This window comes from Dasypus novemcinctus, chromosome 3 (assembly GCF_030445035.2).
Source record: "Dasypus novemcinctus isolate mDasNov1 chromosome 3, mDasNov1.1.hap2, whole genome shotgun sequence".
Lineage (NCBI taxonomy): Eukaryota > Metazoa > Chordata > Mammalia > Cingulata > Dasypodidae > Dasypus > Dasypus novemcinctus.
This window is the reverse complement of record NC_080675.1, coordinates 88,900,243-88,972,331: the sequence shown is the minus strand read 5'-3', so window position 1 is coordinate 88,972,331 and position 72,089 is coordinate 88,900,243. Positions and strand designations below refer to the sequence as shown.

General features: G+C 34.7%; 1 pseudogene; it reads left to right on the top strand.

Annotated features, from left to right (window-relative positions):
* Positions 1–35,136: 35,136 nt before the first annotated feature.
* LOC101429766 (small ribosomal subunit protein eS25 pseudogene) lies at positions 35,137–35,538 on the top strand (annotated as a pseudogene).
* Positions 35,539–72,089: the final 36,551 nt, after the last annotated feature.

Here is a 72,089-nt window from a genome sequence, read left to right as displayed (position 1 = left end):
GATTCTAGCAATGGAGGAAATTATATCATTGATTTGGAGACAGTGGCCACTGGAGGTGCTGAAGTCAGGGAGAGGGACAAAGAGGTATAATACCAAGGGCAATTTCAGGACTTGGAATTGTCCTGAGTGACATTGCAATGGCAGATATGGGTCACTATATATATGGCCATAACCTACAGAATCGAGTGGGAGAGAGTATAAACTACAATGTAAACTATAATCCATGATTGGTGGCAATTTTCCAAAATGTGTTCATCAGTTGCAAAGAAAGAACCACAGTAATGAAGGAAGTTGTTGATGTGGGGAAGGATGGGAGGTGTAGGGGTGGGGCATATGGGAATCCCTTATATTTTTTTATGTAGCATTTTATGTAATCTAAGTATCTTTTAAAAATATTTAAAAGTATATTAAATGGATTAGAGTGGACTCACTGATATTCTACTATAAAAATATTGTGCCTAGTAATAGAAGAAATTGTAGCATTGAGGTGGAGAAAGTGGCCACAGTAGTTGCTGAGGGCAGGGAGAGGGAAGAAGAGATGAGATGTGGGGGCATTTTTGGGACTTTGAGTTGTCCTAAATGATATTGCAGGGTCAGATGCTGGACTTTATATATCCTGCCATAACCCACCGAATGTACTGGGGGAGAGTGTGAACTACAGGGTAAACTATTATCCATGTGGTGCAGCAGTGCTCCAGAATATGTTCACTGAGTGCTATGAGTGTGCCACAATGATAGGGGAGGTTGTTGGTGTGGGAGGAGTGGGGTGGGAAGGTGGAGGGTATACGGGAACCTCCTATGTTTTTTAATGTAACATCTTTTGAAATGTATATATCTTCAAAAAAATACAATTTACAAAAATGATGGGGGTGGGGAGGGGAGTGGGTTATATGGGAACCTCTTATGTTTTTTAATGTAATGTTCTTTGTGATCTATTAACTTTAATATAAAAAATGTTAAAAAATATATTTTAAAAAACTTAGATAACTGCTTATGGCCTATGGAAAACAGTCAAAATTTCCTTAAATGGCACTCATAGGCTGCTGTAACTGATCTCAGTTTGCTTAGTCAGCCCTTCTTCTACTGCATTCTTCCATTAAGCTTATCTTTATTTTCCCTTTCCCTCCCCTTCACCCACCCTGCTGTTGTTGCTGTCTGTGTCCATTCCCTGTGTGATTTTCTGTATCTATTTCTCTTTTTGTCTTCTCATCTCATCTTTCTCTTCTAGGATTCACCGGGATTCAATCTTGGGAACATCTGATATGGAGAGAGGTTCCCTGTCAATTGTACCACCTCTGTTCCTGGTCCGTGCTGTGCTACATCTTGACTCTCCCCTTTGCCTCTCTTGTTGCATCATCATCTTACTGCATGACTCATTTGTGCGGGCACTGGCTCACTGCATGGGCATTTGGCTTGATATGTGGGCACACAGCTAGCCACATGGGCGCTGGCTTACCACACAGGCACTTAGCTAACCATGTGGGCCCTCGGCTCACTGTATGGGCACTTGGCTCACCATGTGGGCACTTGACTTACAGTGCGGGCACCCATGTGGGCACTCGGCTCACTGCAGGGGCACACAGCTCACATGGGAGCACTCAGCTTGCCACATGGGCACTGCTCGCCACACAGGCATGCTTTCTCTTCTTCTTTTTCACCAGGAGGCCCCAGGGATCAAACCCAGGTTCTCCCATATGGTAGACGGAGGCCTTATCTCTTGAGCCACATAAGCTTACCTTTTAAGCATTTTCTCAAAGCTTATTAATCCTCAAAAGTTTAATCTAACTTATCCTACTTTGCATTGTCCCTTTCTAGTTTGCACACACCTCGAAACAAAAACATTTTATTCTTAATCATAGCTTTTACTTCATCACCCACCTCATACAGAAATATCTAGAATGTTACTATAAAGTTATGAGAGTTCATAGACCCATGAAAATAATTTTGGTGCTTTAATGTCCCATTCTTCCTGCAGGACTTTTATATAGATCAAACTATAGTCTGGCATAAATGGCAAAATTAGCCTTAAAATAAGGCTATGCTAATTAATCTCCTTTTCAAGAGCCTGTCCATGTTGCCTGATATTCACACATAAACTGGCCTTCACCGCTCAGGACACCTCACCTAAGTCCTTCACCAGGGCCATTTCTTTCAGAACATAGAGCTTGCAGCTGATAATTCTTGACAAGCTTAACTACTGAACCAATAAAATTTAGTTGGTAGTTGCTACTGCGGCTTGTTTTCTGCTTGTGAGTGGTTCTCTGTTAGTAAGATTAGGGTGTTTGGAAAGGCAAGTATGGAAGGATCGAAAAGAATATTTACCAAATGTCAGAAGAGGTTTTGCGAATATAAAGCCAAAAATGAATAAAACCCAAATTTGTATGTAAATCCAATAGAACTATTGATAATTAAAACTCAGGTTTCACCTTAAAGCAGGAGTTCTTAACCTTTTTGTTCTAGGGACCCCTTTGCAGTCAGGTGAAAACCATGGAACCCTTACTAAGTCCACACTATACTGTGCATTATTTAAGAAATAAATAATACCTGTACCAACATGTCCCCACAAGAACGTTTTATAAATTTCAATTCAAGCTCATAGACCCCTTGATAAGAATCCCTGCTTTAAAGTCTGTTTATCCAAAAAGTCTTTGAAACTTTTAACTAAAAAATATTAAAAATAGAAAATTTTAAAATTGTAGATGAGGAAAAAAACCAAAACCACATACCTGTTATTTCACCATTCAGAAATTAACACTCTCTATATACTTGCACTTATGCATAGGTACATCTTATTTTTTTTAAACAAAAATGGAATCTCACTGTAAATCTGTTTTTTTAAGCTAACAATATATTTTGAGCCTCTTCCAGCACTGTTCAATGCAATATTAATTTTAATCATTGCATATTATCTAATTGCAGTGTCTTATTCTAGTTTAACAGGTCATAAATGTTCAGTATCTAAAATTTCCTCCACATAATTTGCCTTGTAAAATTTTTGATCAAGAATTTCATAGGATGTATCTGGGAGGAAAGATGCAGTAGGGAGAGGGAGAGGATTTGAGACGTCGTGCTAAATTCTGTGTCTTTCCAGGGCATATTTCTAGCTCCAATATCCTTGACTTACAACCATACCAGAAAAGAAGATAATTTGATGACTCAAAGCCCAGTTCCAGACATCAGAAATGAAATCTCAATCTGCACCAGTTAAATGTTAAATAACTGTATTTCATTATTAATGCCAATGATATTTTATTCATTACATATACCAAAAAGATCAGAGTTCATTCATTTGTTCATTCATCAACCACAACTATGACAGCCTTATTATGTCCCTAGGATAAGAGGAAAAGAGAAAATGAATATCATTATTTTTAGTGTGCGAAGTAGGAAATGGATGCAATTTGGGTGATCAAGTGACTTCAGTGGAAGAAACTCACATTGTTTCTCTTTTAGTGCACAACTGATCAGGGTTGCTTTTGTTCTGCCTTTGTCTTTTCTGATCAGGCTGCTCTACAACCTATGTACCAAAATGCCATGTGTATCCTGCCTCTGCACATTTGCTCTAGCTGTTCTTCCTATGCAGAAAGAGAAACTACATGCTTGCAAAAAAGATTCAACTACATGTTAAACTTTTTCTTGTTGCCTTACTGATGGTTGCCCAAACTGCATTCCAAAGTTTGATGTTTACAAATAACAGGTATTTTGGTGGGGGAGGAAAGGAGCAAACTCTTTCAGGGCTAAACTAATCTAACAACCCTTGGAAAACTTATTTTCAATCATGATAGGTTTCACAATAGTAAGATTTAAGTACACTACTGTGAGGATAACATGGGGCTCCTCAAGCTGGATCTGGCCCCTGATTTACACACTCTTGGTGCCATCTACTACTCAGTTGCAATATTATACCATTATAATTTAAACAAATATTTGTTTAATGCTTGGCTCCCTCATGGACTGTAAATTTCTTGAAGGCAGGGTCTATGCTAATCTTATTCACTTGTCTATTACAGAGTGAAACAGTTTAAGTCACAAAATAGGAACTACAAAATATAGGTTGAATGAATAAATAGCTGAACTGATCTTCAAAAGGAGGAGAGAGTATGTAGTATTTCTCAGATATATTTGACCAAGGAACCTTCTTTTGTGGAATATCTATTAATGTTTCATCCTATTGGTTTTCTACTTGCATCTCTTGCATGCATTTCATATGTACAAAGTCCAAAATTAATGTGATCATTTTGTGTGCAAGATCCAGTTCCTTTTTTGTTTCTTATGTCAGGAATGGCGCCATTGCTGTCCTGGTTGTCTAAATCAAAACGTGGGATGCTCAACTTCTTTCTTTCTCTTCCACCTTCTATTAGACTACAAATCGTTTCACTTCTACTTCTCTTTATTTGCTTGTCTTCAACTCTGTTTTCATGACCCTAGTCCATGCCAAGAATATCCATCTCTCATAATAGTCTTCTAACTGGTTTTCCTTGCTGCACCCACAATCACTTCTCACATCATAACAATGAGAGTCATATACATATTTAATTTTGCCTTAAAAATTCTTATTTAAAGTGTTCCAATAACTTATTTTTAATTCTTATAAATCTCTGCTTACTTCTTGATTTTAACATTCCATGCCCTGAGTCCCTCTACCCTCTATTCCTGTTGAATGTTTTTGGCTCCTCAAAGACAGCATGTTCTTTTCAGCTTCTGAATCCAGAGCCATCATGCCTGGCCTCGCAAGCTGTGCACTGCTCTGTTCCAAGGATGTGATGTGGCGAAGCTCCCTAAAACTCCCTATATAACTTGCCTTTCTGATTACTCTTTGTTTTTTAAATTCTGGAACCTCTTCTGGTCTTTCTCTTTGTTTCATATTCTTTTTGATTCTGATTCGACATCCTGTCTTCTGGGGCACTTCTCATGACCATGACATGATCGGTGAGCACCGCTGCTTTAGTTCTACTTATGTTTCTCACACTTTTCTACTGAATTAGCTTGTTCTCTAACCAGACTGAAAGGACTGAGGGAGCAAAGCCTCTTCTATCCCTTTTACAGTTGGATATTTAACATTTGACCAATACCGGGCAGGGTGTGCACCCTCCTCAGGGCCTTTGTCTCTTCGCTCCCCCAGACTGTAGTCCACTTTCCCAGATTTCCATGTGTCCTTCTCCCTCAACTCCTTCATCCCTGGCCATCTTGTTGAACCCCTCCCTTGTGTCGGTCTCTTTGACTTTCTTGCTTTATTTTGTCTCCTTAGCAGTCATCACTTTTAACAAGCCAAATATTATTACTATATATTATATTTATTATCAGTATCTTTCCATTAGAATATAAGCTTCACAAAAGCAGGGGAATTTTGCTATTTGCTATTGCATACTTAAGGTATATAAAAGTGCCTGTCTATGTGGGTGATTAATAATATTTGTTCAATTAATGAGTGAGTTTTAATTTCTATGTGCTTTTTGTCTTCTCAGTTAAACTCTAAATTTCCTTAAGGATGGCAAAATATATATGTCTTTCTATATTTGTATCCTAAGCTTCAATTAGATAGTTTAACTGGTATAATTACTCTTCCCTAGATACATTTGTAATTTTTACCTTGTATCATAAGACAGCACTTTAGAGCTAAAGTGGCTAAATCTAGTCTAATTCACTTGTTTGTTTTAAAACAGATATCCTTTTTCCTTTTCCAATTTAAATTTCTCCCCTCCCCATAACCATTTCTGCTATGACAGTGGAGTACTGTCTTTTCCCATCCTGTTTTTACTCTTTTTGGAGCTCTCACCAGTCTATCAGAGTTCTACTAATTAATACATGGTTCCCAAGCAGCAGCCAGTACTCCAAATATTTTCTCATCAATGAAAAATTCAGGGGTATTTTAATTTGCTTTCCATGCACTGCCCTTATGAAAGTGCAATACAAATTTGCACTATATTTTTTGAGTCATATTAAGTCTTGTTAATAGAAATACCTAAACTAATCATCTGTTCTGTGCCAGGAATTGTGTTAGGAGCTTTGAATTTGTAAACAAGATAGAATCCCATTCTTAAAAGGACACTGGACATTTCTTCCCTCTTCACAATCTTTGCCATCCTGTATTTGCAAACTCTATTTGTTATCTTCTTGAATTTTTTCTTGCTCAAGTTGATCCATTGTTTCAACTCTGAATAATGAAAAATATTGATTTTTCAATCATGAGTCTGTCATCCAGTATTTAACTCTTTTCCAAATTGATACACATCTTGTCTATGTCTACATTCATTTTTTTAACTCAAAGTAATGAATAGGGTTCACAACAAGTTCTAAAATGAGCCATACAGTCAGCATGTTTGGAGAATAATTGTTCAACTGAGCATAAATCCACATAATTCACAAACATTTTCCCCATATCTCCCATGTCCAAGAAGACATCAGCAGAATACTGCATTAAATGCTTCATTGGAATGCAGATGCACTGTGTCTATATAATTTAATTAATTTGGTGTAATTTATTCATAGTGTACTTACAAGTAGCTTTTGGTGACTGCCACTTCCTTTTCTAGGTGCTCATGAGCCATTTGTCTTATATGTCTTGGAATCTGGCTGAGGATTGATGAAATTATCCATAATGTATAATTTTTACATGTATATTTAAAATTTTTACCTAGAAATCAGAAAATTATTAGCCTATATATAATTTTCTAGCACTGTTCTCAGTCACCACAATTGTCCAGATATTGCTTTCATTAATGCTAATTACCTGGGGGATATCTTATGAAACCCAAGGGTGGCAAAATAATATGAACCATGTATTAGTTCACTTAAGGAATATTCATCAAGTTCTCTCCATTTGTTTTCTCTGATTTCCTCTGCACATCACCTTTCTCCTTACCTTTTGTTGCAGAGATTTATTTTTCATATTTCACATAGTAAATTATGGCTGCCATCAATAACTCTCAAATTTATCTCCTCCCCATTTCAGAAATTCATGAAATCTAGGCTGAAATTTCTTATTCCACATTGCATGTAAACAGAGGTTTTTTTTCCTTCACTTGGTTAAGATTTACATTCTTACGTCAATCAACTGTTGCTGGGAGGCAGCGTAAAGTTGTAAGAATATGACTACACTGAAATCATATGAATGGTAGGAAGTAGGGTGGAGAAATGTTTTGCAAAATAGAGAAGGTATGCAGATAATCCAGTAGACAACCATAATGCATGGTACCTCATTCAGATATGCAAGGATGAGCAATAAAGAGTAAGCTGTAGATATCAGTCCTGGAACTGGAAAGTGGACTGAGGCTATTCAGTGTCATTTTGGGACCATCTGGTCTCTTATTTATGCTTCACTCTACAAGTATGCCTCATAAACTTGCTGTTCTCAGAATACTGGCAATCTCAGGCTACTCATGGCCATTGCTCCTCCATAATAGCAGTATGCAAATGGATTGAATTTGCCATAATGCTGACCTGGCTTGACATGTAATGACTCCAGTTTTACTGCTTACCTTCATCTGACAACTTTTTTCTAAATTTCTTAGTTCAGATTCTTCAGATAGAGAATCTGCTTAAATACTAGGTGCCAATGTAAGATGCTCACTGTTGAGAAGGGGAAAAAGGCAGGGTAAGTATATTGATTGATCTTTTTGCTTATATAGGCTTTATTTATTCATGAACACTTAAATTTATCTCTAATTATATTTATAGTTACCTAGTTATTTTTATTTGTATAAATAAAAGTTTATCTTTATTAGTGTAGTAGAAATAGATTCATAGAGAATGTGGGAAATTACGCTTATTTATCAGCTTGTAGCACCGGAATTAACCATTTCTCTCCTTTTTTTAATGCTTTATATATGACTGACATCTTCTTACTATCTTTAGTTATCTTAATAATTCTGTACTTGACTTTATATTTTTAGACTCTAATCATTTTCAGTCTTAGTTTTCTCATCAGTATAATGGATATAAAAACACCTTTTCTGACATTATCTGTGTGAACAACCTATCTTGTTTCTTCATAAAAGGTGTTCAAAATATAGATTCCTTTCCCTTTCTAACTATTACAGTGTATGCAGCTATGTTACTTTCTTTTACATACTTTTCCTTTTTTTTTTCCCTACCTTGTTGAGGCCATTTACAATTTCTTATCAAAATTTGTTTTTCAAGGCCCCTGTTGCTTTTAAAAGATTAAAGTCGTGGAATCACTCAAATCTGCTCTCTAAAAATTGAAATCTGCTTTTCTAAAGTCCAAAGTACCTGTCAGACTGTGCTGAGTATTTCCTTTCTTGGCTATTTCCAGCACTAAGATGACAAGTTGACTTTCTCCCAAGGTTCTTGTCACTTGAATTTCATGAACAACTTCTTTCTTTTTGGTCAAAGTTAAGGCCAGAGAAACAGTCTCCCTCATTGCCTCATCAGCTAGCTGAGAGATGAAATTTTCAGTAAAATGAGATGTCTAGCAGTTGTCTGGTTCATTGACATCTCAGCTATCCTATCTCCAGTTCATTCCCACATCAGAATCATTTATGCTGCTTACTCCTTTCATCTTCAGCTTTGTTCAGGGCTCTGTTTCTTAGACTGGGGTCAGAGGAAGTAATTTTATGGTCTATGAATACTCTACAGGAAGTTAAAATTTTGTGTTTTTTATTTTAATGATGATCAAAAGGTTAATATAATCGCATTCTGGATTATGATTTCAGTTTCTGTATTTGCATATATATTTATGATTTTATAGATGTCAATGATCACTTACAATGATACTGTTTAATATTATTGCTCTGATAAACAAGTAGTGCTGCTATTAGGATGGTATGTTTTGAAGTCCAAATGGCAATAATAATCTCAAGGATATTCTTACTGAGTTATTTTACCTGTTATAAACACATAATTTCCTTTTGGCAAAATAAACTTACAATAAAAGTATTTTTCATGGAATAAAACTTTAGTTTTTTAATTTATTCAGTAGATTAAAACATTGATTTGACCTCATGAAAAAGACAGTGCCATGCCAGTTCAATTGTCACTGGCTAATGAGAAAAGGCAGAGTTGAAGTCAGCATATAAATAATGCATACTCATCAAATGAAGTCTAAGCTGTTCTGTGAGAATGAAGGTGTCACAGAGTTTGAAGAGAAAAAGTGGAGGAAGAATTAAATTGTTATATAATGCACATAAAAGAACCTAAAACATAATAATACATTTCATATCTACCATGATATGATTCAGGAAAACAAATTATTACTCATATTAAATAATGTTGATTTTTCTTGGCTTTGTTTGAATTTAGAATTTAGATTAAGAATTTTAACTTATAATTGTACGAGAATTTGGTTAGGTGTTGAATATTCAATGATGAATATAAGGAATTCTTGTTTCTGTCAAAGATTAATTGCCAAAGTGAAAGTATCATTCAAGCCTTGTGCTGCTACCATGTCCTTTTTGCCTCACAACATTGTGCTGTTTCTTGGTTTGACAGGTGAACAAAGATAACATCTTTCCATTCCCCTTCCACCACTTATAAAATTTCTCTGTATGGGTAGGTAGTCTAAAGTCAAACTTCATAGTTACTAGTAAAAGGGTTAAATTGGAAACATATTGACCTCTAAGTATAGATTTATTTAAGAGAAAGTGTTAAGACATCCCTGTTATCTTTGTGGTGTCTCTGAATGTGTGTGAGTGAATGGGGAGAAGAAGGTAAAGTCAAGACAGAAAAAAGAAAGATGTCTCAGGAGCACAAAGAATCAGAGAAGAAACAAGACAAAGATAGCTAAAAGGATGATGAAAAGGAGAAAAAGAGAGAAGTAGAAAATGCAGAGAGAGAATGCAAAATGAATATAAAATTAAAATCAGTATTGCAACCTAAAATATTCTAAAAATACATTCATTTTCTAATATTTAATGTACTTCCATTCCTTTAGATTTTTCATAATTACTGTAATTTATTTAAGAATGAGAAATATTTAGATTATGAGGTCCATTGTATTTTAGATTGGTTTTAGTGATGAATTAATATATAAGCATTGAGATTATTGTTTAATTTCTCCATCCTCGACAAAATTATAGTTTGAAATAAAGATGGTATCAAACAGTTCAGTAAAAATAAAGACTAAATTGTATACTATGAAATGGTATGTTACACAAAAGAATTATATATAATCATATATTTGTGAAATGAATTTTAGTGTTATAGTTCATCCTATCTGAAAATAATATAAACATTATGGTTGTTGTATATTTCAGTTTATGATTTTAGAACTTTCTTGTCCAATTTTAAACCAATTGAGATATTTTCCTTTACTGTAAATATGTATATTGAATATTCCCAATTTGAATGAGAAGATGATGAAAACTCCTATAAGGTTTAAGAAATTTGTTGAAAATTCACAATCCTTGCATAAAGAATACTTTATGAAAATTGTACTGACTTCCAGTTTCTCTTGTCAATAAATATGCATGAATATGCATGGACCTCCCTACTTCCTGAGACACAACAATATTGAAATTAGGCCAATTAATATCCCTACAATGGCCTCTAAGTATTCAAGTGAAAGAAAGTGTTACATATCTCTCACTTTAAATCAAAAGCTAGAAATGAGTAAGCTTAGTGAGGAAGGCATATCAAAAGCCAAGTTAGGCTGAAATAGCCAAATAGCCAAGTTGTGACTACAAAGAAAAAATTCTTAAAGGAAATTAAGTGTTGACACTAGTGAACACATAAATGTAAATAAAGTGAAACAGCCTTATTGATGGTATGGAAAAAGTTTTAGTGGTCTGAATAGAAGATCAAACCAGCCACAACATTACCTTAAGCCAAAGCCTAATCCAGGGCAAGTCCTAACTCTCTTCAATTCTGTGAAGACTGAGTGAGGTGAGCAAAATGCAGAAGAACTGTTTGAAGCTAGCAGAGGTTGGTTCGTGAGGTTAAAGGAAAGAAGCCATCTCCATAACATCAAAGTGCAAAGGTGAAACAGCAAGGGCTGATGTAGAAGTTGCAGCAAGTTATCCAGGAGATTTAGCTAAGAAAAATGATGAAAGTGGCTAAGTAGATGAAACAGCCTTCTATTGGAAGAAGTTTCCACCTAGGAATTATATAGCTAGAGAGAAGTCATGGCTGGTTTCAAAGTTTCAAAGGATAGGCTGCCTCTCTTGTTAGGGTCTAATGCAGCTGGAGACTTTAAGTTGAAGTCACTGCCCATTTACCATTCAGAAAATCCTGGGGCCCTTAAGAATTATGCTAAATCTACTCTGCCTGTTCTCTACAAATGGAACAACAAAGACTGGATGCCAATACATCTGTTTAAAACATGGTTTACTAAGTATTTTAAACCCACGTTACAACCTACTAATCAGAAAAAAAAACACTCCTTTCAAAATATTATTGCTCATTGACAATACACCTGGTCACCCAGGAGCTTGTATGGCGATGTAAACATGATTAAAATTGTTTTCATACCTGCTAACACAACATCCAAACTACAGCCCATGGATCAAGAGTAATTTCAATTTTCAAGTCTATATTATTTAAGAAATACATTTCCTAAGGGTATAGCTATCCTAGATCATACTTATTCTCATGGATCTGGGCAAAGCCAATTAAGAACATTTGTGATTCATGAAGGAGGTCAAAATATCAACATTAACAGGAATTCGGAAGAAGTTGATTCCAACCTTTATGGATGACTTTGAGGGGTTTAAAACTACAGTGGAGGAAGCATCTGAAGATATGGTAGAAATAACAAGAGAATGAGAATTAGAATTGGGACCTAAAGATGTAAATGAATGGCTGCAATCTCATGGGAAAACATCTGCAGGTTTGGAGCTGCTTCTTGTGGATGAGCAAAGACAGTGCTTTTTTGAAATGAAATCTACTTCTGGTGAAGATACTGTGAACATTGTTGAAATAACAAAATAAGATTTAGAATATTACGCAAACTTAGTTGATAAAGCAGTGGCAAAGTTTAGCATTGACTCCAATTTTGAAAGAAGTTGTACTGTGGGTAAAATACTATCACACAGCATCACATGCTACAGAGAATTCTTTTGTGATGGAAGAGTCAACTGATGCAGCAAACTGAATTGTGTTATTTTCAGAAATTGCCTCAGTCACCCCAACTTTCAGTAACCACCACCCTGATCAATCAGCAGCCATTAACATTGAAGCAAGACCCTCCACGAGTAAAAAGATTATGACTCGCTGAAGGTATGGAAGATGGTTAGCGTTTCTTAGCAATACAGTATAATTTTTCTTTAGGCATAATGCTTTTGCACACTTACTAGACTACCATATAGTGTAATAATAAATTTTACATACACTGGGAAACCAAAAAATTTGTGTGACTCGCTTTATTGCAATAGTAGCTTTATTGTGGTGGTCTGGAACTAAAGCTACAATATCTCTGAGGTATGCCTTTATCTTAGATGGTGTTAGAGGGCTGATGTAGTCCAACTGCCCATGAGCAGTTTGGTATGGCCCCTCTAGGAATAGCCCTAATGCCCTTTTTGGCTTTGGTTTATAGTTCACATCTTGTATTGGTAAATAGCTGATAGGGTCTCTTTTAATGAGATAGGTGCTCCATGTTGCTTGCCCCACAAATCCATGGTGTTGGAGTTCCTATATATAGTTTGGTGGTGGATCCATTCAACAGCAGAAGCACCATGGGAAATTCAGTTATTTCATGGATATCATCAAGGGTAACTTCATTGTCCTCATCCTCTGGGTAGGACTCATTGTCTGCCTTCTCCCAGGAAGATCTTCAGCCTTATCAGGTGAGAAAAGCAACTTGGCTCGGTGCAGCCTTTATCAACTAGGTCATTCCAATGATGTTCACTGTGATAACAGGCCTTTGCCATGCACATCAGTATACGTTACATAGTTTGTGCCTTTCTATGCTGCCAAATGTTTCTAAAGTTTCCTTCCCAATGTGGGGAACCTTTGATTCTCCAATTGAATTGAATTCTGTCCATGAAAGTGGCCAGACCGCCAAGCCATTGGCCAAGACTATGAGACAGTACACAGGTACACTGGAGGTGCTTGGGCCTGAGTGTTCCAGGACTAAAAAGACTGTTTGCAGTTCCATCCAATGGTCACTTTTTCCAGTGTCTCATCTACCTGAGGCAAGGGAAACAGCAGCTGCTGCCCAGTGAATGTGGAATGGCTTCAGCTTCACTAACCCATCAGTGAACCAGTTTTGAGCCTCTGGTGGTACATCCTTGAGTAAGGGTCCCCAAAATGCTAATGCAGGGAGGGAAGGGCCCTCATCTGATGTTGCAACAGGATCATTGTTGAAGAGGCCTCCATCATCTGCTCATTGTCATTCCCTGGGGGCCCACATGAGTGAAATCCTGAATATACCATATTCATGATGATAATCTGTTGTTGGACGCTGCCTGGGACATTGGACATGATGGGGATTTCTGCATAGAGGACATGAGAGATCTCCAGAATCCTTTCTGTTTCTACTAAGGCCCAATAGCACACCAAAATTTCCCTTTTGAAAGGGGAATGGTGCTGGGCTGCATCTGGGAACTTCTTGGCCTGAAATCCCAGGGATCTGCAAATTTCTGTTGTTCCATTCTTTTGCCAGACGTCCCAGTCGGCTTAGGTCCAGGTGGTAGAAAATTGTACCTCAATCTGTGATTCAGGCTCCAAAGGTCGTAGAGGCAGAGTGACTGCAACAGTTACTTCAACCTTATGCAAGTTCTGCTCCTCCTTTTTTCCCCCATGGAAATTACCTGCTTTCCATGTCACCTGATATAGGGGTGCCATGGGGGATATCAAGATGAGGTATATGCTGGCAGAACATGTAAGTAGCCCAATCAACTTCTAAGCCTCTTTTATGGATATAGGTTTCTTTAGGAAATGTTCAGGTATCTGGCACTTGGCTCCAGCCCATATACTGCCTAAAAAAGATGACCTGCTGGGATGAGTCTTGTATCTTGCCAGGATTTATGGCCCAGTTGGACTGTTGAAGCCTATTTAGCAATGTGTGCTTTTCCTGAGCAGTTTGCTCCTTGTTCTGTCCTACTAATGTGGTATCAATATAATGGAACACTTGGAGTCTTTGGGCAGGAATAGCTTACTCAAATCCTGCCTAACCATTCATGGCAGATAGTGGGAGAGTTATTTTGTTTTTGTTTTTAACAAATCAATTTTATTGCTATGTATTAATAAAGCATATATCCATCCAAAGTGTAAAATCAATGGTATTTGGTATAATCACATATTTGAGCATTCATCACTTCAATCATCCTTAGAGCACTTCCGTTATTCCAATAATAATAATAAACAACTAACAAACCAGACTAACATCTTTCAATCTCTCTATGCTTCCCCTGCCATACATAACTGCTATTCTTTTTCCTTCTCTTCAGTATACTCGTATTTATGTTTTGTTAAAACAGTCTTATACATGCAATGTCACCCAAAAGCATGTTTTACATAAAGTTTTACAGTCCCATGTTACAGTTTTTAGTGTTTCTTCTAGTAATATACATGATCTTAGATTTTCCCTTTCAACCACTGTCATACCCATATAATAGCTCTACTAGTTACAAACCATGATGTGCTTTCACCATTTATATTCATTTCCAAAGATTTACAACCTTTTTGCCAAGTCTGCACAGATTAACAGTGGGGAAATTTTAACACCCCTGCAGCAGTACAGGGAATGTATATTTTAGGCCTTGCTACATGAAAGTGAGGTGGTCCTGGTCCTCTTCCAGAGTAGTACGGAGAAAAAGGCATTCACTAGGTCAATGACTGCATATCAAATACTGTTGGATGCTATAATGGCTGTTGTGAGAGTCACAATGTCTGGGACCACAGGCATCAAAGGGAGCACTTCTGCATTCAAGCTCCACTCACCTCTTTCACTGGTTATACTGGGCTATTATAGGCAGAGATAATAGAATGGAGGACACCTGCGTATCTTTATGAGAGCAGTTTTGTCCTTCTCCCCACTAAGGAGGTAGTATTGCTGCTATTGGACAATGCAGTGAGGAGATGGGAACACTGGGGGTGTGCAGTCAGTCACTCACTCAACTGTGATAGTTAGAATTCACTGGGATAGGGAAGTATGTCCTCACAATCATCACTGGCATATGCAGCAGTAGCGGACGTTAAGCCTATAATGAATTCCCTAGAAGGAAACACTACCACGGGGGCATCTAAGGGGTCAAAGAGGCCAACCCACAGGGTAGCAGTAACCTTCCATCGCTCTACCAGTGTGGAATGCCCCAAACTCCCATTGTTATTCTTCATCCCCTCCCTTCTGCATTTCCCAGAAAGTTAGTGCCTGTATCTAAAAGCACCATAAATGTACCGCCAAATTGTCACACATTGGGTTGTATGGCTTTTGGTCCCAAGAATGTGGTCAGGGCCCTTGGTCCCACCCTTAGGCCATTTTTAATTTGGTCAAGTTTGAGTACAGAGGTCCTTCCCAGGGACCAGGCTCCAAAGTCAGGGTAGAAAGGAGAGGTGGGAGATCTTCAGGATCCTCCTCCTCTTCTATTGCCTATATCTGGGGATTGTGTAGAGGGGATTGGGAATGGGAGATGCTCCTGTTGAGCCCATGACCATCTTCCTAATTGGTACTTTTCCCAAAGTTCTCCAATGAAGATCCTGTCTATGGTGTCCTTTGGGACCCTTGTTTTGGGAGATACAAAAACAGTAGCTCAGCAAGTGGGGCCTGAGAGGAAGGGCATGATAAATATATTCAGTTATTTTTCCTAAAGAAAGCCCTGGGGTAAGGAGAAGGACTAGTTTGTTGCCCCATTCAAGGCATTATTTCTAATCCCCACACTACCCTCAAGACCAGTCTGAGAGGCCTGAGTGTGGGTATGCATGATCCAAGAATGAGAATGGATGTAAGCAGCCATGAACCAGGGGAGTGTACACCTGGCAGTGGAAGCCCCAACTTCAGTGATCTCAGCATGGAACCAGCTACCCAACTCCCTGGCATTCATGTGGGATTATCAGACTCCATTTATTACCATCATTCCCTCAAAGGATGGAGATAGCATGCCCTAGTTCCCCCAACTGCAGGTTGGTACCTCTATCTGGACTGGTAGGGTGGGGGTGATCCTTCAGTTTAGTCCACAGAGCTATGAGTCCTGTGTTCCCAAGATGCTCCAGATGCTATATAACAAAAGGAATGAAAAAGTGATGAAAAGAACTATCAAAATAATCAACACACTCTATACCTCCTCATGCATCCTGCCAACTATGTCAAAATTCTGTAGAGCGAGTTGCTGTGTGATATGTATAGCAACAGACTCAGGCACAACAGAGGCTTTCAGCAAGTGACCACTTGATTACTTACACAGCACAAAGGATTCAAAAGAGCACAGGATAAGAACTCACTGTGGACCGTGGAGAGGCCAACTGCTTGGGTCAGGGTCAGGGTCAGTGGATGGCAGCTCTGCATGCCGCACTTTGCATCAGAGATGAGCAATCAATTGTGGTTAGAACCCTAGGAAGGTCAATGCTCAGCAGCTCTCCATGCCTCTCCATGCCTCCTGTGAAGGGCAGGATGAGAAAATGCTGCCCTGCCTGAGTTCTGAACTTTTATACACTCCTAGGGCAGTGGGCCCTGTCGGTGAGCAACCTTTGCATCCTAGCAAGCAGCTGGGGCTGGTTAAAATTTAAGGTGTCCCCCAGCTGCCTGCAGTTTCTTGCTAAATAGAAACATAACAAAACCTGCATGCAAATAAGCACAAATAGAAACATACACACCTGCATGCAAATAAGTGTGAAAACACAACAAACACCTGCACACAAACAAGCAAGAAGGAAAAGGAGAGGGCTAGGCATGGGCAGGGAGATAGCCACTGAGTTTTTCTGTGACTTCCGCAGCAGGAACACAGAATGGATGAATGCAGATAGCTGTGTTCTCTGAAAAGCTCAAAAAAAAAAAAAAAAAAAAAAAAATCCAAGAAACACAATAGTAAAAGGTAATGGTAAACAGAATGTTAGGTGTGAATTTTGACTTCCCCAGTAAATACAACTATAGATTTGTAAAGAGGATTCAACCAGTTATCAGAAAACAGGATCAAGGAAATCCACTGGCCCTATTAAGTGACAAACATCACATGTGGACAGATTGTCTATTGTTCAAGAACGCAGAGTAAAACAATAATGATACAGAGGCTATGAGCAAACAGAAAGAGAAGAGCATACAAAGCACTTAAACTCATCGACTAAAAACACAGAAAAGATGTTCATGGAAATCTGTGCCATTTCCAATAAAACAAAACCTCTGAGGGAAGCAAAAAGCAAACAATACAAACTGAAAGAAAAAAAAAAGATAAGATTAAGGGTAGATGGAAAGAAACTGGGTTAACAGGAAACTAAAACAGAGCCTAAAATTCACTATGAACTAGATATTAAGCAGAATTCATGATGTGTAAAAACTGAAGAAGTGGTGTGTAGGAAAATCTTAATTAGGTTTCCTGGTATATAGAAGAAAATTACCATGAGACAAAATTGATGAGACAAAAAAGCAGTAGACATAAAAGGAAACAAAGGAACACAGAAATAGCATATGCAAAATTAGTGTTCCTAAAGGAAAGGATGGAATGAATGAATTAGAAACAATAATTATCTAATAGAAAGTATTTTGAGCTAAAAAAAGTACCATGAATACAGACTGAAAGATCATTTTATGTGTTAACAAAACCAAAATGCACACACACACACACTTCTCGGTAACACAAAGTGTTATAAGATAATGTTGCAAGCTTTATAGCAGGGGTTCTTAACTTTTTTGTTCCAGGAAACCCTTTGCCAGCCAGATGAAAACCACAGACCCCTTACTAAGTTCACACTATACTGTGCATTATTTAATAAATATGTTACATCCACACCAATATGTCCCCAACATGTTCAATTTAATCTCACAGGCTCCTTCTTAAGAAGCCCTGCTCTATAGGATATTGAGGTGAAAAGATTATAATCTGGGAATTTATACTTAACCAATATGCCATTCTTACTTGACTGCATCAGTGAAACTCTTCAGATTACTATTCTAGTATTAATCTTAAAAATACTTTTTTTAAGAAATTTTCTGAATGTTGGAGAATTAGAGTAAAATTAGGAGTTCAATAATAAAGATCTCATGATATAAAGGGAATAGATATTGTATACAGAGACCAGTTAAAATTTTAAAATATTTGCATATCTGTTAATACAATTGAGTGCAAAGACAAGCATTTTAGGGTTGACTTTGTGAAATTTACTGTCAAGAAAAGCAGTTACAAAAAGATACCATGTAACACTTGATGCTTATAATAGAGCAATATACTTAAAAAATACTATTAAACCTTACAAGTAATCACTAATAAAATTAAAAACAACTTGTATTTCATCTAAAACATTGAAGAATATGAAAGTATTCGGGAAAAAAATGAAATGAAATAAAAAATATATAAATTATATTAATAAATGTGAATGAGATAATTTTGCTTATTTAAAGACATAGTTTGTCAATTATTTTTAAGAAATTAACCATATTCCACTAACAAGAGATATTTAAAAAGTAAAGTAATAGAAAAATAAATGCAAAAACTGTGAAAAAATTTTTCAAGAAATTATATTAGGAATAATAATGTCACATAAAGAGGGTTCTTTCACTTGACTAACATTTAAATCAAAGGGATCTTGGAAATATGAATGAAAGTTCTTGTACAGTGGCTTAATAAAGGATTAATATATAAAAACCAACTAAAGGAAACCCAAACTACATAATCTATAATACATAAAGGAAAAATGCCTTTTATAAAGACAAGAATATGAAATCCTATAAACAAGCATAATAAACCAAACACGAAATGTAAATGTTATACCATAAGTATTTTACAAATTTGTGGAGGAAGAAAATGATTTGGGGAAAATTAATGTCTATTGGAAAATAAAAGCAATTTATATCCATTTTTAAGCAACTCACAGTATAAATTAAATTTGATGAGTTAGTTATCTAAATTGGTCAACTAATTGGGGATACTTGCCATACAACTTTAGATTTTAATAGAGTCTAAATAATCATCATATTTGAAGTCCCAAGCAGTTTTTCACTAATCAGACTTGCCTAATTTTGTTTCACTTTCATTTTCTTGGTCTTGGAATATTTTCCACATAATATGATGTGGACCATTGTATATGAGGTGCAGAGGTGCCCAAAGATGTACTTACCAAATCCAATGGATGTGTCATGATGATGGGAACGAGTGTTGTTGGGGGGGGAGAGGGGGGGTGGGGGGGGTGGGGTTGAATGGGACCTCACATATATATTTTTAATGTAATATTATTACAAAGTCAATAAAAAAAATAAATAAATAAATAACACTAAAAAAAAATAATATTGTTATTAACTTAGCATGCAACTAAACTTCTGTTAAAATCACTTTGGAAATGTTGTATTAGAGACAAAGCTTACCACTACTATCACTGTTATTCATTATTGATTTGGAAAAGGTAGCTAATACTTATAAATAAGAGAAAAGATTTAGATTTTTGAATGAACATTGACAAATCATCGTTTATTTGCAGATAATAAGTTACTTTCCTGAGAAACCCAAGAGGATCAATAGAAAATGTCCTTTTATAAATTCAATATACAAAAATCAATACCTTCTCTATATACCAACAATATATCCCTATATTAAATTTAAAAGTGAGAAAAACGCAAAACTATACTTATAGGCATTATATACAAAAGCTCACTAAATTGAGCAACATGAATGTTAGGTAGTAACCCTCTAGAATCCTATTTTAATTCTTCTTAGCCCACCATTTTAGTTCAATCAAAAAAAAAAAAAAACACCTCTGTTTAACATGAAGCGTTTAAGGAAAAAATACTCAAGTGAGCAAGATTAACTTGCCACATGTTTACTCCACCAGAAAAGGTAGCTGCAACTTTCATTGCAATGTCAGATTCCAATTATTAGTTAGGGTCTAATTATTTACTCAATTACTTCATCACACAGACAAAATTTCAACGATTCAAGCCATCTTTTTATTAATTGTATTGCCTACTAAATTATGCACTTAATTTATTATATACTTTGAGCCAGAACATAATACTTCCTGAACCTCTATAGTCAATATGACTTTCTGTTACTTTATTAAATGGAGGAAAATAATAGTATTTTGCAGAGGGAGCTCAATAATATATACGGTCGTTCCTGTCTTACCATTTTTCATTTCACCAAAATTAAACAACTTAAAAATTCCTTCTAATTTGAGTCAAAATTCAAATACAGTATTTGGAGTGTAAATCTTCACAAAATGATTATAATATATACTTAGAAGAATAACCACAGTAGAAGAAAAAATGAAAATTAAAAATAAGGGTATTAAAATTAATTATTTAAAACGTGAAACAGAGCAAGCAATTTTGAGAACAATAATGCATGAAATAGAACCATGTATATAAAAATTTATTGTATAATAATGGCCTTCCAAGTGGTATAGAGGAAAGCCTAAATTATTCAATAAAGGGTGTTGGGTCAACTTGTCAGTCATTTGGGGAAAAGTTAACCTGTAATACCTCATATATTTGTCGTAAACATAAAAGTTAAAGAAGTAAATATGGTTTTCAGTAAGAGCAGTCTGTGATATGATGTGGTCATGATCTGCAGGCTATGTGCTCACTCAGGCTGTTTTGCTATTGACAGTTTGGTTTGTAGAGAGCATGTGCCAAATAAGCAGACATTTGTGTGCAGGGCCTGCCCTTTAATTGAGGCACATGGGGCCTGTGGTAGTATGCACACTTGCACAATTGTATTTTAGATCTCATATGAGAGACTAACTCCAAAATACACAAATGTAAACCACAATCTTTTTAATCAAAGATGCTGTCACATAAAGGCTATGCCACACATGGGCACAAATCCCTCACTATTGTTCTTCAATGTGTCAAAAAATTTAACATATTACATAACAAATTTTGTGTGTTTCATTAAAAAAGTACTTGAAGTTCCCCAACCTTCAGTATTCTCATATATATAATTTGACTAATAAAGACTTCCTCACTGGAATTAAGTAAGACTGTATACATAAAATACACTGACATGTAGCAGGCACTTAACTGAATTTTCTCCTCTTTTGTTTCCCTCTTTCCTGAACGTATGTCCACTCTCAATGAAAGCCCAGTAAAAAGTAACAGTAGGTTAATCTGAAACTGACCCATGAAAATAATGATGTTACTTTTTGATATGGGGCAAATAAAAATCAATAAATTAATATATATATTTTTCCTTTTGGAGATAGTAACCTATTAAAACAATTAATGCATAGAATCCACACAAATAATTCTAACTTCAAGTGCAGCACTGAGAGAGCCCTCAAATCCTACAATGCTTTTTGCTTACCTGTGGCTCTCTGGTCTCTGACTTTGGAGAACTCCAAAGTCAGAATATTTGTATTTCCATTTCTGTCCACTCAGTTTGCTTTTGTTAACCCAGAACTATACACACTATTAAAATATTAGTGCTTAAAAGCCTGGTGTTGGTCCTTTGCAAATGCTGTTCTCTCTTCCCGCAGCATTCTTCTTCTAATACTCTCATTCTCCTCGTTTTATCTGCTTAAATCCTTCTTCTTCTTCAGTTCTTAATTTAGCGGTCACTTCCCTGGGAAGTCTTTTGTGATTCTGCCAGACATAGGAAATATGCTCATCTCCTTCCATGTACTTCTATAGCACCCTATATTTCCCCTTCCGAGACATTTCTCAAATTGTGTTGAAATTACTTTCCTTATATATCTGAACTGCCTACTAAGACAGTAAGCTTGCTGCGGGAAAGATCTGCTATAACGTGTACCATTGTTCCACCATTGTTGTGCATACATAGGTCATGGCACAGTACAGATAGTCAGTAAATATTTGTTGATTTGAGGCTCATTAGGAAAATAAAATGCATTCTTATGTGATTAAATCCAATATAATATCTGAAAGAGACATATGGAATGCTAAGTTATAAGCGCAATTCAGCATTTGAGTGTCTGTTTTGACTTTTAAACTATTTAAACTATTATGTTCATTCTCTGTAATGAGGGTTTGATGTTCTGAAGTAAAGCTAAGTGAAGCCTTGTGAAAAATATGTGCTGCTATGTAAATGCATATTTAGTGGACAGTGTTATCACCAGCAAAATTATCAACTTATGATATCTGGAATCAAATCCTGCACAGATCTGTCATCTCTTTTTCAGGAAACCCCAGGAATTATACCGCAGTTTTCCTGTTTCAGAAATAGAAATAAGCATAGCAAACTGAAGCAAAATAAAGCAGTGATGCACAATGGTGAAGCATAATCTGTCAGGGAGCCATGTACTGGAAACAGGATTGTTGAAAGGCTAATTGCAACTGTTAAGATCTTTGCTGAGCAAAAGCTTATCTCTAAAGAAGGTTTGATTACCCTCTGAGCAAATGATTTTTAGCTTTTCCAAAATTTCAGTTTATTTGATTTCTGATCTATAAAACAAATGCCACTGTCTTCAAACACTTTAGCAATTCAATGATTGCAACAATTGAAGGAATATTGAGAAGAATTACAAGAGTACCCTGTGGTACCACTGGACTTTAAGTCCTTGGATCAACATTTTCAGTCACTTTGTGTTTCATTCACGTAGGGAATAAAACTGTTAAAATATTGAGCTAATTTAGCAGGTTTTTTCTGCTATTGCAGTTTTAAACAATTGTATCTAAAGTTTCCTAGGAGCACTGAATTTACTGTTATTTGTCCTTCCTTGCGAATGCAATTTGTGAAGATAGGTGATAAAATTAAAAGTTGCTGATATTTTTTTTTTGTTCTTAGCTAAGGTTTATTCTCTTCAATTTATACATCCCATGCTGAAGTAAGTTGTCACTGAAATATTGAGGCAAAATGACAAAACTGATATAAATAGAGATGTATGGAAGTATCAAACACAAAATATTTATGGTTTTTAATATCAATTAAAAAAGGAAATCATCACGTTGTCAGGCAAGTTCGATATTTCTCATGCAATTTCAGGTACGTTGATAATCTATTAGCCATGAACTGTATATTGCTACAATATTATCTGGGAAACAAAACCCTGCCATTTTCACATTCATCACATTTATGTCATTTGTCAACATTAGCCAAATTCATCTTTTGGAGAAGAATATTTATGCGGTTCTTGAAAGAAAAAAAAATATGACGGAAGATCTTCCTTGTGCCTTTAGAAGCTTGTAATCTAATCAGGAGCATTTTAAATACCGAGACCGATTTTCTGTAATTTAAATTGCTATTACTGTGGATTACTTCAGACTACTACAGTAGACTGCTGGTTAACAGCTGAAGAAGGCCTAAGTAGAAAAGAAACAGTCAAGTAGGATCAGGAGTGAAAAACTTCCCAAAGAAGATGAGGTTGACATTATGTATAGTAAATTATTTATTTTCCATTGCAAGTAACAGAAAACTCAAGCCCAGCTGGCTTAAAACTATAGAAAGGATTTATTGATTCTTGAAACAGAAGTGTTCATAGGTAGATCTGGCTTCCTAATAGATTGATCTGGAGGTGCATGTCATCAGGCTCTGGCTTCATTTCTTTGCTGCCTCTTGGCTCTACCCTCTTCGGCGTGTTGGTGTTGTACTTTGCACCCCTCTTTTGGTAACAACAATGATTGCAAGAAGTTCCAGACCTTATATGTTCATCTCACTCTCCAGAGGATGGTTATCCTGGGATGAGCTCTAGAATTCTCTGAGCATCCTTGATACTTTGAATGAATTCCTGTGGCTAGGGGAATGAAATGTGTATACTCTACTTCTGGGAGAGAAAAGTCAAATTCCTGAGAGGCTCCTGTATCTCAAAGGAAATTAGAGGCTATTAAGAAAGGGAGAGGGGGAATAAATGATGAAGAAGCAACCAACAAACCCTAGTTGCACTTGAATTTAAAGGAGGTGAAGAATATAAATTTGTGGAGAGAATAGAGTAGTATTCCAGATAAAAGGGCAAAAGGAGTGATGTGACTATCAGCAAGTTATGTAGGATCATGAAAATTACCTTAACTAGTATGTAAAGAAATGTATTGATGAATTAAATAAGACTTTTTTCCTGGTCTTGAAGATTAGCTTGAGGATGTTAATTTTAGAAACTATATTATGTAAAATGTACCCTGGTATAAAATTTGCTCCTGATGAAACTATGGCAGCCAGAAAAAGGCTATTATAGCTACAAACAAAACTACCAACACCGATCTTTTAGTTATGCATGAGAAAAGCAGTATTCATAGAGAAGACTGAAGTTACCTGAGTATAGAAGTGTCGTGGATGAAGAAATTAAGTACAACTTGCTTCAGTTTGAATTGAGACTGTGTTAGTTGGTTTATATACATATACTCCAACTTCCAGTGGGGAAATGCCATGGAATTGAATTTATCTTGGTTTAGCTATACAGAATTTGCATTGTTGATGTTGGTGATATTTGAGACTAAATAATACAGAATTTGCTGATGTTCAAATCTGCGTTCTAGTGTGATTATCTTCTTGAAACAAGAGTATACCCCTGTGAAAGGTAGAGGAGCTCTGATTGAAAAAATTGCACATTTTTCCTATCTATCATCTAAGAAGAGGATCTCCTGATCAGGGAATAAAAGCTAAGGAGACTTCAGACTTGCAGAGGGGGCAAAAAAAGAAGCCTTTTGTAGCATTGGTGCTGTTTAATTCTGGACTTGAAACTGTGGACATACTCAAATAATCCCAATATTTAGGATAAGCTGGTTCTTACACCATTATGAGTGCACTGGGAATGGATGGGAAGCAGGCCTGGTAAAGACTGCTGAGGAAGGCTCTAAGCCAGAAGGCTCTGAGAATAGTACTTCCAGTAGCCTTTATAAGTGATTCTCTACGTTGTGCTTAACCTCCTGTTTTACTGTTCACTGAAGATTTACAATATCATCAGTAAAATCTGTGTATTTTAATGTATAGTTTGGTCTTTGTTGAACTACAGGGAATTGGAAAGGGCTTATATCAGACCTGGAAGAGAGTAGCCTGAGGGGTAGTATGACTTGATGGCAGAGTGGTGGTGACAGTGGTGGTTACCAGCTGAGGAGAGCTGTGACTAATGGAGCCGCATTTTTAGGAAGGCCAGTAACAGGAGTGGGAGCAGTAGGGCCAGCTGGTAGGGAGGTTGGGAGGGAAAGAAATATCTCTGAATAAAATAACTCTCAGAAATATCCTTGAGTAAAAGCAAGGCGCTCTGAAGAAACCTCTGGGACGGGGGGAGGGGAGTGCACTCTGATGGGATTATTTAACAGAAATTTAAATTTACATTGTAAAGACTGATGAGGTGAGTACATTTTGGTTAAGCTTTAGTTTTCTGGCTGCTAAAACAAATTCCATACTATGGGTTGGCTTAAAACTACAAGAATTTATTGGCTCATGGTTTTGAGCCTAAGAGAAATCTAAATCAAGGTATCCTCAAGTCAATGCTTTCTTACAGAAGACTGTGGCATTCTGGGCTATCTGCCAACAATCCTTGGTCCTTGGCTTTTCTGCCTCATGGCAATGCACTTGGGGGCCTCTCCTTGCTTCTCTGGGTTCCCTTAACTTCTGGCTCTGGGTTTTCTCTGTTGCTTTTTCTCTGTGTATCTGAATTCATTCTGCTTTTATAGGATGCCAGATAGAAGATTAAGATCCATTCTGATTCATTTAGGCCTCACCTCAACTGAAGTAACCTCATCAAAAGGTCCTATTTCCAATTGGCTCACTCCCAGGAATGGGTTAAGATTGTAAGAGGCCAGGGTAATGATAGGATAAGAACAACACTGGAGGAACATGCAATATTATCAGCTCTGTAGGGTTTATCAGAAAATAGAATGAACTAAAGATCAGGGAGACCAGTAGGTAAACAAATGAGAAATAGATCACTTACATAAATTTTAAATTTCCAAGTTTTAAAAGAATCTGCAAGATTTAGGGTTGAGTGAATTAAGGGTAGTGGAAAATAAGGCAGTAGACTCCAGGGAAGAAAAATAAATGAGAATTTCACCTTTGTTGTCCACACAGTTCAGTTAAGACCTTGAAGTGACATCAAGTCTTCCTTCCAAGGACTCTGCCATGATTCACAAGCACCCCATTTCATATAGAAGCAAAACTTTATCAGAAAAACAAAGCTGAAAGTTTCCTTATGTTGGCCATGCTAATACTCCTTTACACTCTGGAAGTTAATTTTAAGAAACGAATAGAGTAATACCATTTTTATCCCCATGAACTTTTATGGATATGATGAATTCGGGAATGCCAAATCATATTTCCTAAGTGCCAAATTATAGCTGTCTCTTTTCTTATGAAATAAAAGCCTAAGTGGAACAGTATATATTTCCCCTGAAATTACTGCTTTGTTAAGTGTGTGTTTTGTGTTGTAATTAAGTGTTGTACTTAATCAGGAGAACTGAGGAGCTGGGTTGGCTTGATATGATGAGAAGACATTTCTTTAATGTGATGATATCTGAGGTGTAATATCAATCACTACTTTTGACAAATTTTTGAATCACTGGTTAATTTACAGTTACCCATGTGCTTCATTAGCTAAAGAATATTTAGCTCTAATTTTAGGGATCATTTTCAATTCTAGTAATTATAATCATTCTATAATTTAATTTTGATCATTTGTCTATGGACACATATCACAGAAGAATGGATAAGTGTGTGTAATTATAGTAAAGTGACTTAAATAATTTAAATAACAATGAAAAATTAAAATGTATTTCCAAGTAGAAAAAAACCTTGTGTTACTAGTGTGAGTTTTGTCTTTTCATTAGCATAAATATATTTAAAATATTAGCCTAATGTCATTAAGAATTCCAAATAACATTCTCCTTTGAAATTCTGGTTTTTTTTAGAAAAATTCAGATTTTTTTTGCTAAAATATCTTTCTCAAATATATAATCCTATAATTCTTTAAGTTGTAGACTGATGATAGATAAGTTGGGGGGCTTCCTCTTATATTTTCTTTAATGCAAAAGTTAGCTTTGATAAAAGATCTTTAACAATATTTAAACTCTAAATCGTGTGTTAACATTTATTTGAACAGCTTGGCAATATTTTATACTCATAAAGATAGCTCTTGAAGAGTGCTTTTGCTAAAGCCTCATCGAATTCGTCATGCTTGGGAGATGTTTGGTAAGAAAAACATGATACAAACATTTTGTTTGCAAGTTTCACATAAAACTTGGTAGCATGGTTTATTTAAACGTAAAGTCTCTCCTCCTTCCCTTCTCTGCTCCCCTCCAATCCTCTCCGCTCCCTGCCCTTCCTATTGAAAAGTACTCCATTATGATTAGGGAATAAAAATGCCGGTTACAATTTTGTATTGTAGAAGCGTCTTACACATCTAGTATTTATTTAGCTCCTGACAGGTGGAACTGAAGGGAAAGGCATGGGTGGTAATTTCCTTAAGGACATGGGAGCAATCTATTTTATTTATTATATTCCCTTTGCTAATGCTGTGGAACATAATAGGACTTTCATTATGAACTTCAGTAAAATAACCATATAAAAATAACCCTGACTCTCTTCTTATTGCTGTTATATACTTATAATAAAGTTTAGGACTTCAAAATTCCTTGACACATTAGTTACTATCATGGTCTTTTCCTTGACCATTCGGTTTAGTTATGATTTCAGTTATTTCTAGTTATTTTCTGTTAATATTTTATGCTTTTTAAAATACTTCTAGGGAGTTTCATGGACCTTGGCATCTGGAAATAAATTTTTAAAATTTGAGGTGTTTTTTTAGCTTTCTTTTGTAAAAGACTTAAAGGTCAGTTTTAAGTGGAGTTAAGATTTGTACTGTGATAGAAAACCAATTAAATTGCTGTGAGAATATGTCATTAAAATGTTCTCTGAATATCATATTTTCCTTTATGTTGATTGTGGGTAAGTGAGTGGATAAGAATTCTTATACTGCCCTTTGTGATATGCAAAGGAAGATGATATTTACACAGTCTTGTTGATAATTGTTGGTTGGGGAGATAAATTCTATCTGTATTAAGCTTCTAAGGGTCATAATTGATGTTAGCTATCTGAATTGACTTCCATCAGATTTTGGCAAGAGTTTTTATATTCCTATTTCTCATATGATTTGAGATCACTGCATAATTGTTTAAATACTAAATTACAAACTCATTTTCATCAATATCTGATAATAAATAAGTTCTTTATTTTTCCAAAACCTGTTTTACTCATTTGTTTGCTGGAACAAATATCCAGACAATGAGTCAATACCAACAATACAAATGTTTCCTCTTTTCTTTTTTCTTATAATTTTAAAATGATAATAATTATAACAGAGAGTAACATGGACCAAAAAAAACCCTCATAAATTAATATGAGTTGACATGTGCATCACTTGCAGTGTTCCAAATATCTAAGAAGTTTGGGCAAATGTTTGACAATCTGGATATGGGGATTGTAATCTAATGCCATACTAAAGTTTTAGAAAAAAATTTCACTCCCTTAAATTTGGTTCAAGTATTTGTGCTCTCAGTTAATGCAGAAGGGGGTCAAAACATGTTGTCAAATTATTCCCCTTTGTTATTACTATAGCTGAAAATTCCTACAAAAAGTAAAGTAAAGATTGGGGAATTTTTCCCTCAAAGTAAAGATTGGGGAATTTTCCCCTCAGAGCCAGAGTAAATATGCACGTAGTTATCTTAGAAGGCCCTTCAGAAACCAGGGCTGTCAATTGGTTGGCTTTCAAATTTGGGGTCACCAGTTACACTAAATACACTAAAGAACAGGAATGCCCCTAAAAACCTTTGAATTGTAAATGCTGAGGGAGGGATAGTTTCGATAATTCAGAATCAGGCCAGCAACATTATCATAATCAAAATAACTGTAATTATGAGGTTTGGGGGTTCTTTTTATAGGAACAATGTCACAAAATAAAGAATTGAATCATCAGCTATCTGTAGATGGGAGTCACCTGAATTCCTTTTATCCAAGCAATAGCCAAATATGCACCTCCAAAGATTCACATTTTTATTGACATTTCAGACTTAATGGCCATGTAGAAAAAGCATGGAGAGAATTATCATTATAATTTTAAATATTGGCTACTCTGTGTCAAGTAAGGATATCTTGGGAGTAGGGCAGATGGCAGAGTCATAATAATAAACAGGGTATTATGCAGAACTTTGAAGTATATTTTTATTCACTTGACCGAGGACATACTTTTTCTAAGGGGATGACCATTATGCATAAAAATATGATCTTTCTCCCTGCCGATCAGCATCCCTGTCCCTTCCACCCTCACCCGACAACTTATTCTAATGGACTGAATTTTTGCAGTTCTTAAAAGTCTTTGAAATAGTGCTTTAGTGTGCTAAGAGCAATAATTAGTTCTTGGTCAATGTGGTGAAGAAGTTTTCATTTTAGTTTTGCTTGGCTTATGTCTTATTTTGATAGTGTAGCACAAGTTGGGACACAATAGAAGAAAGGAACAAAATATGTACCCAACTTGTAAAGGCTTCTGGCACAATGTCCCTGTTTTGAGATTATGCTAGATTCTATTGGTGGGTGCACAGTTATGATCAGGGTGGAATTTTGCCAGACAGTTTAGGGTAATGGGGATTTCTATTTGGGATGTAATTGAGGATTACTTAGAAAACACAGGGCACAAGTAGAGCATAATTCTGCCAGGAGAGGCTATCTGTCTAATTTGATAAATCTGAGAAATATTAGGAAACAGCAACAAATGCCATAGATTGCTATTTACTCTCTTTCACTAAATGCTCTCTTTAGACAGAATAGGTTGTCATAAATCCTAAACAGTTCTCATTATTTGCCCTTCCTTAAATATGCAGTGCATTTTCATGCTTTCTTTCTGTTTTGGCTGCTTAGAGTGACTTTTCTTCCTGTATCTATTTAGTGGTCTCCTATACAAATCTAAAAATTTTATTTCTTGCCCCTGATCTAGCCCTAGGCAAATTAAGCACAGAGCTGTATTTCCTCAGTTATAATGAAGTTATTTGCTCATATGTCTATCTCCACTTCTCTAGATCATAAGAGAAGTTGCCATATTATTTTCTATCTCCAATCCCTCTTTAAAATATTTATTTAATTGAATTCATTTGAACAGTTTTGTACTATTTTTGTAGCTCATGTATAATATATACACATAAATACATATATTGCTAATTTATTTCCACATGTTTGATATTCACAAAGAGTTTTTATGTGCGTTTTTAAAAAAATGTTACATTAAAAAAATATGAGGTCCATATACCCCTCACCCCCTTCACCCCACTTCTTCCACATCAACAACCTCTTTCATCATCATGGGACATTCATTGCATTTGGTGAATACATTTTGGAGCACTGCTGCACCACATGGATAGTGGTTTACATAGTAGTTTACACTCTCCCCCAGTCCACCCAGTGGGCCATGGCAGGACATACAGTGTCCAGTATGTGGAGAAATGGGAACACAGAGTTTAAACATTTTCTCTATAGCAAATCCATTTTCTTTTTAATGATGAATTATATTTTTATAGTTCTTAATTATTCCTAGGTCTTACCTCAAGACTTTGCCCTTAAACTTCAAAAGATAAGAGGAAAATTTCCATCGGTAATTCACTTAAAAGAAAATTTTCTTAACTGAGTACTTGCAAAAGTCCTTAGATTCATAGATATCTCTGATTTCCAATAAGAATTCAATGTTAAGAAAGATTATTGGACTCTCTTTTTCATGTTTGTACATATAAAATAAGAAGGCTGTTTTCCTTTACTTCATAGTTTCATGTTCTAAAATCTTAGCTGTAGTCCCAAAACCAGTTTGTCAGCATTCTGCTGCTTAAACCTAATGTACTTGACTCCCATTCATCTTATTTGAAATAGAATTATTGACATAAGTGATTTCTGGAGGGAAATTAAGAATGGTAATTAATGCAGTGCCCATTACAGTTACTAACTGGCATTTCTACCTGTATTTGCTTCGAGGGAGATATAGTAATGCCATCCAATTTGAAAGAATAGGTGTAAAATTTGGCACAAGGACTCTGAACTCAGAGACCTTATTAAATTCAAGAAAGATACCGCAATACATTTAAACAGCACCTGTTGAAAATTAACACCTAATAAGGTGCAATTACTTAACAGTTTCCTCAAGAGGAAAACTGCCTTATCTCTTTAATTCAATTCACTTTGCTTCAAAGAATTCGATATGTATTATTCAGCTTTTGGCTCCAAACAGAGGCAAAAATATTTATTAGCTCTAAACTAAAATCTTTGGATGTCAAGCAGTAATGGTATACAGAAAACACATTTTTCTCTCTGTGGATTTATTTTAAAAAAAAGTTTTATTCGCATACCATACAATCTATCCAAAGTGTACAATCAATGGCTCTCAGTATAATTACAGAGTTATGCATTCATCCCCACAATCAATTTTAAAAGAAAAAAAACCATGCCTCTTATATCTCCCTATTATTGGTACCTTTGTTATAATTGATGAAGGAAGATTACAAAATTACTGTTGATTGTAGTCCATAGTTTGCATTAGATGCTTGCTTCAAATTCTTACTCGCATTTAATTTTGTGTGCATATTTCACATAATGAATTCTTCAGATCAAATAGATCTGTCAAGGTTAAAGGGCTAAACACAACTAAATCTATTTATTTTTAAAATTATTTTTATTTGACATAATTCATGCATAAAATTTTAAAAGTCACATAATAATAGAAGACTTATGACAAAGCAATAGCAATCTCCTAGTCCATCCTTTCCTCCCAAATTCCCTTACCCAGAGCTGATGTTTGGTAGGTACAACCTGGGATGGTCTTACTGGTTGTTTATGGACAAAGAATATTGGCTTAGTCAGTGTTTATATTTAACTAAGTATCTTGAAATTCAACCTTTTTATTTATTATATAAATTCCTCTCTATCCCCAATTTTCATTTCCCAGAACCAATTATTTAAAATTATTTTCTGAACAATTAATGAAAAGTAACAGTCTTTTGCAATTTTTTCCAAGCATAGGAAAAATGAGACCATTATCTATTCCAGAAAAAAGACAAAAAGTTAAATAAGAAAGGAAATGCAATTGTAATAAAATTGGCTCAGTAACTAACATTGTTTTTATTGCCATAATAATGTTAAATATGAATACTGTTTTAACTCAGAACTGTGATATTACTATATTGGGAGAATGCAAGAATGGTAAATGATGTGATGATGATATAAAAGGAGTAAGATCACTTAAAAATCAGTTAATAGTGTCTAAAATTGATAAAGCAGCTATATAAGTATAAAGCAGATTATTAGAAGTATGAAAATAAATAGCAGAAGACACATCTAAAGAATTTATTTCCTCTTTGTTCAGCTGGAAATTTATTCTTTCAGTTCTTTTAACAATTACAATAGAATCAGAATTTACCTATGTAATTCACTGAAGTCCATTTATATTCAATACCTTTGCCCTCCTTTATATAATAAAAATACTGTAAAGCATTTTTCCCACTTATTACCCCTTCTCTAGATATATAATCTGTTTTTTTGTGTATATTAATTTTAATTTTAATTTTAATCACAAAACATCTTTATTATTGTTTTATAGTCCATTGTTCATTTCTCACTTGCTCTGTGCTTCATTTCTGGGGTTGCTGTACTTCCTTTAGAATTTCCTTTGATGAGGCAAAATGTGCATTGACTTGGATGGAAGGTCTTGAATGACAGGGCAGTGGGCATCTTGTGAGCAAAAAAAATCTTATGTGCAAGCATTCTTAAATAAAACAGGAATAGAGCTTTTCTGGTTGAAGCAGAGTAAGCACGTAAAATCCTAGCCCATCTTTTTGGTCTTTAGTTTTCTCATGTGTATGTCGAAACTACAGAACAAAATGACTACCAAGGATACTTCCTCCATAATTCTCAATTCTTTGACTAGATCTCTTCATTCTGTTAATATAATCCATCTGCAGAATGACCTACTTTACCTTTTTTGTTAATATAGAATTCCTACATCAGCTATCTTCCCAGTGTAATCACTGCAGGGTAAAAAAGGCATGGAGTAAATTGTCAGATCTAGGATGTAAACTTTTGTCTGTGACTTTGCACTTATTGCAGACTTTATTACTGGTCCTGCTGGAAGGAGGGCAGTGGTGAAACTAGGGTCTTGCATTCCCTATATATTTCATTGGGCCCCAAGGTTTTGAAAGGTTTATATAACATGCCCCAAGCACTACCTGTGTGTCCCTAAATCCCAGGGGTAACATTCACATTGTTTTCTATGAGAATAACACCCTTTAGAATTCCAAGAACTTCCATAAATCTTTATCTTGCTTTTACTACATTCTGAATGATAACCATTGGAGTTGTACAACACGGCACCCTTGATCCCAAGTGAAATCCACCTGCCCAAAGGTAAAGCCTTGCACAAAACTTTTCTCAATGATGCCTGGAAAGAAAGCATTTAGAGGAGGAGAAAGATGGTAAAGAAGGAACAATGGGTAGGGGAGAAGGTAAGCCAAGGAGTTCTGACTCCTGCTTATTGTAGTTCTGGTTATTAGAGCAGACTTCAGGCAATCATTAGATATAAGCTTAATTACATAGCATAGTTATTTCTTGAAATCATTACGGCAGTATCCATAACTATGTGTATATATTATCTGTTGTGACCGTCTTTCATGTTTTGTAAGCTCATCTTACCCACAAAGGGAAAAAATTATAACAAAATTACTTTTCCTCCCTTTCTACCTCTAGCCTATCAATTTTGCTTTTGCTTTGCCAAAGGAAAAAAAAAACCATTATTGATATTGCTATGTACTCAGGTGTGTTCAGTAGACAATGTAACTGAACCCATTTTTTTTTACGAATTAATTCACTGAAGGGGTATTTTTTGAAGGATTGAAAGTCATTTTCACAATCAAATTCTGTGTTACTTTTCTTCTATGTAGTAAAAATTGGAATATCAAATTTTCTGAAAGACCACCCTAATGATACCCTTCTTCTCTTTTCTTACCTGTAGCTTTCCTTGGAATTGTGGGCTTTTGGAAATACGTAACATAACTCTATGGCATTGGTTTGAGTCCATTTTTTCCTGAAAAATTTTAATAATCTCTCTATAAAAAGAGGACATAATTCAACATGATATATTATAAGGGGGAAGTGGTTTTCAGATTCTTCAAGTTAAAGTTATTATTCCCAGCTTTCAATCCCTGCAGGAAAGTGAGATACTTACTTTTCTGCCAGCCTTCACTGTTACCACTTACATTTCTATCTCTTTCCATACTTAAAGGTACCCCAAATGATTCATGAGAAACCTTCAATTCTTTAAGATTTTATGCAATACATTTTGCCATTCACCTCCTCTGATTCTATACTTAACCTTTTCATGTGAGTTAAAACCATACTCAACTGCTTGTGAATTTGAAAATAGGAAAACACATAGACAATGTCGTTCTGGCTAATATTGGTAAATACAGTGAAATAGATGCATACACATGCTTAATTTCTGAATTAGACAGCATATATTGAAAACGTTAAGTGATGAAATGTTCTCTATTAGCTGTCCCTATTAGTTAGTTTATTTGAAATATACCATACACTCAAATATATATATAAAAATCTAGATTTCCTCCATAATCTTTCCACCAGTTAAAGAATATTTTAGTGACTTCCATTTCAAAATAATCATTTAACACTTTAGTGGTTAAATGAGTAGTGAAAATAAAGCTAGAGTTTCTTTTAAATGAGCGTTTTCCTTTTTCCAATAAGGCTCAGATTCATTTATAGTGCTTGAATGCTATATGTAATCCTGCCACTATGAAATTTTACTTATTTACTCTTATTGAAAATAGTGCAGTCATAATATGGATCATTTAACATATAAGTAATCTAAATTATCTTTCTATCCATGTTTTAAACATTTTGAAATATACACTATGCATGCATTTTCTTAAAAAGTTGTATATTGCTTTTAAGAATGCACTAAAAATGTATCTTGATTCATAATACAGTGACTATTTGGTGACTGTCTCCTGATCATTTATTTCCTCCTTCTTGATTCCCAATACCCATGAAATTCCATTCAACGGCCCTTGAAGTTTTAGAGAAAATGTTTCTACCCTGTACTTCAAGAGTGAATTTTGTTTTCTGTCCTACATCTTAGCAAGGCTGCAGTGGCTGCAATTGCTCCCTGACCTTCGCGATGCTGCCCAAGGACGACAAAAAGAAGAAAGATGCTGGAAAGTTGGCCAAGAAAGAAAAAGACCCAGTGAACAAATCAGGAGGCAAGGCCAAAAAGAAGAAGTGGTCCAAAAGAAAAGTTCAAGACAAGCTCAATAACTTAGTCTTGTTTGACAAAGCCACCTATGACAAACTCTGTAAGGAAGTTCCCAACTACAAGCTATAACTCCTGCTGTGGTCTTGGAGACACTGAAGATTCACAGTTCCCTGGCCAGGGCAGCCCTTCAGTAGCCGCTTAGTAAAGGACTTATCAAGTTATTTTCAAAACACAGAGCTCAAGTAATTTATACCAGAAACACCAAGGGTGGAGATGCTCCAGCTGCTGGAGAAGATGCATAAACAGGTCTAACCAGCTGTACATTTTGAAAAAATAATCTTTATTAAATAAAAAAGAAACACATGAATTATGTAGACTAAAATAATAATTCCATTAAATACTCCAAGTCTTAGGGACTAATTCAAGTTAGCATGTGACTTAAGCTTTTTCAAACAGAGTGAAAAACAGGAATTCTGCTGGGAATACTCAAATGGATAGATTATTATTATTAATTATTTTTTTACAAGTAATACAGAATATGACTGATTTGAAGAAGTAGGGTGGATCACAATGAGAATCAATATTACATATACTAACCAACTTGCATTAGGCCATGTAATAAACATCCCTTAAATTTAAATTGCTTATAACAACAGAGTCATTGGTTGATCGTGTTACATGTCAGTTGAAGTTCATTGCTGGTCATGGCAACATTGCTCTTTCTCCATGTGTGTTTTCCATTTGAGGATTCAGGTAGAAGAATCTGTATTTCGATCATGCAGTTCTTTATATAAATATAAGTACAAGTGATTGAGCCCAACTTCTCAAGTGTGCAAAGCTTCTGCTCAGTTATAACATACTTCTCATCCATTCACATTTCACTTGCCAAAGCAAATCACATGGCTAAGGCCAATATTAATTGGGCAGGGTAATTAGGATGTTAATGAGTAAAGCCAATTTGTCTTTATGTCTAGCTGGCATAGCTTTCTGGAATTTTGTACCTACCAAGAAAAAAAGGTTATTAAAATGTAAAGTACATTTAAGTGTTATTAAAAATTAGATTTTAGTTTTAATTATTGGGAGAAAAGTGATGTCATTTTAAGTAACGATTTACCATTGGTTTTCATGAGAGAAATATGCAGTCAGTAGTTTGAAAACATCCAGTGGAACTTCTCTAAATTTATCAAATGTTTCTCCAGATGTCTATAAGTGTCAAATTAAACTTGCAAATTATTTTGCTTTATGTGGGGCTTTTAATTGAAGAACCATTCTTTTTTTTTCTTTCTTCAAAATTCCTCACATTCGGTAGTTGATAATATTATAGAGGAAAACTTACTCTTAATAGAATTACATGTCTTTCTTATATATCGATGCCCTTGAAACTTTCAACATAACGCTGGCAGTGAATGGCACCTATTTTAAATGAAGTTTCCATGCTTTTTGAACAAGTTATGTACAAATAAATTTACTTCTTAGATAGCCATACTTTTCCTTTTAGAATTGTTACTATATAAATCTCAAAATTCTTAAGGCATATGCCAGTCTAGATTTAATCTCTGGCTTGTTTAAATATATTTTTCCTGAAGTAAATTCTCCAAATATTTTTGTGCAATATTTTGTTATACAAATTAAAGGCATCGGCAATGAAGAAAAATTTTTGCTTTAAATATTAATTCTGAAAATAATTATATAACCATATTATAGATAGGTTGGTAAAATGTAAAAGGAAGAAAATCATGGAATTTACCAATAAGTGAATTGCAGATAGAAATTGACTTAGCTTAATTTTTTAAGATAAGGGTATTAGGTCACTCACATAATCACAGAATTATCTTAATTTGAAGAGGTAGGGCATATTACAATGAGGGCCAATATCACAAGTTATGATGCATAACAGACATTTCTCAAATCTCAATTGTTTTTTTAACAACAAAGTCATATTGGTTGAAGGATGAGAACCAGGATTGGGAAGGATCTAAGTAAGGTTGTTCAATCAAGATCTTGCTACAAGAAGTGTTTGCTTAGGGCATGACCACTGGCATAATTATTCCTTGACAAGTGACACTGCTGGTTCTGATGCCATTGGACACATTTATAATATGCTGCTGGTCTCCACATCTTTGAATATTTGCCTTATGTTACTCCATTAGATACCCGACTTCTCAGCAGCTGCTTCACAGATCCTCTATCTGTCCCTTTATCTTTGTCACTTTCCCCGTGGACATTTCTTAGGTAAAAACTACTAATTGATTGCATCGGGTAACATGACTATACTGTAACTGCTAAAAGATGTGGAGAGGGGCTCATTTTCACATACAGTAATGGATGGAGAAAGTTGCTTGCCATATTGAGTTTTTGTGTAGTGGGCAGACAAAATGACACATTGTCTACCACTCTCTCTTATAATCTTATCATATAAAAAAATGTGATCATTATCATTTTTGTTTGTCTCCTAGAAATCATTCCTATAATCAGTATACCCAACAAAACATTTAATTAAAAAATCAGTTTGGTAAAACAAATCAAATTTAGGAGGTAAACAAAGTGGGAGATATCTGTGTTGTATATGATAGATAAAATGTTAATGACATTAATATAAAAAAATTTTAAAATCAATAATCAAATAAAAATTCCAATGAGAAATTGACAAAGTACTTTAAGAAACAATTGAAAAATGGAAAATTAAAATGTCTATTGAACATGGGAAAAGATGGTTTCCAAAGAAACACATAAAACAATGAAATATCACCTTTTGTTCCTATCAGACCAGCAAATTTTTAAAAGTCTGACAATATTTAATATAGGTAAGTGTATGGGGGAGATCAGTACATCTATAATAAATTCGTACTTTCTGTAGGGAAGTTTAACAATATGCATAAACTACTGAAACATAAATCCATTTTAACAGCAATTCTATGAATTTATCACAAGGAAATCATTAAATAAATGTTTGTTATAGAATATTTGTTATAGAATATTCACTCTAATGTTGTTTACCTTAAAGAGCTAGAAATAAACAAAATCCTAAATAAAGGATTTTAAAGGGAAAGAGTGAGAGAGTGAGAAGAGAGAAAGAGAAATAGAGTTGTTTAGAATTTTGTGCCAAGAAAATATACTGTGGTAATTTTCAGTTTGTGGGATGTTGACTGAATTTTATTTTCTTTTTATCTTTTCTTATTGCTTAAATTTCCTTTATAAGTATGTATTATTTTCATAATTACAAAAATAATCTTCTATTTTTATCTAGAATTTTAAAGGAAATAATTAAACGAAATTACCTTGCATTCCAAAGTGGTTTGGCACACATATCTGAGCCTTTATTTCTTTTTCACTAAAATGAGAGGAACAGGTTAGCTAATATATTATTTCCATGGTCTCTTCAACCTCCAAGATGTTCAATCTACAGCAGGAGTTCTTAACTTTTTTTGTTCCATGGACCTCTTGACAGTTAGGTGAAAATCATGGACACCTTTCTAAGTCCACACTATACTGTGTATTATTTATTAAATGTATCATACCCACATCAAAATGTCCCCACAAGAATGTTTTTTTTTTATTCAAATTCAAGCTCATAGGACCCCTTGTTAAGAATCCGTGTACTACAGAATGCTTCAAATCCTAGTATGTCTGTTCAGAATGGAATGACGTAGAAAGGAATGAGATGATGTTCAGTTGAAGAGTAACTCCCAATTAATCCAAAAGAAGCTTGTACAGTGATAGAAATCAGATATGTTGTACTCTTGGAAATGCAACTCTTTTGTGAATTTTCAGAGGTTATATTACATGACCCCAGAGATCTGGAAACCAACTCTAATAATATGTATATATATTTTTTAAGTTTAAGAAAACCTGATAGGGAAAGAATGAAGGCTGGAAATCAAGAATCCCAGACGATTTTCAAAAGACATTGTAATGGCAAGAGAAGAAATGCAAGTGGCTAGTAAACATATAATTAGATTCTCCACCTTATTAGTATTCAGAAGAATGTGATTTTTAAATCACAAAGAGCTACCCTAATATATGTGAGAGATGGGAAGAAATTAAATAGTCAGAAACAAGTGTTAAGAGTATTAAGCAATGAAAACATGCATACTTTCTGGTGGGAGTGAAACCACTATAGAAAAAGGCTTGTCATTATTTAGGAAATAACTTAGGAAAGTTAAAGATAAATATATCCTATTACTCAGCAATCTTATTTATTATAATAATCTCCTATTACTCAGCAATCTTATTATAATAATCTCCCCCCAATTGGAAATGACCCAAATGTCCAACAACAGTAGAATTTGAACATTTTGGTATATACAGAATGCATATAAATACAATAAAGAAACTCCTATGTGATATACCTTTTAATATGGATGAAGCGTACATAGTATTGAGACAAAGAAGAAAGTAAAAAAGATATATACAGTATGATTTAAATATTATACTATTGAGAAATGGGGAACATTAAACTCTATTATTTAGAGACTCATACACAGAAAACATAAGAGTATTTTGTTCATAGGAATCAGAATGATGGTTATCTCTGGTGGGGAGAGAAAGAAACATAACTGGGTAAGGACTAGCAAGGGGTTTTTCTAAGGCACTGACAATATTCTATTTCTAAAACCTGGGCTTATTATAATTGTTAACTCATGTTTTATACACAGTACTGATTTCTACATTTTCAAAATTAAAATTAAAACAATTTAAATAAAACTATGGAGGAAAATACAATAATTACTTTGACATTCTATTTTCACCTTTTATTTATCTTGTATGTGTGGTCCTTAGTAGATGTGATTATAGGCGGGTTGTGGGTTTTGGTGAGGGAAAGTGGTTTAAGTTAGAAGAGGCCAAGATGACCCCAGTAGGTCCTTCAACTCAACTGAGAAATGTGCAGCTAAATTTTTCAGTCTCTAATATGAAGGAATTTATATGAGGCATAAAGACGAAGCCTCGTGTCCCTAAGATCTGAAGCTGTAAAACATAGGCAAGATAAAATCAAGACAATAAATTGAGAAGAATGTGTACTCTGTTATTGTTGGGTGGAACAGCCTATAAATGTCAATTAGAGCCAGTGTGTTGATAATGTTCATTTCTTCTCAATCGTTACTGAATTTCTGTCTATATATTACTGAGAAAGAAATTTTGAAGTCTCCAATTATAGCTGAGGAGTTTTCTATTTTTTCTTTTAGTTCTGTAAGTTTTTACTTCATGCGCTTTGTGACTCTGTTGTTAGGTACATACACATTTAGGACTGGTAAGTCTTCTTGGTCAACTAAACCTTTATCATTACGTAATGCCCCTCTATAACCTATAATTTCTTTGCTCTGAAGACTATTGCCTGATTTTAACATAGACACACCACCTTCTTTTGATTATTGTGTGACAGATATTCTTTTCCATCATTTTACTTTTAACCCAATATTGTTGTTATATTTGAAGTGAGGTTTTTATAGACAGCATATAATTGGAGAATGTTTGTTTATCTGGTCTGACAATCTGTCTTTTAATCATGTTTAAGACTATGTGAATTTAATGTGATTTTTATAATGTTTGGATTTAGGTCTATCACTTTGTTATTTGCTTTTGTTTTTCCCTCTGTCATTCCTCTCTTTCACCTTTCCTGCCTTCCTTTGGATTATTTGAACATTTTAGCATTGATTTTAACTTATCTTTTTGTATTGCTTTCTAATGGTTTCTTTAGAGATTGCAAAGTATTTACTTAACTTTTCATAGTCTCAGAGTCTTCGTTCCTGAAGGATATTTTCATTGGACATAGAATTCTGGGCATTCTTTTGGCATTTTAATGTTGTGGCACTTTCTTCTGGCCTTTGTGGTTTCTTAGGTGATATCTTGTTATTTTAATCATTGTTCCCCTATACATAATATGGTGTTTTTTTCTGGCACCTTGCAAGATTTCTTTCATTGTCCTCAGGGTAAAATGGTCTGAATTATGATGCATTCAAGGAATTCTTTCTTTGGGTTTATCCTAGTCAGGCTAACTGAGCTTCTTGAATTTGCAGAGAACTCTTGCTGAACTTGAGTTTTTAGCAACTATTTTTTCAAATTTTTTTTCACCTTTATTCTCCTCTCTTTCTGTGTCTCTGATGACATGAATGTTAATGTTATTTTATTGTTCCAAAATCCTTGAGGCTTTTCTTGATTATTTAAAAAAAATGTTCTATTATTTAGATTGGATAATTTTTATTGATTTATCCTCAAATTTCTGGACTCTCCTCTGTTATATCCATTCTGCTATTGAACCCATTCAGTGATACTATTTTTTAGTAATTACATTTTTTCAATTCTAAAATTTCCTTTTTTTCTCCCTTCTATATCTTTGCTATATCTTCTCTTTTTTAAAATTTATTTCAAGAGCATTCAAGATTTCCCATTCAAGAATCTTAAAATAGTTGCTTTAAAGTTTTTGTCCATATATTTCAACATCTGTGTCATCTTGGCATTGGCTCGTTTCTTGTCTTTTTCCCACATGAAATGAAGTTGCCCTGGTTCTTCATATGCCAGTTAATATTGGATTGTATCCTGGACATTTTGAATATTTTGTTACAAGATTTTGGGTCTTGTTTAAATTGCATAGTGATTTGATACTTGTGTTATACCAGGAAATCAACCTGGACATTCTCTGGCCGCAAGTTCCAACTGACCTAATGTGGCTTGTGTTTCTAATGTCAGTTTAGTTTTTGAAGCTTTGGTAGTGCCCTTTCTGTCTTTCCTAGGTATGTGCCACCCAGTGCTTTGTTTGGAAACTGAGTGGTGGTCTTTCTATTAATTCAGTTTTTAAAGTATTTGGTATGCTAATTAGAATCAGATCTATACATGTGCAGCTGAGGGTCAGCTTTGAAGTTCATAACCAAATTTATTGGGTTGTTTCCTAGAGCTCATTGCTGTGATCTTCCCCAGAATTTTCCATTTCCCCAGGGCTCCTCTTTTCAGTTGTCGTGCCTGAAAATTGGCACTCTAGTTATTCTACTCTGCTGCATGCTTCCAAGTTTGAACCCACATCTAGGACCATGTGGTATGAGGATAGAGAAATTAAAAAAGCAGTTGGTTTGGCCTCACTTGTATCCACAGCTCCACCCAAACAGAGAGGGAGGTCACTCTTCCTCAAATGCTGACTCTTTTGGGTTCCTATGGCCATGGGTTTACTTGGGGAGTACAGCATAGGATAAGAGTAAAATGGGAAACAATGGGAGATTTCTGTAATCTCTCTAAGCTTTGGGATTTCCCTTTCCTGTTCCTTGAGTCAGGTGGATGGCTTCTCCTGGAGTTCCCAGTTTCTCTACAAAAGTTGACTACCAGGTTTCTGGCTCTCTTAGGTTCTAGGAGAGGTGAAGACACAGTGGCCAAAAACTTTTCAAGTAAGCATAAGCTGTCTGTGGTTTCAAGAGACTGTTACCCTGAACTAGGATAAACTCAAAGAAATCTGATATGTTCCAGAGGAAATGAAATGACAAATCCACCACTACTAGTTCAATGATAGTTCTAATTCTTGAATTCTTCCCTAATCTGTCTCCTGCTATTTACTCTTTTAGAGTTCTCAAGTATTTGCTCTATATTTTGCCTTCGGGTTTTATATATTCAGTAAGAGAGACAGGGAAAAGTACACTTACTCCATTGTACCTGGCATCAGAACCCCAAGACAATAAATTGGTTATTTTGTAATCCTAAATTAATTCCCTTAATAAATTACATAATATCTTTGAGTTATTAATATTACCAGAGATAAGGAAGATACTGAAGATCTGATGTAATTCAGAAAACCAATTCAAACTTCATTTCAGCAAATTATATTCACTGTGGCACATCCACACTGATCAAGTAAGCACAGTAGTATCTTGGAAAGGAGGGGAGTAAGGTCTACATTACTGATAGCCACTTTATAACTTGAACAAATATCTTAAATTGTAATGAGAAAGAGCATAGTTGTGTCTGAACACTACAGCTTGATAGTGAGCAAGTGTGGAACTTGTTTTTGCAATAAGTTCTGCAAGGTGATAAAGAGTGATGCTTTACATCCTTAGAGAATTGTCCCTGTTTCATTGTAGAGCTAGTCATTTGGCAATCAAATCAAAGATGTTAAATGTAAATAAGAGTTATACAGTAACAGCGTAAAAGGCAGGAAAGAACTTATTATTTGGAACGGGGAGAAAAAAAGGCAAAGGCTAATGAGTACAGAGGTAATATCATCATAGGAGAAAAAGGACCTACCAATATTTATTTACCATGGCATTCAGCTAAGTGTACTAGGGCTGGAGATTGAACCAGGACCTCATATGTGGGAAGTCGGTGCTCAACCACTGAGCCACATTGACTCCCCTGAGTTGGTTTTTTCATTTCTTTGCTTGCTGTTTGTTTGTGTTGTTTTTTTTAGGAGGCACAAGAGGACCAAACTGAGACCTCTTATGTGGAAAGGAAGCATTCAACTGCTTAAACCACATCTACTTCCCAAGGACTGCTTTTTAAGAACACAATTTCCTCATGAATGCCATCTTAGATTAATTTTACTGTAATCATATTTAAATATATTCAGTACTATGACCACGTATAGATGCCTTAAGTTCTTGCTCCTTAAAAATTATATATCAGAAACAAATTCTCAAATTAGATATAAACACATCCTCAACACCAATAAAATTAAAATTAATAGCATTGATGACAATGTTGTTTTGCTGAATCAAAGTATAGAACAAACATAAATCCAGAGATGTAATTAATATATTTTTGCATTCTTTCTTCAAATACACTAATGTAGACGGTTTCTTTGTATAAGAGTGATTATTTCTAAAAATTAGTATTCTGGAATGTATGACTGGATTTTAACAATGCAAGTCCATAAACTATTCTTAAATTACATATTTATTAAGAAGCAAAGCCAAGGAAAAATTTTGACAAGTATATGCAATTCATTCATGAAAATTTGAGTGGGGCAGCTTGAATAAAATTCACTGCATTGTAAAGTATTTTTATCTTTTCAAGGATATATTCCTTATGTAGATTGTAATAATGGCAAAAGCTAGATAAAGTAGTGATGGAGGAATTCATTATCAGAAAATCTTTGGCTGAAAACATATTTTACATTTGTGTAATTTTCAGTCTAACCCTCCTAGAGTAGAATAAACAATTAGGGAACAGCTATTCTAAAACAAATTCAATCCTGTAAGGGGGAATTGATTGATATATTATCATGGTACTTTGGGCTATAACTGATGGATGTCCTTCTTCGTATGGATTACCATTGAAAATGGAATTTATCAGCTCATGTATTTAAGAAAGGTAGAGATAGAGGCCCTCTTCTTATGCTTTCTACTTTAACTTCATTCTGCCTTTCCATAGCTTTAGAGTGGCTTTTCCCAGGCAGCAGGAAGGTGCAAAAATTATCCCTCTGTCTTTTTTTTTTTTGAGTAAACATGTTATTAAAGGCATTTTCCTTCATTATGTTAAATATTCTATATAAAAAATTGACATACTAAGTTTATTGTTGAGTAGGTAAAAAGGATAGTGGAGTTTAGTGAGAGGGAAGGGGGTTTTCTACCTTTACAATATTCTGTATTTCCTTTAATTGCGTAACTATTGAAATCTGAAAATAAAATGGAAGCTTAAAGGTCAGAATTACCCAGCACTATTCCACTAGGAGAAATTAGAATCATCTCATTTCTAGTGAAGTATCTTCTATGATAGGGAAGTTAAAGTTCATTGTTTCACTCCATGGCCTGGAGAACATCCATCTCAAACCATCTATATTCTGACAGGTAAGATGGTAACAAACAGGGGATGTAGTGAAAACAATTCTAATGAGGCTATTCAGTTTGGCTAGAGAGATGAAAACAGACTGTGGCCTTGCTATGGCTCAGAACCTGACTGTGGTCCCTCCACCAAGTCCTTCTCCTTGGTAACCCCCTGCATAAAACTAGTAACACTTTCCTTATACTTTTATCATGATTCTTTAATTTAAAGCAGCCAAAATAGAAAATAGGTTGAAATATGTGGTTTAGTTTTCTGAATAAAAGAACTATATAGCATTTGGTGAGGGTAAAATTAAAAAAAAAAAAACTCTTCTCCATTAAACTTGAAGGAATTTTATTATCCTATTTTAAAAGCAAGATATTGTAATCCATATTGAACAGTGTCTTTAATAGTGGTTTTACAAAGGATATGGAATCATTTTATATGGTTTCTTCTTATGAAAAAACAATAAAAGTTGTTCACAGATGGTAAAATTTTTGTTTCTGAAGTTCTCTCTTAAAAATGAAAATAATGCAATGTAGTAGAGTTATGTATTTTGGTGGTGATATTAGGTCTGGGAACTATTTCTGCTAACATAGACTAAATAATTTTTTTGACATTTATTATTTTTTGCCAATTAGTCCTTGCATAAAAGAACAGAGGTTTTTCATCTGTGATTCTTAAACTATGCAGAATCATCTGGGTAATTGTAAATATTCCACTTTCCAGGTCTTTCTCATGCTTCTGAGTCAGTGGATCTGGAGTTGAGCCTAGTTACATACATTTAAATTTATATTGCCAGATAACCTAATGTTGTTAGTTTTAAAAATACAGATTCAATGACATGCCACACACTTAATCAGAATCTCAGGGTTGAGCCTCAGAAATCTGTTTCTTTTTAAATCTCTGTAATTAAATGATACTGTGATCATATAGATTTGAGAATCACTGTTTTAGGTGATTTTTCTTAAATATTAGTTGCATCTAGAACTATGTCAGGAACTGGAGAACAAAAAAACGATTATGTAAGATCACCAGGGAATGCCTGAAGAACATGACTTTGTATATTTAATTAAAAGGGGGAATTCATCCTTGGAAACTTTATACTTTGTTATGTAAAAGTTTAAAAAAACTTATCTTGTTTTCTTGTTCAAATAAAGAACATCTCATGCATACATGATGATAAAGTCAAATCATAGGTAAAAAATATGCTTTGCAAAAATATATGCCTTCATCTAATTCATTTTATGTATCAAATGATAGAGCTAAAAATTATAAGAAGAAATAATTAAAGAATGTCATATATATTTTATGCACTATGCCTTTAGTATTAGGAGCTTATCGCTCTGCATTTGGGATGCATGCAGTCACAAGTAATGAGACTGACTGTGTGTCAACCATCTCAGTTTAAGAAATTAATCAACTCTGGAAGTGGTCACTTCAGTTTTTATGCCTTGCTAGCCATATAGATATCTCTAAGATATGAATCCAATTTTTGGTGCAAAACATCTTGTCAATACTGGTTACATATTACTTATCATAGAATCTTTCCCATGAGGTACAGTTAGTTGCTCGTTTGGGTAGATAGTAATCTTGCTTAGGTTTTGTAAACCAATAAAGTCGTTGAGATACTCTTGGAAGAATAATTAAATCAAAGGCCAATTCCTCAGGAATCCATGGGGCTAGAGGAATGGTCACAAACCAGGTGTTAATTTTTTTCCTTTCAATGGGAATATATAGTCTTAATATTCCTAATATTAATACTACTAATGATGATGCTGATAAATAAAATGTAGTAAATATTATTCTAGGAAACACTAAAGATAGTGTAAAAATATGGATTGCTTTCTACTGCATTTAAGACAACATGATACTGGCAAGTCAAATGATATAGAAAATCCTGATACAGATCCAAGTATATATGGGGATTTAGAAAGATATAGGTGTTATCGCAAATTAATGTAGAATAAAATACTCATTAAATGAAAGTGGGATAGCTAACTAGCTATTTGAGAACAAAGAAGATGGCTTTTTAGGTCCTTTATACCAATACAACTTTCAGGTAGCTTAAATATTTATTTATATGTAATGAAATCACAAAGTATTAGAAGGGAATGTTTTCTTAATGCTTATGTAACAGATAGGGTTTATCACAGTATAAGGAGAATTGCAGAAGGGTAAAGAAAAAGATGAAAAATGTAACTATATGAAAATTAAAAATTCTATATAGCAATGAAAAGAACATGAATAAAGACAATATTAAACCTTGGGGTATGATGTATTACATAATATATGTAGGTATTGCAGACAAGAGTAATAACTCTGTAATTCAAAGAGCCCACATAAATCAATAGAAAGAAAAGTTCAATAGGAAAACATTCAAAAGAGAATCTCATAATTTATAGAAGAAGAAATTTAAATTACCATTAATCATTAACACACACATTCACTAATAAGCAAAAAATACTAAATAAATTAAGATAAGCATTCTTATCAAATTGGCAAAAATTTAAAAAGATTGATAATGTTAATTTTTCCAAGGATGTAGGCAAATGAGCATAGTCATTTAACATTTGTTGAGGTGAAATTCAATATCAATTATTTTAAGGAAATTTGGCAGCTCCTTTTAATCTGAAAATGTTCGTAATAGTATATTTTACAATAGCAAAAATTGTAAGTAATGTAGGTCCATCAAAAAGCAAAAAGGGTCTAGTTAAGTAATTTGTGGTACAACTGTAAGATGGGATAAAATGTAACTGCTACAAAGAATAAAGTGGCTTAAAATGTTCTGAGTATAAAAAAAGAGGCCAGCAATAAATTAAATGGAAAAAAAAGATAGTTGCAGAACTATGTTTATAACGTGAGCCCATTTTTTGAGCAAAATGTAAGAATATGTAAAATTAGATAAATAAATACATATAGATAGATAGATAGAAAGGTAAATAATGTACCAAAATATTAAAAGGTGTTATGTCTGTGGAAAAGGATTGCAACAGGAATACTTTCAGTTTCTACTTTACCCATTTCTGTATTGTCGAAATATTCATAGCAAGTATGTGGTAGTTTTATAATAAAATACTTACAAAGGAGACAAACAGAAAAAAAAAAAGAATAATGGTTTGCTGCCATGAGGGAATGCCACAAGGCTCTGTCTTCCGCCTTCATACTGTTGAAAAATGTTATCAATTATTTGAGTGAAGTCATATATGACAAGCTTATCATATTTTCAGATGGAAAAAATAGGAGAGATAGTTAATAACATAGCTGATTGAATCAAGTTTCAGCCACATCAGAACTGGAATATTGGACAAAAACTAACAATAAAAATCAATAGGCACAAATATAAATTATGCCATTTAAACATAAAGAATTGGTTACTTTAATCCAGGATATGGAGATATCTGGCTTGTAGTTCATGTGGAAAATATTTAGTTTCCAAGAACTCTGTATAAGGTGGGGATGTATTATACTTTCATTCTTATGTCGTCTGGGTCTAAGGAGGAAGAGCTTTTGTGGTGTTTTCCATGGGTCGATGTGGATTATCTTGTTCTGATGAATGCTACATTTTAAGAGAGACATTGCAAATTTGAGTGCATACAGGGGACTGGGATCAGGATGCTGAGGGATTTGTAAACCCTGCCACAAATTGGAATTCTTCAATTTAGAGACTAGAGGATTAAGGGGAAGAGATGGTTGTCTTCAAATATTTGGAGGTTGTCTTAAGACAATATTCTCCTTTGATGATTCAGAAAGCAGAAATGGTGCCAATTAGAGAGATGGTACAACATGAACTCAGTCTGTGAAATAAGAAACTCCCAATAGCTGGACATGTGAGCAAAAAATAGATGATATACACAGATACAGTAGAATATTTTATTTTCTTGGATAAGAGGTTGCGTTCAAATACGTGTATTTTAAGATTCTTTTTAGAAGTTAGACTATAACTTACACACATAGCATAGGTGATTAAACCTTTAAAGATTTTGAACCAATGTATTTAATAGAAATCTCGAAGTGCATACCAGAAAATTATAGTTAGACTTCTACCAAACGATGAGCTTGAAAATAATTATTTCTGAACTTTTCAAGTAAATGAAATACAGTTAAAATACAGTTCAAATTGTTTTAATTTATATTTGTAGATATGCTGGAATCAAGATTTAAACAATAAACTCTGAGTGGGTGAGGATTATCTGTGTATCTCCATATATTATATGGACAGTTTCTGGGATATAGTAGGTGTACAATGAAATTGTTTTTTTTCAGCGTCAGAACCAAGAAAGGAGTGACAGATGGATGGACAAATCTGGCAACAAAGGGAAGGGCATGTTCTAGAAAGGCCATGATTAGAAATCCAGGGAGATGCACAGGATTAGGTAAATAGTTTATACCAAATAATGGGAAAAAGTCTGTGCATGATTATTCTGACATTGGTTATTCATTAAAAAATAAATTTAATAATTGAAAATATAGGTAAATTTCATGGGTTGGCCAAACATCCAATTCAAGTTAGAAATCAAGGGTATCTATGTAGTGATAAAGAGACTAGACTACAACTTTGAGGATCTAGGAGCAGCTATTATTGATTCGTTACAAGGGATACACGTTCAGGACAAGGAAATCCAATCCTTGAATGTTCCAAAGTACCGAGTAAGGATTAAGGCATAGGGAAATAATTTAGGTCTAGAAACTGGGGGATGGGTTATTAAAAATAAGGTAGGTAGGTCAGCAGTCAAGAGGACTTAATGTTAAATCCTGACCTAGGTCTTCTTATACTGGGCCTAGTTCTAAAAAGATTGGGGAGGTGGTGTGTGTGACAACTGACTATTGAGGGGGACGGTTGGTAATTCTAGTTTGGAGTTAGGGACACTATAGGGACAGGGAGTTCAGCAGAGTATAAGACCACCAGTTTAAGGATGACACTCAGAGAGAGTGGCAGTGGTTGGTTGGGAAATAGTGGCTCCTGTTGGTAGAGAAATAGTGGTTCCTGTATTGTTTTTTAACAGGCAAAATCTTACAGTACCCATTGTAGACTTCTTTTTGGTGGTTTTTAAAAATTGTACCTCAAATATAAAAGAAATTTCCTCTAGCTTCATCTAGTCTAGATTTTACAGAATACCAGTAACAAATTTATTGTTCCAATAACAACTGAGATTATTCCAATTAAATCCTGAAAAGGTAGAACAATTTAATTGTCAGGAGAAAAAAAGAAAGCATTTTACATGCCTCTAGATATCTAGTCAAGTAATGCCTTAATAATAAGAGAAAATAGATCTCTGAGAATTTTTCTTGAAGCAACAAAATTAATGCAGTCTTTAGAATCTAAATATATTATACTTGAATATTCATAATAATCAGTGATTTATGGCATGTCCTTGTTTGAAGCATGATTCTACAGTGCAGTCTTTCCCCAGATACAGGAACTGACCATTGCAGTAGAAAACAAACAAAAACATTATAAAAGGACACAGATTGAATATTTTGAACAACAAAATTTTAGAAACAAAACTCCCAAATATACATCCTAGTTAACACTGCTTGTATTACTGTGAACCCTTGTTACTCAAAGTATGATCCATGAACTAGCAGAATCAGCATCATCTGGGAGCTTGTTAAATATGTAGAATTTTGTGCCTTACACCAGACTAACTTAATCAGGGTCTGCATTTTCAAGTATCCTCAGGTGTGCACACATTTAAATTTGAGAAGCACTGTTGTAAACAATTACTTTCATTGTGTGACTGATCTCAGTTTCTATCCTCTCAGAAAAATTGTCTCAGGCTCCCCATTCACAGTTGCTCATTGTCTTTTTGGGAGCTCCTGGATAGAAAACAGCCTGCGATTTGATGGTGTTTTATGTTCCCAATTTTAATACTTACTGGGTACATAGTGGAGTCCATGAAATGATTTTCGAATGGTTAAATGAATAAACAATATTTTCCCTGTAATTCTACCTTTGGCTGTATCTCTGGCACCTTCAGAAAGCTTAGACTTTCACTGTAGTAAGGGGAACAAAGCTGACAGCCCACACCTAGGTGTACTGAGATGAAGGTTAAACAAGTGAAGGAGATATGTGACTCATGCTATAGACTCTCCATCCAGAATGCCAGAGAGAAGCAGTTTGTAACTCCCAGATTCTTTCGGTTTTGTGACTCCTTCACCTATATACATGGCCTGGTCTTTGTGGTCCAAGTTGTTTATTAGAGCTCTAAGCTATCACATTCCTCTTCCAGAAAGCAGGATTGAAGCAAGACAGAAGAAAGGCTGGGCCCGCCTTTAAAGAAGTAGACCTTTAAAGAAGGCTGGAAGGGTCACAGGAAGCTTTGTTACATCTCAATGGCAAGACCTGAAAATGAAATAGAAAATAAGTTTTGCCAAATTTATAAAAATCCTACTAATTATGAGGCTTGGCGGAAGTTACTTAATCCTTTAAAAATTTGTCTTCATTTCTAAAATAGAAAAACAATATGCATTTTATAGAACGGGTATACATATTATAAAGATGTGTATTGTATTTCTAGTACAGTGATGGGCACATACAGGCTCTCAATAAATGGTAGTTACTATTGTTGTTGTTATTATCATTATATTAATGAATGAGACTATGGTGATCCAGAGATCTCATAGTCCTCTCCCAAGGTCGCACAGTTAATAACAGTTGGACTGATGTTCAAATCTAGATGTGTCTCACTCTGAAACCACTGTTCTAATGAATATAGTGAAATATGGCAGGGACTAGAACTGAGAGCTCTTATTTCTAAGTTCAGTCCTCTATGTCTTCAATTGTGGCATCATTTTGGTCTGAGTTTTTCGGGATAATTGAAGAGAAAGTTAAACCAGAAAGATTTAGTTTCTTTAGTTTGATTTACCCAAATACTTGCCTTGCTTTCCATTTCCTTTTGTGGAGACTTGGCTAAAATCAACAGCATTAATTGAGTGTGTAATTTTGGAACCATCTAAGAAAGCAAAAATCATTTAAAATTAGTTGAGGTTTAGTAACTAGGTTGAACTTTGCCTTTGTCAGGCAGTTTCCAGCTGACTCATTGCATCTGCAACAATTGACATCATTTTGTGCCTTCTCGAAAAGGCTAATTTGGCAGGAAGCACTCCCAGTGGAGTGGATTTCAGAGCCTCAATGAATCTCAGGGTAGGAATGGACTTTAAAGGTCATGAATCCAAAACCTCAATGTAATGATCGAATTGCCTTTACATCAACCAAACCAAATGGAAAAGTCCAGTGACAGATAGTGAGGATTTCCACTTGGGCTAAATTGTGGAACCTATTCTATGTTTCAATAGTTCTATCTTTCTTCTATTGAACTGAAATCTGAACTCTTAACCTTTTCTCCACTAGTGCCAGTTCTATCCCTAGTACAAATATAGTCCTTTTTGAGCCTTATGACTCTTCAAATGTTTGAACACAGTGATCTTGCATGGTCCCCAGAGTTTTCTCACTGCTAAATATCTCAGATAGCTTTAACATTTTCTCATGTAACATGGTTTTAATTTCCCTTACAATCTTGAGTTTACTGATAAACCAACTTTGAATTAGCTTGATTCTTCTTAAATTGGCCTCTTCTCCCACAAATGAATAAAATCCAGCAGTTGTAGGTTGAGATATTTGTCTAATCAAACTGTCCTACTAAAATTAGAAGGGAGTTGCTTGAAAAATTATGAAGAGTGGTGAGAGTTTAGGAAGTAATCAAATTGTTGTGTTTTGCTGGCCCTCCCTACAACTAAAGCAATGTGACATATTAATTTCATACTATAAAAAAGCTCAAAGTCTTGACAAAGTCATAGTGCTCTTTAAGCACAAAGTAGAGGAACTTGGATTATTTGTACTGATAGTTCAGATGCTAACCACTTTATTGATTTGTATAGTTTCCTTATTTTAGTGTTAAGAGATATCATTAAGATAAAAGAGATGGATGGATAAACTGTTTAGGAAGAAATGATGGCTGTCCCTTGATAGAAATATATTTAGAGCAAGAAGAACAAAAGTTATTATTTCTGAATCTAACAAAGTTCCAAGTTCTGAATGGATAGCAGCACAGTCCAAACTTCTGTTTTAGTTCAGTCAGTGATATGGATATACCTGTTGTAACTTCAAAAATCTTGCTCTGCTAACATAGAAAGAACACTGAACTGAATTAAGACTTGGTAACTTGTCTCTGATATTAAATACCTGTGTGCTATTTGGGAAAAAAAATCACTTACAATTTCTACTTATGAAATAGGTGAAAAATGAACACTTCATTTGTCACAAATATATATTGTAAAGAGAAATGGTATATCTTAATTTAGCCAACTTGTATTTATGGAGTGATTTTCATATTTCAATCAGTGTTCTGGGAACTGAAGTATCAGTGGGGAAAAAGTTTAAAAGGGCTAGCCCTTACAGAGCTTATACTTTTATAATAAAACTATGAATCAAAGTTTTAAGAGCAATTCAAATATACAGTATTTTAAAATAACTTTAAATTCTTGATTTTTTTTCTTTTGCATTGATATAGTTTGTTTCTTTCCGGTGTCACATTAAAAATGAATGAATGAATGAATGAATAAATAAATAAATAAATTACTCCAGTATATAACTAGTCTCCAGCATAATTACTCTAAATTTTTAAAAAATCGTAATTAGCTTTTTTCCTACATTGAAGAGAAAAACAAATTATAAAGTATAAATTTTGCCCTAGACCTAAAGATTATTTTGCAGGCATTTTTGATGTTTAATTACCACTAACTACTGGAAATATCACATCTTCCACATATCCCTACCAGAAGATACATAACATGTGTCAAATAAATCACAGCATAAAGATCTATAGGGCCACATTGATTATATAAGTCTTGCTGATCTAGAGGCTCAATATTGTCAATGTAGACCCATTTTTACTTAAAGTTTAAAAATAATTCTTATTAAAGAAAAGTCATAAAAACTATTGCCATTTTTTTCTCAGTGGTTGCCTGGTAAGTAGAACACATGATTTGGGTTTTGCCTTTTTCCTTTGTAGAAACAGAATTTTGAGTTTGCGTGTGGAACTTAATTTTCATTCTTATCAAATCATATTTTTTAAAATGTTTTTACAAATTTGGGAGATTTGAATGCTTTTATACACCATTACATATCCTCTTGAGCTTACCTAGGTTCTGAAAATATCTTCTGACTAGAGATAGCATGGAATGAGGGTTTGAATTGACTTAAAAATGTTTCAATTACAGATTTTCTTTAACACAAGTAAAAGGACATTGGCGTGACTTTCATGTTGTACTTGGCAGGATAATATTTTAGTTTATTAACTACTGTATTTCTTCTAGGATTTTTCATTACCCGGAACTACTCTTCTCCTCCCATTTGGGGAGATGAGATATCCACTATCACAAAGATTATCATTACAGATTTTGAGCATTAGCAGCCTCTTTTGAGGTAAAGGAACATGATACTTTTGACCTGTAAAAGCTTAAGCCTCGAAGGACTCTGGCCATAAATTCCATACCGTAAGTAATAGATTTGAAAAAAAATAGAAAATCAGTCAGAGAAAATTCCTATACTACTTCCCTTGCTCCCAGACTAAATAAAATTCTCACTGTCTTTGGGAGAATAGAGTGGGAACTGAAGTCAGAAGAGCATAGATTGTTGGAGTGTGTGTCTGAGAAAAGCTCTTTGCCAATATTGTAATATTTTTTTGCAGCAAAACCAAAGAAGGTACTATACCATTGCTAAAGGTCAACAGTGGGGGTGTTTTAAGGGGATATGGGACTCTTCCTTTTGGAGTAATGAAAACATTCCAAAATGGACTGAGGTGATGACAGCACAGTTCTGTGATAAAATTGAGAGACACTGAGTTTCCTGATATTTGCTATTGACTGCTTTCTTTCACCCAGATCAATCTCTTCAAACATACCTTTTATATATCCTTGGATCTTGAATGCTACTTGTTATGTGAACTAAAGTTTAAATATCATTGAAATAAAAATCCACTTTAATATTAGATTATCATTTTGGTTACAGTTATCAGCTAATTTTTCTAGGTTTGATATGAGCTTGCTGTTTATAAACCTTAGCTTTTTATTTATTTTAGATAGAACAAGTACAGTGCTGTTTAAAAGACTGAGGATTGCAGACGCCTTGTTATTGAAAGTATAATAATCAGATGACTTTTGGGTAATTCTAAACTTTAAGAATCTTAAAAATATGAATGTACCTTAAAATGATAGAATGTGCATTACTATGTCTTAGAGGAAACATGAGATTTCATAATAATTTACCTATATGATTAATCTGGAATTAAAGAATTCACCTACTACGAGAGAAAATAAGCTAATTTAATATGTGCAAAGTGAAATGGTTTCTATCTTTTAATTATCAGGGCAAAGGTAGGAAAAATTGCACCTCTTACAAAACAATGCTTTACTATTTTTAAAGAAATGAGATTGCTTTTCAGCAATACTTGTGAAATAAAGATTTTGAAAATATAACTGCTACTCCTTCAAGTTAAAGACTATTATTTAAAAAACCATTATTTTTATAATCCAGAATTTTTTACTTTCTGGATTACTAATCAATTTCAAGGTGAATAAAAGTAGAGTCAGCGCTAGAATATTCAGATTAATAGAGGGAACAGAAGCCAAAATTGATCAATCAATCAACCATTCTGTCAACACATAATTGACTGCCTGGTGTATGGTTAGTTAGGCCAAGGTATAAACTAGCATGGTGAGTAGTGGCCAGAAACTTTTCAGAAAATGAGTTTTTAAAAAAATACCATTGATTTGCTATGCTTAGAGTTGATATTTATATTACATTCTTTGAAATGATTTAATAAAGTGCATTGTCTCTTTCAGGCTTCTATATAATAGTCACACTTCCTTTTAGTTTACCTGTGGGTTGTAGGAATCATTGGTTTTTCCTTAGCTGGGTAATTTGTTCTTCTGGAGTGGCTTGTGATCTGGAAGATTCTGTCTCATTATGTCATAAAACCACAGGGCAAATTTATTCTTACAGGGCCCAGATTGCAGCCCTAGTTTCTCAATTTTAGTCGCACTGTGTTTTAGGTTTAAAGCATTTTTGAAATAATTTTACAGAATTACTAGAAAATAAAAACATCTGATATTTTACATACATGAGAATTGCAGTGTCTTAATTTTTCCTTAGAAATGTTTTGCTTTTCAGTAATTTTGCAGTGTGAACAAACTGTATAATAAAAATTGAGATTACATTTTTCTAGTAAAATATCTAATAAAATAAAGAATTTAATAGATCATATTGACCTTTTCATGCCTATTGGAATAAAACTGTGCATAGCAAGTAAATATAACCACTCATTTTTAGACTGATTATATACATTTTTGAGAAGGGTTAGAACTGTTTTTGTTCTGGCTCAGGATAATATCACTACTTAAACCTTCACCATGAACAAACACCCACATGAGAGGTTATTTAAATGTCCTGCTTTTTTCCTCTCTTATCACAGAAAATAGAGAAAATGAGCATGAATGTAGTCTTTTTCTTGGAAAGTAATGCAAGACTTTACGGACTTCCATTCATGGTGGAAAATAACTGCATTTTGCCAGTAGGATTATTTCTAATAAAAACAAACAAACAAATGAACAAATAAAGATGTACTTTTGGGGTTGGGTATATTATTGTTAAACTTGCAATATCTTTATACTATGAGATTTCCCCTGAAGTGGCACAATTTACAATTTAAAATGCTTACTTCTGTGTATCAGGAGATTTAGTTCACTTTGCCAAAATCATCTGGATTTTCTTGATCTGGCCCACTTAAATAGGAAAAATAAAATTGCAGAGGAGTTTTAACTTCCTATACAAGAATTGTACAAGAAAACCACTTTGGCACAAAGCATGGAATAATGAAGTTACTATGGCTGTATCTAATGATATCCCAATAGCTATGATATATATTTCAGGTGAGGATGTCAGTAATATACAAGCTGTGAATATATGTGTATATACATAGGGATTTGTGTGATTCACTTCCTTCCCTCCCCAACCCTTCTGTAAGGGAGGAGGGAGTTAATTTCAATGCTGAGATCTTTGTAACACTGTCTTTTCTTTTCTGTAATTGTCAATCCCAGACATGGTTTGGGCCAACAGAAAATATCCTGTATGGTGAATTCTTCTATGTTGCTGCAAAATAAGGAGAGGAATATTATTTATCTCAAAATATAAATCTACTTGCACAATTTTGTACAATTTCATTTGTGAATAAATGTTTAGGTGGAAAATAGGCACAATGAAATGGTTTTCTATAGGACATATTAAGACATATTAGGATAAAATGTAATTTTTCATGAAATATCTAAGAGAAAAATTCACTTGCAGGGTGTCTACAGCTGGATTTCATATTCTGTTGTTGTCTTCATAGAAAACAAAGAAATATACAAATCTATTGATAAGGTACATTTTCATTAGTTGTTTCAATGAATATTTTGTAATACCTGCTATGTGTTAGTCAATTTATTAAATATTGGGGCATATACAGAAACAAATGATATAGGGCAATCCCCACCCGGTGGTGCAGGAAACAGTCAAGTAATCAAAAAATGGTATGTGATACTGCTATGCTGGTGTCTTGCATATGGAAATACAGAAGCAGGGCTACTTCTCTCTGACAAGTGGATTTCTGATCACTACAGTGATACTGGAGTTAGGGTTTGAGGAATGCATTACATATGTCTGGTGATGATAATTGTAAAAAGCATTTCACAGAGATGGAGGACTTCATTAATAAAATGCACTGAGTGTGAATATGCACAGTATGTTTATGGGATGATGAAAATTTAAGAGATAGATGCTCCAGAGGCTATATTTTCCTTTGGGTCATCTATCCTACCTGTGAGTAAAACCCTTTGTGTGGAAAATATCTTGGTGACTGCTGAATTTCTCTATTTCTGGTTCCCACTTTCAAAGTAATGATATTATTACATTATTGGGGTGAATCACATCTATTAATTAATAATCTTAAGGACTCAGGATATAGCATAAGGACAAAAATACTAAAGAGATAGTGAATTTAAGGATCAGTTAAAATAGAACATTTTGATAATAACCACTTATTTGGACTCAATATGTAGAAACTTATTATGGAATTCAATACGAGTAGTGCAAATGGGGCATGAAGGCTTAAGTGTATCTGTAGAATTGGAGATGCTTTCACTTTCCATTTGATGAAATTGAATTTCTCAAAATGGACTCTATATCTCTTTAATTCAAAGATTTTCAGCAAGTAGGAGGACGATGTTCTATAATTTATGAAGATAGGTTTTTATTGGCTCTCGGCTTTAGCAACTTTTTTTTTTTCCCTATCCCAGCCAACGTGCTGCTGGTGATCTTATAAAGCAAACCGCCTTTCATTTTCATCTTCCTTAGCACAGCTGGGGCTTACGCTACCCTCAGTCTTCGTTGAGTCATTTCCTGCTGATAAATGCCTATATGTAGACCTGATTGTTACCTATGTATGTAAGTGATACAAAACTGTCCTCTCTCTTTTTAAAACAAGATAGCATTTGTACCAATCTCTAATCTTATAAACCACTTTCTCTCCTTTCAGAACCAAGCTGGCAATTCTCATCTTGAATAGCTTTAAAATTGCTCATAGCAATCAATGACAACTGAGGCATCACTAAAGAATTTCTTTTATCTCCCAGCTCCAATTTAGATCTGTCATTAAGCTTGAGTAAGCTTGAACTGTCAGAACATTTTCTCTCATCACATCCTCTAAGCACAAAAAGTCAACTTCAAAATCAAATTTGTTCTATCTCTTACTATACTTTGTAATGGTTTTATATGAACAATAAACTTCACTGTAATAGTACTGTCAATCTTTAGTAACTCAGATGACTATGGCTTTAAAAAGTAGAAAGATGCTGCCAAAACTCAAGCATGGCGTAAGTTAAGTAATTCACTTACATTGTGTAGCTTTTTTTTGTTGCACTTTGAGGGGGAAGAATCATGATATTTGGGGGAAGAGCACTTGACAGTGAGTCAGGAGATGTGGGATCAAGTCCCATCTTTTATATTAAAGATTGGATAATATTTGACAAATCACTTGCCTTTTTAAGTTCCAGTTTTCATGTCTGTAGCATGAGGTAGTTGGACTAGATGAATTCTAAAGTCCCACTCATTCCTAACATTTGGCCCCTTTATAAAAATTGACTTTCCATCCTGTGGTCTTGTCCTTTAAGAAATGGATTAGAAACAGTCTCCATAACAAGTGTGACATTAGAAAGTAAATAGGAAGCCCATAATCCAAATTTAATTGCACAAGTGCTTCGGCTTGAGCTTCTGTACCAAAACGATGTTTTGTTTGGGTTCTGTTGGTGAACAGTAGCTCTCTTTTAATGATCACTCTTTCTACTTGGAGATCTTTTCCACTGACAGATCCTTCAGCCTCACCCACATATTTAATTGTATTTTGATCTTTCTTTATTTTGCAAATTTGCATTTGAAACAGACTGTGGGAACATTAGGAATACCAGACTGGGACTAAAGGCCATAACAGTCTGGCAGGGACCTATGCGCCAAGGATTCAGCAACTCAAATGAGTTCATAGAGTGATGAAAATTCAGGTGACTTGTTAACAATTTTTTCACAATCTTCAAATTGACTTGTATTTTTTTCTCTTACCAATAAAAGAAAGAGGGAGGCTGCCTTGTCATATCCATTTTATTATTTATAAGCGCTATGGTTTTCAAAGCCAAAATATTTTTTTCTGGTCTATTTTCCTGTAAAGTATGGCCTTAATGGAAATGTAATTCATTAAGTATTACAAGCATGTGCTAGAGTAAGAAAAAGATTTGGTGATCTTTTTAACTCTCAAAAAGCAAGATCTTAATACAATCCTTCTAGTCAATAAACATAAAAGTCAGAGTTACAATTCTGTGTTTTTCTTTCCTTTTTAGTGCCAGATCTTGATCATGGCAGAATCTCTCCTCACTGACATCACTCATTGATTTTTCTTAGCCCGACTAATTGATTGAGGTTAGAATTTGATGTGAATCTTCTTTGCAATCCAGGCCACATTTTCCTGACACTTTCAATCAAAATGTGTGTCGTTCCTTTGGGAGTCATTTGTTAATGGCTAAGCAATCTTTCAGACTAGTTTATCCTAGATTGTTAATGGCTAATATTAGTTTAGGAACGAGCCATCTCAGATACTAACAGCATTTCAACAGCATTGCCTTAACCTACTGGATTGAGGACCTAAGGTCCACTGGCAGAGATAGTGAGGCACAGATTTGTGGTAAGTTCCAGCTTTCTATGATAGTCTAGAATATTATGACACACATTGATGCCTGCTTACCTTTTCTCACATTTACTGGTATTAGATAAATGATACTTCTTTTATAAATTTGCATCACATAATACATTTCTTTTAGATGCATACTTATCTACAGTATGATTTTTAGACCTGTGGGGCAGTGTTAATCTACAAAGTTGTTTTGAAAGCTGAAAGGAAAATACCAAATATTTTCCCCTTTTTAATGTATAAGAGCATTTCAGATTTAAGGGACCAGAAGTAGGTAGATATTGCCCTACAAGCCCTTCATATTTATTTGCCATTACTTTCTTTATAATTGGAACTTATATTTCCATGAAAATGCATCTAACATTTATTAATACTTAATGTATTTCTTAATACTTTACCCTAGTTTATGATTTCTCAACATTTATATCAAGATTATGATTCCTTTTTCTATGTACTGCACTGGACAATGAAAGTTAAACTGAATTATATATTTACTTTATATGCCAGATAATTTAAATTTCAAGTCTAAGATAACATCACTTGCTATAGGCATCATCGTTTTGTTAAGTATCACTAACCAAAAAAGAATACCAACACCCTGTCAATTAAACTAAGACACACCATTGATTGTATATTGCACACAAATTCAGGGATGTTATATATGAAAATATATTCCTTTTAGAATCAAAGAAATGTGGTAATAGAACTACCCCAAACGTTGTGAACCATTTGTCTAAAATATTTGAAACACTTTCAAATATATAATCTCATTTGTTCTCACAAAGTCCTTGTAGTACACATAAGGACAAAACTATATTACTTTTTTATTGGGGTGGGAGAATTTGAGGCAACTTATAAAGTAGAAAGAGAATATAGAATTTCACTCTGCATTAATACTATGAAATAGGAATCTTTTAAACTGCAATTTCTAGTTACTTGTGGTGTATTGGAAATGTTTGGCATTGGGCTTGGTATTGACACCATTTTCAAATTCAGCTTTGTACACACTGAGGCAAGAATACTTTGTATATGTTACGTAAATTTAGAGGTAGTCTAACTAGTTCTTATTTTTAAAATATATGTCTTTTAGATAGTGGTAAATGTACACATCCACATTTTAAGCAGAATTTTTTCTTTGGCTTTTCACCATGCTATATAATACTATATATTAACTTTGAGCTCTTCTTTGTAAGATAATAATGACAGTTGCATCCAGGTTTGTAATGAATGACTCTGTTGCTCCTGCTTATTTGCATATTCATATATAGCTCTCAAACTGGAGACAAGAAGAATTCAGTGACATAGAACAAATCTTTGTAAAGGAAATCTAAATATAGGGAAAAACAATATTTATCTACATGGGGAATTTCTGAAATGTGTGTTATTAGAAAAGTTAATTCCCCTTCTGAATAAATGATATTTGATTTTCTTATTAGCTTACTAGTTTGAACAGCTGCACAAAACTGCTCAGATAAAAATAAAAAAATAAGTTTCAAATCCAAATTTTGCCTTCAGCTTCACAGGTGCAGAAGATTCCAGGACATACAATTCTGTTTGGAAGAAGTCATAGCAAAATCCATTAGTAATGCTAATAAAAGCTTTTATAAATATAAGGTTTTCACAAATGTTACTTCAAAATAATTAAGGAAAAAAAAACTTTAGCCCTCATAACTGAATGATATGATTACTTATACCAGGCAAGTCACTGGACTTTGACAAATCAGTCTGCCAAAGACAGGTGATGTGTGTGCTATCAGAGCAGAATCTCACGTTTCAATACGCATTGTATGTTTTAAAGAGAAGTGCTGATTCTTGTAGAGAATAAAGCTTTAGTGACTGTTGTTGTTTGCTTTTCTGTGTGGAAAATAGAGTGATTTGGAACATGTGGATTTGGGTTCTCAATTCCTTCTTGAATTCATCTACTAATTTTTGGCTTCTGTAAAATGGGAATAGTGCTTTAAATGTAATTTGTTACTGAAAATCACTGGTTAGAGTAGGTAATAACAACGTATAACAGTATATTAACAATATCTCTCTAAATATACAAGACAATGCAATGAAATGATTTTTATATAAAGCTTATTAAATAAGGCACTATTTAAATTATTTTGATCTTATGCATTATCTGTAAATGCTTTCATTTTGTGATTATTTAAGGTCTGTTTAAAAGTATAAGATGGCAGGAGATGTAGGAGTTCATTGGTTGATCACCTGCTTACATGTATGAGGTCCTGGGTTCGAACTCCTAAAAAAAAAAGTTTAAGAATTCTGTAAGACTTTGATTTTATTCTGAGTGCCTTTTTGTGCTTTGCCTCTAAAGTGGTATCAAAGGAGAACAAGAAGAATATGAAGCAACACCCTAAATCAGTTAGTTTTCCTCCCTACACTGGCAAAAGTTTGGTAAGCATGTGAGGTAAAGTTCTCTTCTTCTTGTGTGGCCTCACCTGAAGTTCCTCTGAACTAATCTTTCTCATACAAAGACATTCAGGCTTGTTAAAGTAGTTTTATCTATCAGTCCTAATTTCTTTCCATTCTTCACATTCCCTCTTCTCCCTGATTGGTACCATTCTAAAGCATTCATTCATTCATTCACCCATTCTCTCATTCACTTATTTATCTTTTCAACAATATTTATTGAAGGCTACTATGTGGCCACCACTGGGTTAGATTACAGGAATACGGGGATGAAGAAGACTGCAATGGACCCTGCTCTTAATGGCCCTTCTATTGGGGGGAGAAGACAAACAACTAAATAGTTAAGTTCTGAAGTATGTGAGAGAAGCAATGAGAGGGGGACCTGCTATGCTGTGAAAGCACATAAAAGTAACACCAAGTTCAGGGAATTTAGGAAAAGCTTTAGTTCCTGTTTTGTTTTGTTTTTTTTTTTTTTTTGATTCTCAGTAAGTTTCTATTTTGCTGAACCTACTATTATATTTCTGTGACTGCTGTTAGAAATTATCACAAACAGTGGCTCAAAACAACAGAAATTTATTCTCTTATAGTTCAAAGAGTTCGGGAGTACAAAATGGGCTTCACTGGAGGAAACAAAGATCTCCTCAGGATCATACTCCCAAGGCAGGTTGTAGTGGAGTATCCCTTCGCTTGCCTTTTCCAGCCTCTAGAGCTACATTCCTAGGCTGATGACCCCCTTCCTTTTTCTCCAAAAGCCAGCAGTATTGTCACTTTGCCTCTTTTGTATTAAAATCTTCTTCTAATAAGGGCATTTATGGATCCAGATAATCCAGGATAATCTTTACATCTCAAAATCCTTAACTTAATCACTTCTACAAAATTCCTTTTGCCATATAGGGTAACATTCACAGGTTCCATGGATTAGGGCATGGGTATCTTTGGGGCCATTATTCAGCCTACCACATTGACTCATCAAAAATTAGCATTCATGAATAATTGTCTGAACACCCATTCTGACTGTTCTCATAATTTATATGGACAGATATTTTATGCCTCCTTTTGGAAAAGAAGTCCATTCCTTATGAGGTACTAAATCTTCATGCTTTTAGTACAGTGATAAAATTGTGTTTTGTCATATAATGAAGTGTTTTGTATGTAATTTAAGGAAACTGATCTACGTTTTTTGTAAATACTGAAGGTGCAACAGTTGTGTGTGGACTGAGTTTTAACCTCTGAATCTTCTACTTGCCTCATACGCAGCTGAAGCCCTCCTTGCCTGTCCAAACCTGAGTTTTCCATGTGCACAGGTACCATTTCAGGTAAAGGAAAATACTCATTTGACTTTGAAATGCCTATGTGTTCAGCCTTCTGGAGAGCACGGCTGTACTAAACTGTGTGCAGGCCTTAACAGCCTTCTCCTTATTCCTTTCTCCTGGGCTCTTCTTCCCAGGGTTGTGGGTGTGGAGACCAATTCCTCTTCCAATAGGGAAGGAGTCATACCAGCCACAGAAATTCCAAGTAGAAGAACATTCCAAAAGAAAAGTGATTCCAGAGAGCCAAGAAAATGTTTGCCTGAGTCTGACTACCTTTTCAATTCTTACTTGCTTCTCAACAAAAGCTCTGCTCTCTAGAAGTCCAGTCATTTCCCTGATTCCCTTTGGCTATTGCTCATCCCCTTAGACTCAGGTTCTTACCAAGGGTCAAAAAAACCCCACATTATTCTTGTGGGGACATGTTGGTGCAGGTGTGATATATTTATTCAAGAATACACAGTATGGTGTCTACTAAGTAAGGGGTTCATGGTTTTCACCTGACTGGCAAATGGGTCCATGGAACAAAAAAGGTTAAGAACCACTGCCTTAGACATAGGGGAAGAGTGGAAGGAGATGGTGGGGAGAGAAGTTTTGAGCTCTTCCAAAGGATAGGCTATATGGTCAAAATTGGTGACCAACGATGAGTAAAATAGAATATAAAAATATCTAAAGCCCAAATCACATGAAGGAACTTAAAGTCTGTGGGCAGCAGCTGATAGTACAAAATATTGTGAAGATAATACTTAAAGAAAGAGAAGTGAACCGGTAGTTATTGGATGCCTACTATATTCCAAAAATCTGTTGGGTACTTTTCCTTCAGTGACTCTGTGTGGTGAATTTTCTTCTCTCTAGGAAGGAAACTAACTTAGGCTAAGAGAAGTTAACTGATTTTCCAAGGTAATACAGGTAGAGAAGGCAATGCTTGTATTTAAAGTCTGAATCCAAAATCCATCTCCATTCTGATGTCCCACCATCACTCCTATGTACCTGAGTTTGTTGTTTCATCCCAGAATTACGTGGGAGACTGGGAATAACTCTTCAAATGTCAAATCATTCTCCTATTTTGCCACAGCTGTGGAAATATGGCCTTAGGGTATATGACAGAATGTGAACCAGACCCATGGAAAATAAAACCTGACTCTGCTTTTTTTTCTTTCCTTGCAGCGTCCTTAGTGAAAATAAAGGTCTATTGCTTTTCTTTGATATTCATGCTACTTTTTTCCCCATAGGATTGCCTCATATAAGTGATGTTTCTTTCAAATTTGAAGTAGATTCCACTAGGGTTAGTTCCAACAGGGTTTGTTCTTCTGCTAACATAAACTCTGAGTAGTGATAAGTCTAATTAGTTTGGCTAGTGCCAAAAATATGATCAGCTATCAATGAGGGGTCTGCAGATTTTTTTTCCAAGTGAAAAAAGTAGTTCTTTCATTCACTTCCTGAAAATTTGAAAAGCTCTTCTGATTTCATTTGCATGTTGAAATTTTCTATTATGACTTGTACTTAATTTAGCACACTAAAATATGAAGCAAATCTGTTCATTTAATCTGCTGAAGCTTGAGCCAATATCTCTGTTGCAAGAGATATCCTACCTTCATGTGTGCATGTGCCTGAAAGCAATTGTTTGACTATAGCTCTTATTAATATAAATAAATATCCACAAATAAAGCTTCCTCTGTTTCTGCAATTTATATTTATATAAATAGAAAAGTAATGGATTTTGAAAAGGATCCAATAGATTTGAGCTTCTAGAATTATCCCAAGAGTACAGACAGGATTGAAATATTTCAAGGTGTTTTGGAGTAGGATGTTGATAAAGCATTTCCATGTTTGCTTAGTGCCTCTGAGCCGATGGATTCATACTAATAAAGGCAGAAGCCAGGAATAGTTATACTACGCTTAATTAACTCTAAGCTTATTTAATGCCATGGTCCAGATGAACTCTAGATAGGGAGACATAATACATATAGCTCATTAAAAAATAATTTGGACTTCTCTAATCTATATTTGCATAAAGTTCAGGTCCTTGTCCTGAAGGTATTAATTATTTTCTAATATTATTGTTGAAAAATGGATGCCCATGAAAAATGGTAATTAGAGGAATGCTGGCTACCGTAATTCAATTTCATATAACATACTCATGCCAATTATGCCATGAGATTTCTTTGTCTTGAGGAAACTCCCTTTTAAAAGAGGGTTTTAATAAAAAAAAAATTCGACGAATGCGATACTGCTGAGAGACATTAAAAAAACAATAAACAAAATTAACCTATTTGTCTCTGTTTATATAAATTAGAAAGGTACTTGCTAAAACCTTTGTGTTTCCATAGGGAATATGTTATTTTTGCTTTGATCATATTTTAGAACTCATTTTCTTAAGGATAGTATGTGTTATTTTGAGTAAATGTATGCAGAGAATTAAAAGAATCTGATTAACTCTTATATTTTATGAAATCTCATATGACACACTTCTGGAATTTTATGGTGATTTGCTAACAGTGAACAATTCTAGAAATCAGCATTCTAGCAAAGAAGCTATAATAGCATCCTAAATAAGAAACAGCAACTTGAGCTGAATATGCTACCGGAACTTTCTCTTCTAATTTTATTCATGGTGTGTTTTTTAAAATGCTTTCTCTCTCTATTCTATATGTATATACCAGGACTATTTTATGTAAAGACATAGGTCGATAACCCTAACCAATAATCTTGACATTTATAAATAAATTAGGAAAGATGGAAAAGTGGACAGAGAAGAGATTGCAAAGGGACAGGGGTGGGGAAGCCGACTTTTCATTGGGTAATCCCCACGTGCTAGACCTTGTGCTATGTGCATAACCCATTTGACCTGATTTCATCTGATGAAGATTATACTTTGACTCAATTGCTATTTGTCAGGATGTAAACAGCAGACTAAACCAGGTGTGACTTGTGCTTTATTCTAGCCCTAGTATCTATCAACCTTGTATACTCCTAGTGTGTTTCTGGATTCTACATCTTAATTCAATTCTTGTTTTCTGGCTTATTTCCATATGGTAACAAAAATGGTTAACTTTTAAATAGCAAACAGTAGTCTTCTGCATTTTTCTCAGTTTTCTTTTTTGGGATTTTCAGTCCTTCTCAAAGTTTCCCCCAGTTATATTTGAGACCTCTGTGTAACTTCTTTTCTCTCCTTCTTGTTAGATATATCTAAGAACATACATGCTGCTAAAGTAGTGAATGCACACATAATCCTTCAAAGGAACTGTGAGGTGGCTATTTCCATGGTCTTCTGGTGATAATCACTGAAACTGAGTTATGTCAGTGTCCTGCTGAACTGAAGCTACTCTGCCGTCACAAAACTAAAGTTATGGTTGATGCTGAAGAAGTTCCAAGTGGCCATTCTGCTCTGTGCTTAAGGCCAGAGAAGCCCTTTCCTCGTCTTTGTAGTGTGCTTGGATATATGTGCTCCAGAATGTTGCTGCTTCACATTCCCAAGATCTCGTACATATTGTGTTGACTATATTTCTTCATGGTTTACCTTAAAGCTGATTTATCCATAGAGTACTAATGTGAGTCCATGAGATTGGGCTGAGGAATAAAATACTTATTCATAATTGCCTGCTCATTCTTAAACTGAGACATCATTCTCAAGTAGAGCTGGCATACCTCATTCTCTAGGATAAAGTATTTTCTAGGTGGAGATGTCAACAAAATAGTTTCCTGGTGGGCTCTACCTATTAGTTCTCTAGGAAGCCTCAGGAACACCTGAATCTTTGAGCACTGTTTATGCCTAACCTTGGAACAAGCCCTTCCTTTCTCTCCCAATACATAGTTTGTGTGCCATAAAGCTGATTTACTGTACCAGATAGATAAATTTTATTCCTGTTCAATTTAAAGGACATTGTTATCAGTAAATAGGGGTAGGTCATGTGGAAAATGGGGCATTTGAATGTGTTCTTGTCATATTTCTTTTGTGCCTCGTGTTTACAGATATTTCATTTTGGCTCCACAAATTTCTGCCATTTTTAGGGCAGGTAGAGGGATCTATTTCCAGAGCATGCCATAGGTAATGGACACAGAAGAGTCTAGTTGCCTGAGGGTTAATATTGCTGTGAGATAGGGGAAATGTCTTGATTTGAGTGTAAAGACAGAAGTACAAAGAAAATATCTAAGGTCAAAGCTGTGTTTGCTTAAAGTCATAAAGATAGGAAGCAGAGTTAGGGGTGTCATTCTGGCTAATATGAGGCTTCTGAGACACAAGTAGAGAGGTTGTTGTCTGTAAAGCTCAGATAAGCAACTAATCAATATGGCAAGGGGTAGCTTATTAATAGTAACAGATAGGAGTTTTCTGGACATTGACACATATGAGACTGTCAATAATGATAAATATGATCCAATGCATGTCAAGCACAGAGAGAGACTTCAGATGAGGTGTCCTTGGTAACGATCGAAAGGAGGTCCTTTATTTAGAGTACTGAAGGCTGCTTTATTCCCCCTCACAGAAAACTTGCCTTATAAATGTGCTACAGGGACCTTTTAAAAAGAAATTCTATGCATCCTTTGGGGAGAGCCAAATCAACTTCAGGTTAAGTGTGTGGATTGTGTATACCCAGGGATCAAGTTTAATCATTTAATAATAAAAATCTTATTCACCAACTGGGGCATTTAAAGGGTAGAGTTCCCAGAAAGGGAGTAGGACTGGCTTCTTTCATCTGGGGAAACATGAGACAGACAATAACCTTATTGCAGGAGAAAATATAAACCCCCTTTTGCCAGTAGAATCTTCTTCTCCATTTTTATCCCAAAGCAAGAAATAAGAACTCCACCTTTTATACACTGATTGGTGGTACTGGAAATATCTCAAAGTTGCTTGGCAAATAAGCTAAAACTTGTATAAAATTAGACATTGTGCTAACACAAGAGGGATAGAAAAGATGTGGAAGATGTTTTTTAAAATGTACCTTTGCTTACATTCTAATTTTGAAGACTGTCAGATAGTATTATCCAAAGATGTCCATAACTCTATCTCCTATAATATGTGCTCTCACACAACATGACTTTGTCAGTCCCCCACCAAGATGTGGTGTCTGTTTCTCTATTCCTTGAATCTGAATGTTCTCTGTGACTGATTTGGTTAATAGTATATGGCATAAGTGACAAGGGACATTGTTGATGGTGAAAGAATATGTGCTCAATCCTATAAAAGAGTGATTCTTGGAGAAGTAAAAGAAACACTTCCTTGAATAGTCTGGATTCCACAATGAAAGATATTCAAGGCAGGAAATTTAAATCAGCTGATGTCAGAAAATTGCAGAAGAGCAAATACTAGTTAGAGGATAGTGGGAGAAGTTATGGTAGTGAGCGATCATCTTAATTCATTAGTTTAAATGCTCTTGTCATGTCTAGTGGTTTAATATACTTATTTTGTTTTACATTAATGAATTAAGAGGACACTTTAACATATCTGTGAGAGATGATATTCTCTTAATATTTCACTTATTTTTCAGGAGTAGTAAGTACTACTTGGGGATATAGAACCATGACAGAGAAAAGTTAGAATTAACAGTGTTATTAACAGTCTAATGAAATTGTTGGATCAGATGAGTGTGCTTCTGAGAGTTAAGAATTCCAAGCTTTGATCCTGGTTAGATTTCAGAGAAAAATTGACTTGCAAATTCTGGCCCATGCATCAGTAAGCTCTCCACTGCATTAGTAAGATACTTTCAGGTTTTAAGAAATGCAAACATGTTTGGAACTCCACTCATTTGGGGAGCCCATTTTGGATTTACAAGAAAATCCCAGGCAACCAATTATCAAGGTCTCGGCATGACCCCATGAAGTTTTAGTAGTCCCATGAAGGGCAAGTGTTCCTTGCTCTGTTTTTCAGTTTGATACTCCATTTCTTTTTCCACTTCTACTTGTGTCCACGTTTACCTTTCCTTGCTTTTCTCTATTTACCTCCTGGCTCTTGTTTCCTCATGGTATCTGCTTTCTCATGGCCGCTGCTTATCTATTCCTGTGAGTTTCTGAACTTCCTTCACTCTAGGCCCTTCTTTAATTAAATTGGATAGTCATGGTCAATTTTAGCATGGACTTATAAGTTCAAAACGTTCGAGTCAAGACACTGTCTACTCTGCTGACCAGTTTTGGCAACTTCATTCAGCAGAGACAGTGGGTATGAAAGAAAACCAAGGCCCTAGTGAGCTCTCCAGAACTCCACTAATCAACTCATCCTTAGCCTTTCTCGGATTGTTATATTTTGAACTGATAAAAATGATAGTCAACTATCTACTATATGGCAGGGAATACAGGACTCAAAATGGCCCTTCAGAAAGATGAAATTTTGAAACCAGAAGAGCTCCCTTTTGCTTTGTTTAGAGTCTGGCCTCTCTTACATGTGACCCTGACTGGCACTTGAATACATACTATTCTGATGAAAGTATACAGGCTGTTGAAGTCAGTGGATATTTAATGTGATATACTGTGTCCAATATAATTTATTTTAAACAGCTTATGTTCTTTTTAGTGTATTTTCTCAATGCTAACAATATCTTTGAGAGATTAAAATAAATAATCTCTGGAAGTAGAATAAAATTTTTAATGGTTGGCATAATTCCTCAAGGCAAGGATATTCTTGTTTTAGTTGCTGGCCTTCTACTGTTGGTAGTGCATTTGAAAGATTCAAGCCACAGCAGGGTAGCAGGGGCAAGCTTCATTTTTTTGGTTCATCAGGTATAAGAAAATGAAGGACAGCATTAACACTTCCATGCTGTCATTACTGATGAATTCAATACCATCTGGCCAGCTGGCTCTGGCAGTTATTCTGTAAGACCAGCTAACCAAAGTCATTTTATCTGTCTACATTTCTAGGAAGAAATTGTTGCTTGAAAAGTAATGAGTAACATATGTTTGGAATATTTTTTAAGATGTTTGAGAAGGGTGCAAGCTTAATTCACTTTTTAAAAATTATTTAATTTTATGAGAATATGACATGATTCCTGGACACACATGTAATGTAATAATGTTTCCTTTTCAACTGAAACTTTTCCTACCACCTGTCTCTGAGCTTATTCAGATATCATATCCGTTACATGCTAGATCCTGAGGTTAAGAAGATGAATAAGAAGTCATGAGACATGAGTGAGAGAAGTCTGAAAAAAATATAGGCAGTGTAAGCCAATAAGTGTGTTGATGTATTGCACCTGTCATGGTAGAGGTCTATAAAAAATATAGTGGAGACACAAAGGATGGAGTGGGAAGGTGACTTCAGATCATTTAGGAGAGATTATATACAGGAGATAATTCTTGAACTGAGACCTAACATATATATTGCCTCTTTTGATTAAAAATTTACTAAATGTTCTGCACTAAACTAAATTTTTAATCTATGTGCTCTCTTCAAATCCCTTAAAAATTGCTAAAAACTGATATTATTATAATTTTACAAAAAAAAAAGTACTCACACTAAGAGAGTGTGTAGTTTTTTTTGCCAAAATTCTCATAGCTAGTTAAGTGATGTAGCTCCCCTTTATTCCAAAGTTTGTGCTTTTAATGATTACACCATACTAGTTGGTGTGTGTGTGTATTCATGTATGTGTGCTGTGCATATTTGCATCTGGATATGATACATTCCAGATCAAATGAGGCATATCAGTTAGAAGCAGACAGTCTTGTCAAAACAAAGCTAAATGGTTTCCAACTGGTATTTACTAGAAATTATGAGTAACTGAGAGAAGTAGAAAGGGGCTAAAACATGAAGAGTCTTACATCTCATATCCTATTAGAAGATTGTGCCATTGAAGATATTTCAGGTAGGAAATTTTATAGCAGTACTTATTTTAGAAAAATTATTCTGGGACAGGATAGAATCGAGAGGAAGTAAACTATTTCAGTTGTTTAGTTATGAAAAATAAAGCCAGAACTAAGACTGTAGGACTAGGAATGGTGGAGATAAGAAAAATATTAAAGAGGTAGCATCATATATGATAAAAATTTGAAAATGTAAGGATAGGATAGACAGGAAGAGAGCTGTCCAGTTTTCTGGCTTTGTTGACCTAATACATGGTGGCATCGGTTATAAAGAATAAGGATTATGGGAGAAGAAATATATCAGTAAGTGTGTAGTGGAGGAGAATGATAAAGTCAGTAAAGAAAGTGTTGAATTTCA